The sequence below is a fragment of the Neomonachus schauinslandi genome, chromosome 16 (genome assembly GCF_002201575.2).
Source record: "Neomonachus schauinslandi chromosome 16, ASM220157v2, whole genome shotgun sequence".
Taxonomy (NCBI): Eukaryota; Metazoa; Chordata; class Mammalia; order Carnivora; family Phocidae; genus Neomonachus; species Neomonachus schauinslandi.
Genome location: NC_058418.1, coordinates 54,690,875 through 54,762,366, shown reverse-complemented (window position 1 = coordinate 54,762,366; position 71,492 = coordinate 54,690,875). Strand labels below are relative to the sequence as shown.

General features: G+C 47.4%; 1 protein-coding gene and 1 long non-coding RNA gene across 4 annotated transcripts; both read right to left on the bottom strand.

Moving 5' to 3' along the window:
• Positions 1 to 49,823: 49,823 nt before the first annotated feature.
• LOC110591713 lies at positions 49,824 to 62,205 on the bottom strand. Its single transcript, XR_002481045.1, has 3 exons — positions 62,151 to 62,205; positions 58,850 to 58,920; positions 49,824 to 49,839 (listed from the first exon to the last, which is right to left on the bottom strand). It is a non-coding gene; the product is annotated as an uncharacterized LOC110591713 (long non-coding RNA).
• Positions 62,206 to 64,319: 2,114 nt separating this feature from the next.
• On the bottom strand, positions 64,320 to 69,969 carry HSBP1 (heat shock factor binding protein 1). Of its 3 annotated transcripts, none has more exons than XM_021702648.2 (4): positions 69,849 to 69,969; positions 69,298 to 69,364; positions 68,587 to 68,707; positions 64,320 to 66,734 (listed from the first exon to the last, which is right to left on the bottom strand). In XM_021702648.2, exons 1-3 carry the CDS (start codon positions 69,891 to 69,893, stop codon positions 68,589 to 68,591), a joined length of 231 nt encoding a protein of 76 aa, XP_021558323.1. In that variant the 5' UTR covers positions 69,894 to 69,969; the 3' UTR covers positions 64,320 to 66,734; positions 68,587 to 68,588. The 3 variants fall into 3 exon arrangements, with proteins under 3 accessions (XP_021558323.1, XP_021558315.1, XP_021558318.1); XM_021702640.2 differs by having other exon boundaries at positions 64,320 to 66,737; positions 69,849 to 69,965; XM_021702643.2 differs by having other exon boundaries at positions 64,320 to 66,737; positions 68,562 to 68,707; positions 69,849 to 69,946.
• Between the last annotated feature and the right edge of the window lie 1,523 nt (positions 69,970 to 71,492).

The window sequence follows — 71,492 nt, the reverse complement described above, 5'->3', positions numbered from 1 at the left end:
CCCCCCAGGGAAGCCTCTGTTCTTTCACCCCTGCTGTGTTTATGCCTCTCTCCCCTGAGATCCCTGAAGTTGTCTGTGCTATGAATATCCTAATGTAGATTTATCTCTTCATTTGGGCTGTATTCGGGTTGGTTGGTTTCTTTTTTTTTTTTTTTTAATTTTTTTAATTCTTATGTTAATCCCCATACATTACATCATTAGTTTTAGATGAAGTGTTCCATGATTCATTGTTTGTGCATAACACCCAGTGCTCCATGCAGAATGTGCCCTCCTCAATACCCACCACCAGGCTAACCCATCCTCCCACCCCCCTCCCCTCTAGAACCCTCAGTTTGTTTTCCAGAGTCCATCGTCTCTCATGGTTCGTCTACCCCTCCGATTTCCCCCGCTTCATTCTCTCCCTCCCGCTACCTTCTTCTTCTTCTTTTTTTTTTTCCCTTAACATATATTGCATTATTTGTTTCAGAGGTACAGATCTGAGATTCAACAGTCTTGCACAATTCACAGCGCTTACCAGAGCACATACCCTCCCCAGTGTCTATCACCCAGTCACCCCATCCCTCCCACCCCACCCCCCACTCCAGCAACCCTCAGTTTGTTTCCTGCAATTAAGAATTCCTCATATCAGTGAGATCATATGATACATGTCTTTCTCTGTTTGACTTATTTCACTCAACATAATACCCTCCAGTTCCATCCACGTCGTTGCAAATGGCAAGATCTCATTCTTTTTGATGGCTGCATAATATTCCATTGTATATATATACCACATCTTCTTTATCCATTCATCTGTCGATGGACATCTTGGCTCTTTCCACAGTTTGGCTATTGTGGACCTTGCTGCTATAAACATCGGGGTGCACGTACCCCTTCGGATCCCTACTTTTGTATCTTTGGGGTAAATACCCAGTAGTGCAATTGCTGGATCATATGGTAGCTCTCTTTTCAACTTTTTGAGGAACCTCCATACTGTTTTCCAGAGTGGCTGCACCAGCTTGCATTCCCAGGGTTGGTTGGTTTCTGCTGTTACACTGTACTAGGAACATCTTTAGACATGTCTCTTGGTCCTGGAACACATGTACAAGGGTGTGTCCAGGTGACGCAGAGCCGTGAAACGATAAACATTTGGGGATGGATCGTTCTTTGGATGTGGGGCGGCGGGGGGGGGGGGCTGTCCTCTGCTTTGTAGGATGGTTAGCAGCATCTCTCGCCTCTACCCACCAGATGCCCGTAGCGCCCCCCCACTGCAACCATCAGATGTTTCCAAACATTGCCACTGTCCCCTGGGGGACAAAACTGCCCTCCCACTATTGAGAACCACAGCTGTCGACTAGTGTTTCTCACACTCTGCTATGCTTTAGAATCACATGGGGGAGTTTTAAAAATATCCAGGTCCAGACTGCACCGGGTCCAATTAAATCAGAACCCGGGGACACACTGCTAGCCCTCGTTCTCACATGGCCTGGAATCACCTGGGAGCTTTAAGAAATACTCACACCCAGGCCATACACCCAGAGGCTCCGATTTAATTGGGCTGGAGGAGGGCCCAGGCGTTGGGATTTTTAAAAAGCCAAGACTTAAGTGAATCTGACATGCAGTCATATTGGAAACCACTGGGGCCAAGGCCGATGTGTGTGAAAACGTGGTGGGAAACAGTTGGCCCTTACTTAGCATAGTGGGACCCTGCAGCCCAGCAATTTTACTCATCGGCCTTCCTCCCCCCATCCATGCCTCCAACACTGAGCTCGGTGAGGGCAGGATCTGTGTCTCATTTATTCTTACAAGCCTGTTGCCTAATCCAGCACCCGGCACATAGTAGCTGCTTAATGTAGATTTTGTGTATTTGTTGTTGAATGACTGGAAGTGGGCCATAATTTGGTTGCACTTTAAAAGCACCTTGTCATTGGAACCAACAGGCAAAGAAGCAGAATTAGAGTGACTGGGGATGGAGTCTTGCACACACTCCTCAGAGTCAAGCTAAGAAAGGTGGTCAGTATCAGTACCTTTGCCTATTTGTAGATGCTACATTCTGATGACAGGGGAACTGTAGACAGCCATTAGGGCCCTCCTCGCTGTCTGAAAGGGCGCTAGGAAAGAGGAGTCACAGCTTTGATGGGCAAAGAGAAGTGAATAAAGACGGGAGGAAAGGGACCCTGCTACCATTCTGTGGTCGGCAGATTGATGTCCCCCCTAAATACGTCCAAGTCCTAATCCCTGGAACCTGTGGTCACATTAGGTCACACGCCAAAGGGGAAGTAAGGCTGTAGGTGGGATTAAGGTTGCTGATGAGCTGACCTTGAGATGGGGAGACTGCCCTGAGTTTTCCTGGTGGAAGGGGAGGGAGGCAGGAACGTCAGAGCTGGAGAGAGCTTTGAAGGTGCTATGGAGGAAGACGGAGGAGCGGTCATAGGCCAAGGAATTGTGGGCACCTCCCGAAGCTAGAAAAATGAGAGTCTCCCCAGGAGCCTGCAGAAGGGAGGCAGCTGTGCCTATCAGCACCGGGATTTTAGTCCAGGGAGAACAGGGTTAGACTTCAGAGCTCCAGACCTCTAGACCTCTCAGAGGATGAACCCATGTTGCCAGGGTTGCCAGGAACTTCCTGGTCATTTGTTACAGCAGCCGCAGGAAATTTACATACCGTCCAAGGTTTGCTTTGTTTGCTTCAAAAGGAAATGCCATGGGAAAAATACATTTTGTATCAAATGCTGGCCGCCATTAATAGTAAGAATCACTAATGCTTGGTATTGAACTTACTAGATGCCAGACACTGGCCTACACGCTTCGCATAAACTCACTCATTTACTTTGCACAAAGCTCTGAGAGGTAGGCTCTATCTTTACCTGCATTGCTGAGGAGGTAAACTGAGGCACAGAGAGGTTACATAACTTGCCCAAAGTTAGGCAGGCAGTCTGGCTCCAGTGTCCACCGTGACTTACTGCCCTGCTTGTGACTGGTTACTCAAAGGTCAGTTTCTTGGCATAACGGCTGCCCTTGGGTGTGTGGTGGGACATAACCACAGGGCACCGTGTGGAGAGGCGCAGGCTTGTGTTACTGCAAGCACCAACGAGCTTCTGCATCAGGCAGGTGAGGCTTCAAGTGATGGTTCTGTCTTATGAGCTGTGAGACTCCAGGCAAATCACCTAACTTCTCTGAGCTTTAGCTTCCCTGCTGGAAAACCGCTCAACTCTACCTTAAAGGGTGTACATTTCAGGGACATGAGGAAAAGTATGAGAAAGCACTCAGCAAGTGGATTTCCACTTTTTGCCCCTACCTAGTTCTACCATGCAGGATAGTGGTTAAGTGGCAAAGACAGAGGATGCGGAGCCTTAGGTCCCGGGTTCAAATCCTAAGCCACCACTTGTTTATGGTAGCCCGAGGCAAGGTACTTCACCTCCCTCGCCTCCACTTCCTCATCTGTAAAATGGGTGTGGTGGCGGTCGTACTGTGTGTAATGTACTTGGCACAGCGCTGGAGACTCCAGAACACAGCGGGCGTTAGTCCTTCTGCTTGCCTGAAGGGACGAGCAGCAGCAGGAGAAGGAGAAGGCCTGCACCCCGAGGGAAGGGCTGAGGGGGACAGGGGCAGGCACGGAGCCTGAGAACCAGGCACTTCCAAGAGCTGGTGCTTCAGCCAAGCCTGCAGGGACAGCCCCCAGCTTACACTATGGTCATGCAAAGCGGGAGACAGAAAGGGAGGAGGGGGAGGGAAAGACAGACAGACAGACAGACAGGCAGACAGAGCAGCCGCCCAGCAGCGTCTCTGCTCTTGTCCTGCTTTAATTCCCTGCAATGCACACGGCAGGTCTGATGATCATGCTGCTATGGGAAAAATATCAGGTTACAAAATACTATAATACCATGCTTCTATTTTTATTTCTTAAAAAGCACTTGAAAAAAAGTTCATCAAAATGTTGATAGTAGTTATTTCTGGGTGATGAATTTTCTTTCTTTCTTTTTTTTAAAACTGTCTTTTAAATATATTTTTCAGTTGCCTGAATTTATTTTGCCTGAAATTAAAAAATATTGCAATGAGCATGCATGACTTTTAATAATAAGGAAAAGCCATATTTTCCCCCATTTCCATTCTGGATGGAAAAGAAGAACCTATATTTATCTAGTTCATAATGCGTGCATCTTTGAGAAAGCTGTTTCATCCTTCATTAGATGGCGATTTGATGACATGAACATTTGGAGAGCATCTACTGCATGCCAGGCTCTCGGCCCTGGTGTGACAAGGATGAATAAAGCAAGCTCCCGCTTTCAGAGAGCTCAGAGTGGCTGGGCCACCAGTTCTGGTGTTTATCAACGTCTCAGGTTTTCTGCCTTAATAACTGTATTAAATATAATTCAATCTCTTCTTGATAATTCAGTGTTCTCACCAAGACCCGAGTTATAGTGAAATACTTTGTTGGAGATAAATTCCTGTGTCATGGCATGGTTAGCATGTTCCTGGGGTTTCTGCAGCACATGGGATCCCTTACCATAGGACTAAGTGGCCTTAGTAATCACAGTGATGATATTCACACCAGAGCCCTGACTACATGCCAGGGAGGTGCTAAGGCTTTCACGCGCTTGATCTCACGAAGAAGGGGCTTAGTTTCTCCATTTTACAGATGAGAAAACTGAGACTCGGACAGGTTATGTAATTTTGCCCGAGGTCACATAGCTGGTCAGGGGACAAGCCAAGATTTGGGCCCATTCCAGCTGATTCCAAGGCATAAGACGTTCATCTCCATGCTGAACCACCTTCCCATGTGTGCAGTATGTGCCATGGGCTGCCGCCGACCACCTGTTCCCAAGACGGCGGTAAGGATAACTCATGTCCTCTTGCTGGTCCAGCATCTAGCCTATCCCCACCAAGGGCCGGGGCCCAGGTTTCTTCCCCTTGAGGCTGAGTGGGCCTTCGTGGCTGCCACCACCACCGGGGTCGTTGCCTGGAAAGAAATGGGTAGCAATCTACACCTCTTTCTTTCCTTTCCTTCTTTTCTTTCTTTCTTCCTTCCTTCCTCCCTCCCTCTCTTTCTTTCCTCCCTCCCTCCCTTTCTTCCTTTTTTTTAAGATTTATTTATTTGAGAGAGAGCGTGCAAGCTGGCGGGGGGGGGGGGGGGGGGGGGGGGGGGGGGGGATGCAGAGAGAGAGCCTTAAGCAGACGTGGCATTGAGTGCAGAGCCCAACGCGGGGCTCGATCTCAGGACGCGAGATCACGACCTGAGCTGAAACCGTGAGTCAGACGCTTGACTGACTGCACCACCCGGGCGCCCCATTGAAACCACTTTCTAATTAAATTGTGGCGAGGATCCATGCTAAGACACCCTGCAAATATTTGTTGATTAGAGAAACAGAAGGCGCTTGAGACCTGGGATTTACTTTATGAGACTAGGAAACTCAGAATTATGAAGCCTCTAATGTCAGAGAAGCAGAGAGGATTTCCATGCGGTGCTGGCTCCCGACCAGTGTCTACCTAGTGAGGCGTGTTGCCTGTGAAGCCGGGAGAGAAAAGTTGTCCCTGCATCTCCTCGCCCCCGCCCACCCCCATCCGGACACAGGCCATGATCTCTCTCTCTCTTTTTTTTTTCATTAAAGATTTTTATTTATTTATTTGAGAGAGAGAGAGAATGAGAGAGAGAACACGAGAGGGGGAAGGGGCAGAGGGAGAAGCTGACTCCCTGCTCGGCGAGGAGCCTGCTTCTCCCTCTGACCCTCCCCCCTCTCATGTACTCTCTCTCTCTCTCATTCTCGCTCTCTCAAATAAATAAATGAATTTAAAAAAAAAAAAAAAAAGGAAGAGACACAAAGAAAAAGAAAGGAAGAGAAAAGGGAAGAAGAGGCACGGGGCAGTGCCAATCCAGGCCGAGGAGCGAGGAGACCCCAGGCTAGGGCCGCTGGTCTCAGGGATGCCCTTCATCTAGATGGGCTCAGGGTCCTCATCTGTATATGCACAATAATACTAGCACCTCCCTTAATGGGTTGTTGTGGGAATTCAATGAGATGTGAGATATTAGGTGATATATAATGAAATATACTAGTGCCTTAAAGTACTTTACACTTCACCAAAAATTACTATGAAGAGGCATTTATTTTCTTGTAAGATCGCTTGTCATACAGCTTAGAAAGCAAACATGGTAGTTGAAAACAGGGAGATTGTGAGCTGTGCCTACCTGGGTTTGAATCTCATCTTTACCGATGTAAACATAACTTGGTTGGTAAAGCTGTTGGCAGAATCTACTCAAGCTGAGCATATGCATCCCATGTGACCCAGCAGTTTCCTCCTAGGTAAAAACCAAACAGAAGCGCTTACATATGTTCACCAAAAGACATATACTGGAATGTTCATAGCAGCCCAAGTTTTAAGACGTGGACACTGGGCGCCTGGGTGGTTCAGTTGGTTAAGCGACTGCCTTCGGCTCAGGTCATGATCCTGGAGTCCCGGGATCGAGTCCCGCATCGGGCTCCCTGCTCGGCAGGGAGTCTGCTTCTCCCTCTGACCCTCCTCCCTCTCATGCTCTCTGTCTCCCATTCTCTCTCTCAGATAAATAAATAAAAAATCTTAAAAAAAAAAAAAAAAAAAAGACCTGGGCACTACCCAAACATCCATAATACTGGTTTTTCTATTGCTACATAACAAATTGCCACAAAATGAGTGACTTAAGCTGACACGCCTTGTGTATCCCACAGTTTCTGGGAGTCAGGAATTTGGGGATGGACCTTGAGAATCTTGCAAAGCTGCAATCCAGGTGTCTGATAGGCAGAGGCCTCATTTCAAAGCTCAACTGGGAAGGGTTCCCTTCCAAGATCATGTGGTTGTGGGCAGAATTTACATCTTTGACTGTCAAGCCCAGGGCCCGAGTTTCTGGCTGGCTGTCAGCTGGAGGCCATCCCTAGTCACTGGAGGCTGCCCTAGGCCACAGGTCCTAGGCTTGCCACACGGGCCTCCCCAAAATGCCATTGCTTTATGAAAGCCAGCAAGGGGGAGAGTCTCCTTGCAAAGTGGCCATCACAGTGCTCTGTGATGTAATCATGGAAGTGAATTCCATTACCCTCGCTGTATTCTGTCGGCTATAATCACATCACACACCCTGTCCACTATAGAGGGGATGGGACCACACCGAGGCACAAACACCAGGAGGGGGGCATCATGGGGCCACCTTAGAGTCTGTCCACCACATCAACGGTGGGATGCCTAAGTAAGGTGTGGACTATCACACCATGAAATACTCTCCAGTAATGGGAAGGAGCAACCTCAACCCCATCGACAGCATGGGCGAATCTCCAAACACGGTATGAAATGAAAGGAGCCAGTGGGTAAAGGGTATGGGCCGTGCGATTCCATTATATAAAGGTCGGTAATTGTCAACACCAAGCTCTGCTGTTAGAAGCCAGGATGGTGGTTCCTCGGGGGGTGGGGGCTGAGATATGAGGGGCTTGGGGGCGGGGAGGAATGTTCTGTTTCTTCGTCTGGATGCTGGTTACAGGGCTGTGTCCACTTACTGAAAACTCAACACAGTAGGTTCTCTTCTCTGTACATACGTTATGCATCAGAATTTTGAAATAACTGACCCAAGAAGTGGAAAACCTCAGGAGTCATGGATGACAGTGAAATGACAAGAGAGGAACTATCCCCCTTCCCTACTCCCCTGTCCTCTCCTCCCCCAAGGCACCTTGAACTCAGTTCTGCAAGTGTTCATGGGTCATGTAATTCTTCCCCAGCTTAATGGTAGGTGGGAGTTTGCTGCTGTGTTCAAAATAAAATTTGCACTCCGAACCACGTCCTACGGGACCCTTCGTGTTCTGGCCCTTCTTGTTCCATCATTTCGTCTCCCTGCTACTCCCCTCTTGCTCTGAGGCCCCAGTCACAGGTGGCATCTCTCAGCCCCTCTGGTGTGCCAGGCTCTTTCCGACCTCTGGGCATTTGCACAGGCTGTCCTCATTCTTCAGCTGACCGGCTTCCTCCCGTTGCTGCCTCTGCGAGAGCTGGATCCCCACCAACGCTCCCTCCCTCACCCTCCCACCCACTCATCCCCTTCCTTCCTCTGTCCCAGCCTTTGTTTCCATCACAGCACCCCTCACAAAGAGATACTTCTTATTTTTATTTGATTTTTGTTTCTCACCTCCCCACGAAGATGGAAGCTCCCTGGAAGCCGGGACCCCACATGCCTTGTTGTCTGTGGTACGCCAGGGTCTGCGCAGAGCCGGGCCCAGAGCAGGTGCTGGCGGGGGTGGGGGTGGGGTGGGCAGCGGCACGTGGCCCTCTCACATCTCCCGGCTCACATGCCCTGAAACTCCGTTTCCAGATTCGGAGGCAGACGTGTAGCTCTGATCCAGTCAGCAAAGGCCAGAAGAGCTGAGCTCTGAGCCGCCTTCAGAAGGCAGTGAGAATGGATGTAGGAAGGGCTCCGGGAACACCCCCAGAACGTCCCACTGCACGCTTCTTCACCCCCCAGGCCTATGCCCGCTCCTTGCCTACCCGTTCAGGTTGGGTTTCTTTGGTGAAACCAACATTGTCTTCTCCACCCAACAAGTGGTTAATATCCCCAAAATATATGAGAAACTCCTACAACTCAATAGCAAAAGACCAAATAACCTGAATTAAAAATGGTCAAAGGACTTGAATAGATATTTCTCCAAAGAAGACATACAAATGGCCAACAAATACATAAAAAGGTGCTCAACATCCTCATCATCAGGGAGATGCAAATCAAAACCACAATGAGATATCACTCCACACCTGTAAGAAGGGCTACTATCAAAAAGCCAAGAGATAGTTAAGTGTTGGTGAGGATGAGGAGAAACTGGAGCCCCTCTGCACTTTTGGTGGGAATGCAGACACTGTGAAAAACAGTATGGAGGTTCTTCAAAAAATTAAAAGTAGAATTACCATATGATCCAGCAATCTCACTTCTGGGTATATTTTCCCCCCAAACGAAATTGAGATCTCAAAGAGATACCTGCACTCCCACGTTCACTGCAGTGCTGTTCTTAATAGCCAAGGTATGAGAATGAGCCAAATTGAGGCACATAATAGGGAAATGCTGGGTAACTGCAGGAGGAACAAAAGATCAGACTCAGTCTGACACCTGACAGAGCGTTTGCCACAAATGAGTAAACCCTCCGAAAGCTTTGTGGTTTCTCTTGTCCACATGCATCCTGCTGTTGCTCAAGCCCATGCCAGGCATGCGCACAAAATTCCAGTTAGCCTGCAAATGACCGGGAATGACCCCTCCAGTGGGGGGCATGCAGGACTGCTATTAGATCTTGACCCTAGGTGGGGCATCTGCAATAGAAAAATCAGACTGCCCCTGCACAGAGTAGCTAGCATAGAGCATGCGTAATGGTATGCAGAGTTCCTGGAAGTCCCCGCCCATTCTCAGAATCCTACATGAATATTCCGCCCCTTTATTATGACTGCAAAGCAGAACCCCACATCTCCCCGTGGGACTTAGATCCCTGACTGGGCCCCACTCCCCCTTCCAGTGTGTACTCTCCCTTTTGCAATAAAGCTTCTTCTGCTCTGTTTTACTCTGACTCATCCTTGAATTCTTTCTCAGTCCAAAGTCAAGAATCTGGCATCTGCTGGCGGTCGAGGTTACGGGGCTCAGGAGCCCCTCCAGTCTCTGGTATCAAAATATCCATAGACAGATGAATGAATAAAGAAAATGTGGTATATGCATACAACAGACCATTATTCAACCTTAAAAAACGAAGGAAATCCTGCCATTTGCAACCACATGGGTGAGCCTGGAGCACATTATGCTGTTTAAATATGCCAAACACTGAAGGACAAATACCGCATGATTCCATTTATATACAGTATCTAAAATAATGAAACTCATAGAAGCAGAAAACGCAGACTGATGGTTGCCAGGGGCTGGAGGAGAAGAGGGAATGGGAAGTTCCTTTTCAACTATATAAAGTTTCAGTTACGCAAGGCGAGTAAGTTCTGAGCTCTGCTATACAACACAGGGCCTGGAGTTAACAATTCCGTATTGTGCTCTGAATGTGTTAAGAGATAGATCACATGTTAAGTGTTTTTATCACAAAAAATAATGAAATAAAACAAATGGGCCGCAAAACTCTTCGGAGATGACGGATACGTGTATTAACTTGATTGTGCTGATGGTTCTAGGGTGTATGGATATGTCCAAATTCATCAGTTGTATGCAGTAAATACGTACAGTTCTTTCTATATCAATTATACCTCAATAAAGCTGAAGACAGAGGAAGATACAGATTTCTTGAGCTTGAAAATCTCCCTTTTCCTGCCGAATCCTCCTAAAAGGACAAATTTGATGCCCGCACCTCCATTTGTCCACTACCTGTCCTCCTTCATTCAGAATTCAGCCCAATTCTTCTGGGAAGGCCACGTGTATCAGACTCACTGGGACAGGCAGGAGTGGGGTGTGGGGTTGCGAGGGCTCTAACCAGGCCCCACTGCAGGCTTCCTCTTTCTAATTCCTACGAGATGGGCATGGAGTACAAAGATCTCCACTTTTTTTAAAAAAAAAAAAAACCAGTACCCTGGAAGATTCTTACACACACACAAGTTTAAGAACCACTGGCTTGAATGCAAAATCCATCTCCTATTCAATTTTTATTTGTTCTATTAAAAAACAAAATTCAGTCACTCATCATCAGGGAAATGCAAATCAAAACCATAATGAGCTATCACCTCACACCTGTCAGAATGGCTGAAATAAAAAATACAAGAGACAGCAGTTGTTGGTGAGGATGTGGAGAAAGAGGAATCCCTGTGCACTGTTGGTGGGAATGCAAACCAGGGCAGCCACTCTGGATAACAGTATGGAGGTGCCTCAAAAAATTAAAAATAGAAGTACCATTTGATCCAGTCATCACACTACTCGATATTTATCCAAAGAATACAAAAACTAATTAGAAAGGATATATGCACCCCTCTGTTTACTTCTGCATTATTTACAATAGCCAAGATATGGAAGCAGCCCAAATGTCCATCAGACTGATGAATGGGTAAAGAAGATGTGGTATAGATAGACAATGGAATACTACTCAGCCATCAGACAGAATGAAATCTTGCCATTTGCAACGACATGGATGGAGCTAGAGAGTACAATGCTAAGTGAAATAAGTCAGTTAGAGAAAGACAGATACCATATGATTTCACTCATACTTGGAATTTAAAAAACAAAACAAAGAAAAAAAAAAAGAGAGACCAAAAAACAGACTCTTAACTATAGAGAACTAATGGTTTACCAGAGGGGAGGTGGGTGGGGGATGGGTGAAATAGGTTATGGGGATTAAGAGTACACTTATCACGGGGCCCCTGGCTGGCTCAGTTGATGGAGAATGTGACTCTTGATCTCTGGGGTTGTGAGTTAGAGCCCCATGTTGGGCATAGAGATGACTTAAAAAATAAGTACACTTGATGAGCACTGAGTATATAGAATTGTTGAATTACTATATTGTACATCTGAAACTAATTTAATACTATATGTTGATTATACTGGAATTAAAATAAAATAAACAAAATTCAACTGAGTAAATCAAAGATCTAATGGGTTTTATTAAGCAATTCATGAATCGGGCAGCATCCTTTCTAGCAAGTAGAGAGATGCTCAGAGGAGTTTGACAAAATGGAAAGTTTTTATGGGTAAGAGGGTCAGGGAAGGAAGTGATTAGCCAAAGAAAAAGAAAAGACATCTTTTTTCGGGGAATGGACTGGTAGGATTTTTATCATGTGGATTACCTCTCCAGTGCTAAACAGGAAATTTCAGACGGACTGTTAACAAGTCAGATTCCTGGGAGAGACTGAAACCATAATCCCAGTCTTGGTTTCCTGTTCTGCTGAGGATGGGGGGCAGAGAATGACCCCATTTCGGACTCGTTTCTTTCTTTTAAAACACTTAATAAATAGGGTAGCAAAATCTACAAGTTCCAGCAGAGGGAGATGTTACTACATGAAAGAAAAAGTCTTTGGCAGGAAAATGGGATTTGACAAGCCCCACTTTGCAGAGCAGGAAAATGAAGATGTTTCCTTTGGGGGATGTCCACCTGTGAATGGGTTTCTCCACCATGCACACTCTTTGAGACCTCCAATGAGAATCAAGGCACTTTGCAGAACAAATATGGCTGATTGTGTTTATGTTCTGTGAATCTGGGAAACTGTCAAAGCACACGGCTGTTAAATTAGGGAGATCGCTGTTTTCAAGGAATTATTCGACACCCATTGCCAGGTCAAGGATGCGTTTGGATCTAAGTTGGTTGATTTATCAATGTCATCTTGGCACTGTTTGCAGGAAGCTGTGAATGAAGCTGTATGTCTGTTAATCCCTAAATGAAACCATGAAATTGGTGCAGAGCGGTGTTTACTCTTGGACTTGACTTGCTCTTATGTTTCTGCATCTTTCCTAGTGAGGTTTCTCCATGGATGCAGAATTGTGCAGATGGAAATTCTGACCCCATCGGGGGAGAGAAACTGACATTTCTTAGCAGAGCTCCTGTGCATGCAATTTATACATTATGGCCTTTCTTCCTCCCCGCCACCCCGCAACATCTAGATTAGCTTCTCTTTTTTAAAGAAAGGGTAACTCTGGATCAGAGGGGCAGGAAATTTGTCCAGATCATACAGGGAGAAGTGCCCGAATCAAGATCTGAACCTTGGCCCAGCTGACCCAGTAGACAGCAAAATATCATCTCAATTTCCTGTTGCTTAAATAGGAGGAGGTTTATTACTTTTAGCCAAAAGGGCGGAGATGTGACAAAAGAAATACCATATGCATTAGCTAAAGATGGGGTCCAGCTCCCCTCAAAGCACAGCCTTGAAAGTGAGCTCGCGGAGACTGACCTGCTAGCAGCTTCCATATCCAATCTGACCCTGGCTGGCACAATTTCTTTCTTCCTTGGGTCACTTTTATAGTTCTTGCTCAAGCAAGGTCTCTGTGGCAGGCAGGACGATGACCCCTAAAGATGTCCGCATCCTAATCCCCAGAACCTGTGAATATGTGACTTTATGTGGCAAAAGGGGCTTTGCAGATGTAGTTGAATTGAGGACCTTGAGATGGGGAGATTATCCAAGTGGGCCCGACTTCATCACGAGGGTCCTTGTCAGAGAGAGGCAGAAGGGGTGCCTGGGTGGCTCAGTTGGTTAAGACTCTGGCTCTTGGTTTTGGCTCTGGTCAGGATCTCAGGGTCTTGAGATCAAACTCCTTGCTGGGCTCCACGCTCAGCGGGGAATCGGCTTGAGATTCTCTCCCTCTGCCCTCCCCCCGACTCGAGTTCTTGCTCTCTGTCTCTAAAATAAATAAATAAAACTTAAAAAAAAAAAAAAAGTGAGGCAGGAGGGACAGTCGGAGAAGGAGGTGTGCTCAGGGACACAGATGACCTGTAGAAGCTAGAAAGGCAAGGAGTGATTCACCCCTGGAGCCTCTGTAAGGATCTCAGTCCTGCTGACACCCTGATTTTAGCCTCATGACACCCACTTTGGACTTCTGACTTCCAGTAAAACATTACCTGTGTGTTGTTTTATGCCATTTAAGGGTATGGGACTTTGTTATAGCAGCCATAGGAAACTCGTACAGTCTCCAAGCCTTTTTGCCCAAACATACCCATCAGTACGAAAGTTTGCAGTGTACAGATGCATGCACGTTATAAAGCAATTGTCTTTCTCTGATTAGCTTATTTCGCTCAGCATAATACCCCCTAGTTCCATCCATGTCATTGCAAATGGCAAGATTTCATTGTTTTGATAGCTGAGTAGTATTCCATTGTATATATGTATCTACCACATCTTCTCTATCCATTTATCTGTTGATGGACATCTGTGCTCTTTCCATCATTTGACTATTGTGGACAGTGCAGTGAGCACTTTTATAGATGATACATTTAAAAGTGGCTTATTTTGGGGGGAAAAGTGACATAATAATGAAAACCGTCCCCCAAATGCTTTCTCCATGGCTGGAGTTTCTTTAGAAAAGCAATCCCTTTTTCATCTCTTTTTGTGATAGACTGATAGGCTTATTCTCTTGAAATTATTTGCGAGGTTATATATTCCTCAGAATTACTTGTTATTATGGAAAACTTAAGCAAATTTAAATGTCATCTTTTTTTTTTTTAAAGATTCTGTTTATTTATTTGTCAGAGAGAGAGAGAGAGAGAGAGCACAAGCAGGGGGAGCGGTGGGCAGAGGGAGAAACAGGCTCCCCGCTGAGCAAGGAGCCTGATGTGGGGCTCGATCCCAGGACCCTGAGATCATGACCTGAGCCGAAGGCAGATGCTTAAACAACTGAGCCATGCAGGCGCCCCATCATTTTGTTTTTACACAAGTGTAATGTCTTGAAGTCCAATGACTCTTCTCTGGCCTCTGCCACAAGGTCCTCACGCGTCCCATTGAGTCCTGGCTTTCACAGGGTCACCTGCAGCCATGACATCTAGGGGCACAAAGGTGTGCTGTACTTCGGGCTTCACTAGTTTCTCTTCCTTTCTTTCCCTCTTCCTCTTTTCTGACCTTGGGTAGAGAGTTGGGTTGAGCATACTCTTCTACTCATAGCACACCGGCATCCCCACGATCTCTCATTGACAATAAATACTCCCTTGTGGTCCCCATAGGTCACTCCCATTTCTCCAGTTCACCAAACAACAATTCTTATATTTAATGTGGGGTTTTCTGGGTATGTGTCCTTGGAAAATATATCCCATTGTCTTGTGTGATGTATTTGTCATGTACGTAAATGGTATTATGTTAAATCTTATTACTTTTTCCATCGAGCATCTGTTAAATCCTTTCACATTGCTGCATGTGCATCTGAACTGTTCTCTCAAATGCCTTGCCATGGTCAGCAACCCCCTATTTTCTTTCTTTCCTTTCAGCAATGGGCATCCAGCTTGCCTGACTCCTTGCCACCACAAGAAGTAACACATAGGACAGCCTTGTACCTGTCCCTTTATAAAGCAGTGTGAGCCCTTCCTTGAAATACAGACCTGAGGGTAGCATTGTTGGCTATTGGGCACACTTGACCAAGTGCTGGTTTTCTCCTCCCCAGAGTAGCTACACCAGCTGCCCTGCCCACAGGCAGGGGGTCCCACGGTGCCCACATCCTTGCCAACACTTGGCATTATTTGGCTTTCTAATTTTGTCAGTCCAATAGGCGTAACATGCTCTCTCATTGTTTTAATTTCCAGGATTACTAATGAATTGGAACATCTTTTCAGATGCTTGTCAGCTTTCTGGGTTTCCTTTTTTATAAGTTACCTGTTGACATTTTTTGTCCATTTTCCTATCGGGATTACTCTTTCCTTCTTGCTGATTTTCAGGAGTTCCGAGGATTGTCTACAGTTGTGCTGTCCCGCATGGTGGCTCCTGACCACGTGTGATTACCAAGTGCTTGAACTACGGCTGGTCCAAAGGGAGGCGCGCTGACTAGGGTAAGATGCACTTATGATTCTGAAGGTTCCACATGATGAAGAGAAAACAAGATTTTCCATAATTTTTATATTAATTGCATGTTGAAAGGATATTCTAGATATATCAGGTTAAATAAAGTATCAAACTGATTTATCTTTATGTTTTTAAATGTGGCTGTAGAAAATTTAAAATTATGTAAGGGGCTGCATTATATTTCTAGTGAAAAGTACAGCGCTGGATATCAAGCCCTTGTACATTTCAGACATTGTAAACGTCTTTTCCCGTTCTGTCCCTTTGTTATCAACTGTATTCACGATGTCCTTTGTTTTTGAAAAAGTCTTAATTTTGGTCTAGTCACGCTTATTGGTTTTGTTGCCTTGCCGTTGACCCTTTAAGATGCATTCTGAGAATTCCTTCCTCTGTCCTGGCTCACAAAGGTACAGTCCTAAGCTTCCTTCTCTCGCTTGTAACTCTTCACAGGAGGCCACTTGTCAGTAAGGCTTTCTGTGGGGATCTTGTCTAGTGAGTTAGTTTTTCGTATACCATCTATTAAGCAATTTGTGGTGCTACCTTTACTGTTTGAAATTCTTACCCACGCACGTGCACACGCACGCACGCGCGTCTGAGTCTTCATGCTCCATCACTCATTCTCCTTCCACAGACGTTATTCTCACTAAAGGATATACTATTGAGAACATGTATTCCCTGGTACAGCTTTCACTTAATGGCTCACAAAAAGTGGTCTTTTGCGCATTTCTTCCCTGAAACAGAATCTAGCAAATACCATTAGTTATGACATAGTTTTTTTTTTTTAAATCTGTGCTCTCATCCAGTTGCATAGAAAACCTCCCACAGAACCCACTTTCTTCTAATTCCAGTTTGTCCATACCTTCAGTGTTTTCTATGCCGTTTCCAGTGGCAATGCTGACAAAGAGATGGATTTTATATTTTGCATTTTTCTTTCTATTATTTTACCCATTTTTATGGTAGCGGGGAGAACGAGCATTTCCCCAATGGCATGTGTCTCTTCGGTCTTTCACTAAGACATCTCCAAAGAGGCTTTTCTATATAATTATATTCAGTAAAATTTTTTAAAGCACGAGACTGAGTACCATCTGATTTTACACACTGCTGAAAGAAAATTGTGGGGTTTTGTAACTTCATGTCCTAGAGGTTTGGTTTTTCAAGGTCTCGTTAATCATTGACAGCTTTGATCTCATTAGCTAGTAGCTCTGGTCTAATAGCAGGTAGGCTGAGAAAGGGGGGCGCTGTGCAGACCCGCTGGCCACTCCTCCTCCCTCCTTTAGCTTGTCAGTCTGACTTGGAGGAATCACCCCCCTCTGCTCTCAGCACATGGAATTTCTCTGCCCCTGGCACCAGCCCGGCTCATCTGGGCACATGACCCAGGCCCAGCCCGTCAGACTATTCCATCCTCCTGGCCCTGACTTGCTCACAGATGGGCACGTGACTCAGGCCTGGCCAATGACACTCAGTTCGAGGGTTTTATTGGAATATTAGGAAAGAGAAGCTTTCCTTCCATTGGGGGCGCAACTCTGGACTGCCAGGGAAAACTGTCTGAAAACCCAGTAGGCCTGATGGTGTAGCCTGAGTTCCTCCTTCAGTCTTGCCTACCCTCCAAGATATGAGCCATTTGTTTACGGCTATTTGGGTTATTTATGGTCATTTTCAAGCTAGAGAAAATTTGAGGAACCACTATGCCCTAGTCTTTATCTTTAAGGCTATTTCTTTTTCTTTCTTTTTTAAAGATTTTATTTATTTGAGTGAGAGAGAGCGCGCACGCGCAAGAGCGGGGGCCGGGGAAGGGGGCAAGAGAGGGGAAGGGCAGAGGGAGAGAGGGGAGGGGCAGAGGGAGTGGGAGCAGACTCGCCTCTGAGCAGGGAGCCCCATTCAGGGCTCGATCCCAGGACCCTGAGATCATGACCTGAGCCGAAGGCAGACGCTTAACTGACTGAGCCACCCAGGTGTTCCTTTAAGGCTGTTTCTTAATTATAAGGATCTGTAGTGAAGGCACAGGGCAGAGTGACTGTCATCTGAGTCTTTGTTGTGGGTTATCTGTTATCTACAGGCCTCGGGGTGGCCTGAATGGAAAGGGCCTTCGCATCCTCTGCTCTCTAAGCTGGAGCTGACGCCATCAACCAGGAATTCACCAGCTTCGCGCCCACCTCCCAAACTATGTTAAATACATTAACAGTTAGCCATCCTGTATTGTATACTTGACATTTACTAAGAGGGTAGATCTTAACTGTTCTTACCACCGCCCTTCCCCCCCCCCCCCCCCCCCCCCGCCCACACACACACAAAGAAAATGTTCATCAGTGAAGTGATGGATGCATCCACCAGCTTGATCATGGCAATCATGTCGTGACATATACGTGTATCAAAACACCAAGGTGTACACCTTAAATATACACAATTTCTAGTTGTCAGTTACACCTCAATAAAGCTGATAAAATATATAATGCTGTGGTAAGAGTACTTGCCTCTGATTTCTTTTTTCTTTTTTTAAGATTTTATTTATTTGTTTGACAGAGAGAGACACAGCGAGAGAGGGAACGCAAGCAGGGGGAGTGGGAGAGGGAGAAGCAGGCTTCCCGCGGAGCAGGGAGCCCGATGTGGGGCTCGATCCCAGGACCCCAGGATCATGACCTGAGCCGAAGGCAGACGCTTAACGACTGAGCCACCCAGGCACCCCTTGCCTCTGATTTCTGATCTTTGCAGATGTTCTGGGAAAAGGGAGGATGTGCCAACTCAGCAAGCTCCCGTATAGCTAATTACGCAGAGGACTGTGTGTTAGAAAACAGTGACACCGGGATTACAAGGCAGGCAGAGAACCCCAGCCTTGACGGGGTCTCCGAGATGCTGATTTGTAGCCTTATAATCAGAGGACTTGTGTCATCCTAATAGAGATTCATGCTCATGTACAGCTTCATGGCAAAACTCCTTAGAAAAAGTCTGTACGTTTCTTTCAAAATTAACATTCACCTTACCCTGCAACCAAACCTTTCCATCCCTGTTTTTACTCACAAGAACTGAAAACATGTTTACACAAAGATGTGTACACAAATGTTCTCCACAGTTTTATTCATGATGGTCCCAAACTGGGAACAACTTAAAAGTCCAGCAACAGGAGAATGAGGGTTTTTTTTTTTTTTTTTAAGAAGTGATATATTCAGACAATGGAATACCACTCAGCAATGAAAACGAATGGACTACTAACAAATAATCTGATTAAGAAATGGGCAAAGCAACCAAGAAGACATTTTCCCAAAGAGGACAGGTGAATGGCCAACTGGTACCTGAAAAGATGCTCAGTATCCCTATCACCAGGGAAACAGGAATCAAAACCACCATGAGATATGCCCTCACGCCCATCCGAATGGCCACCATCAGAAGAACAAGAGATAACAAGTGTTGGCGAGCGTGTGGAGAAAAGGGAAACCTCTTGCGCTGTGGTTGGGAATGCAAACTGGTGTAGCCACTGTGGAAAACAGGATGGAGGTTCCTCAAAAAGTTAGAAATAGAAATACCATATGATCCGGCAATTCCACTTCTGGGTCTATATGCAAAGGAGATGAGAAGAGGATCTGGTGAGACTGGGTGAGATTGGGCACGTTCAGCGTGGTATGGCCACAGACACAAAACAGGACCTTCAAAAGGTATCCACACTCCCATGTTTGCTGCAGCGTTATTCATAATAGCCAAGACACAGAAGCAACCCAAGGGTCCATCAGCAGATGAACGGATAAAGAAGATGTGGCATATATATTACATTCAATGGACTACTATTCAGCCACGAGAATGAAGGAAATCCCACCATTTGTATGACAACACTGATAAACCATGAGGGCACTAGCTAAGTGAACTAAGTCAGGGAAAGACAAATGCTGATGTCACATATGTGGAATCTAAAAAAGCCGAACTCATAGAAACACAGACTCAAAAGGCAGTTATGAGGGACCGTGGGAAAGGGGAGATGTTGGTCAAGATTATAAACGTCTAGCTCTGTGATGAATACGTTCTGGGGATCTAATGTACAGCATGGGGATTTGAGTTCCTGATACTGTATTATATACTTGAAACCTGCTGAGAGTAAATCTTCAATGTCCTCACCACGAAAAAGAAATGGTAGGTAGTTATGTGACGCGATGCAGTTGTTACCTGATGATACGGTCTGTTACGGTTTGCAATACGTAACTGTGTTAAATCAACACGTTCTGCATTTTTTTTTTTAAGTAGGCTCCGCCATTGCGGGGCTTGAACTCACCACCCTGAGATCAAGACCCCAGCCGAGATCAAGAGTCGGATGCTCAACCGACTGAGCCACCCGGGCACCCCAACACATCGTGGGTCTTACACGTACACGATGTTAAATGTCAACTGTATCTCAATAAAGCTGGGGAAGAAAGGAATGAGCTACTGATAAACACAACATGGATGGATCCCAAAGACATTTTGCTGAAAGAGGCCAGGCCCCAAAAGTACACAGTGTATGACTTCCATTATGGGGATTCCTAGAGGAATAAACTAATCTAAGGTCTAAAAATCAGGACACGGGTTTTCCAGCCAAAGCCGGGGCCCTGGAGAAAAGGCAGCTGGGGCCAGAAACACCTGCTTCTCCCTTCCTCCCCTCCCCGACCCGATCACTACCAGCGGCTCCCCCGCTCAGACCACTCACACAGGAGCCTGGAAATCAGCCATTGGTACCAACAACGTCACGGAGAGCCTGCCTTGCTCCTCAGCTCAGGTTGCCAGACTTAGTGACTAAAACCACAGGATGTATAATTGAATTTGAATCTCAGATGAACAATTTTTTTGGGGGGGAGGGTTAGTATGTCTCATGCAATATTTGGCACCTACTTACCCTAAAAAAAAAATCATTCGTTATCTGAAATTCAAATGTAGCTGTGCATCCTGTATTGTACCCTGAATTTTCTGGGTTACGCATGACAGAAATCCAACACAAACTAGTTAGGCGGAAGAACAGCTCATTCGCTGATGGTGTCAAACCTTGGAAAGGACGGGCCTCTGGGCCTGGAGCAGGAAGCCTCCCTCGGTCCCTGGTCGGTCCGTCTCAGCACCGGGCTGCGCTCTCTCACGTGGCTTTGCTCCGGTCCCCGGCCCCGCACCAGCGGGCGCCATCCGCGGGGCGGGGTCCTGGGTCACAGCCTCACAGCCGGCCTGGGGCGGAGGCGGCTGCAGGCGCCTGGAGCTATGGCCTTGGAACGGTAGGAGCCTCCAGGAGATTCGGAGGCACGTGGAGCCCGTGGGAACAAGGGCCTGGATGAAGAGGCGCCTCTCTTTCCAGAGCAGGCGCAGGATTCTGGGCAGAAATCAGTTCACCAGTACCCATCACCACGCCAGCCTCTCTGAACCGAGCTGGCGTGAGTTCTCATGCGTTTTGATCAAACTACGCCAAGAGCTTGCAAGAGCTCACTGAGCCCGTGGAGGACGATGACGTCACCAGGACAGGTGCACCGGCTGGGTCAGCCGTCCCCGGGTGCATGCCCAACCCGTCTGGCAACCCCTGACCCCTCCTTCCCGAGGTAGCTGCCTTCCTACTCCCTTGCCTCAACAAACTGTGATCAGCATCCAAGACAGGGCAATTAAGTGGTAAAAATTAGGATGTGGGCATCAGCTGTCCCTTTTAAAGACGTAACAAGGAGCCTTTCACATTTTGTAAAAAAAAAAAAAGAAAAGAAAATCGCTATTATATTAATATGCCTAACCTGATTATGGTTTCTTCAAATGTTTTTTTTTCACTTAAGGTATTAACGCAGACATTTTAAACCGTATCTTTGTGTAACTCCAACATTAACGAATTATCAGACACTAATTGTTCTGGGTTCTAGCCACTTCTCTAAACAGACAAAGTTTTCCATTTGCAGAATTTAAAGCATACCAGAGCGATTTGTATTCCTTAATAGCTACAAATGTGTTAGCTTGACTTGGAACCAGCAAAACCTGGGAAGCTATTATGTAAATATAGATAATGTCTCTCCAATGATGGTAATTAATACAGATCTCCAGAAAGGCATTCTCTTTATGATTAGGTCTATCCTGGCGATGCCTGAAAGCCTGTGGGTGGCACAAAGAACCCCCAGAACATTTCCCTCGTTCCTTAGTGGTTTCTTCAGAGTCTGAGAAAGCCTTTTCCTCCTCCAAAGCCCAGACACTAGCCAGGAGTAGAGAGGCCCTCTCGCCGGCTCCACCTCCTCCTGCCTCCCTCCACGGCTCAAGACATCAAAATAGGCTGCTGTGTCTGACGTTGCGTCATCTAAGTTGTATTAAAATCAGTGTTGTTAAAAGTTGTGTTTACTCTCAATCAGGGCACAGAGTTGCCGGTTTCAGGTTTCCCTAGACAATGAGGTTCTATTTCCCATTGCAGCAAAGGCCTTCGTGATGAGCTGGTCTAATGCTTGCTTTTTCCTTTTTGGAAACTGAGGCCCAAAGAAAGGAAGTGATTCATGTGTGCAGAGAAGCAGTACATTATGGAAGGGGACCTGGGAACCGCCCCACACACCAAATATGGACTGCTCTTTATAGTATCTACTGACTTTAGATCAATGAAACTAACATTTTTTGGGGGGTTGTATATTGGGCTTCAGTTACTGGGCAAGGGATGTGGAGGATACAGTGATGGGTAAGAAGTGGTCTTGGCCTTCAAGAAGCTTTCAATACAGTATGAGAATTAGATATGAAATTAGCAACAATGTAAGACAGAAGGGGAAAAAAAACATAGTGCTATTTTTAAATGCCTTGTCCTCCTTGCCACGGGGCCTTTGCATACGACGTTTGCTCTGCCTGGTTCACGCTGTCCTTCCTCCTCATCCTCCTGGTCTGTCATCACTTCCCTTCCCCTGGGAGAGGTCAGAGTTCCTCTCATGCAGTCATTATACATTCCTTAACCAGACTGAAAGCTCCTTGAAGCCTCAGCTACATCTTTATTGCTCACCTTTGTACTCATCCACATACGAGTGTAAACTAGCATATTCTATGTATTTTAAAACTATAAAAGATGCCTTGGGTTTACATGTAAACAGAAGCCTCAAAACAACAGAAGGTCTGGAAGCACAGGGACTTTTCCTTCTTCGGTTTTCTTAGGGTGTAACGGACACAAATCATGTATATTTAGGGTGCGCAATGTTACGGCTTGATATGCATATACAGTGTGAAATGATTGCCACAATCAAGCTAATTAACATTTATTACTTCACAAGTTTCCTTTGTATGTGCGTGTGTGGTGAGAGCACCTAAAATCCACTCTCTTAGCAAATGTATACAATTCTGTATTATTAACTATAGTCACTAGGCTGTGTATTAGATACCCCAGAACTTACTCATCTCGTATCTGAAAGTTTGCCTGATGACTAACCTCTCCACTCCGCACCACCCCTGAGTCCTGGTAGTCACCAATCATTCCTCCAATACCTGTGTGTGTATTTGCACAGGCTGGGTGCTGGGGACCCAGGTGTGAGCAACACGTGACACAGTCCCTGCCTTCATGGGGCTTCCGATCCAGAATTATAATGCAGGCCATAGGGAGGGTCTTTGATATGTAGATGGATAGGAGCTTTGCCCCATGAGGGCTTGACAGAACGTGCTGGAAGGGGTTACAGAATTTGGGAAGGCCTTTGCACCTCTTGGCTGAGTGCTGGTGCATGACACAGAAGATGCTCCTGACAGTTCATTTTCATGTGTGCACTCATCTGTCTGCTCATCCCAGATGAAAGAGAAGGCGTATTTATCAGATTTGGATGTGAGAACACAAAGAGATGGCTCTTACACCGGATGATAGAATTAAGATTTGAAAAATACTCAATAGGTTGAAAGGACGGTTGGAGAACGACTAGAGTAAATCAAATGCGGGTGAATGCTAAGAATTAGGTTATTACCCTTTCCTCCCCAGTCCCCACAAATACAGGACAAAGGAGACCTAGCTTAAGAGAAATTTGTATGAAGAATCCTGGGAGGTTTAGGTACCTCCAGGCCAGCAAAGTGAATGCAACCCATTGGCCATATTAAATAAGGTATTAGGGCCACATGCAGGGAGGGGACAAACCTGCGGGAGAGGCAGTTATTCTTGACTTACAAATCATACTATTGCTGAGTCCCCCCACCTTCCCCATTCTCATTGCCCGTCCCACTCCAGAGGCATCTCGCTGACACTCCGACAATATCGGGGTGTTGAGAGATCCTGGGATACAGCCTGGTGGAGGGGGAGCAGTCTTGCTCCTCGGCTGTCCTCTTGAATCTGAGTTCCACTACTGTTTAGCTGAGTGACACTGGTTAAAGAAGATCACCTTTCTGAGCCCCGTTCCATGGCCTATGAGGTGGGGCTGACAGTGTGTGAGGATTCAAGGAGGTGCTCTCCACAGAGTATCAAATAGCCTCCAAGCACCCTGAGGCCCCTTCCAATAATTTCTAAGACTGGGTGTGATTTTATTTCTTCTTTCCTTTAAATCTAGATTTGATGAATGCTTCAAACATTCCACACAGTGAAAGCGAGGGTCTTGTTACCAACCCCAATTAGGTATTACAAAAGCCCCATAAATCTTGGTGTGAATATGTTATAGGGAAGTGAAAGTGGGAATCGTACGGCCATTGTTCTAAAGAATACGGCAATCATTCTCCTAAAGTCCTCGTGTAATTTTTTTGTCTGCTTAGCAGTGTGTGTCTATCGATAATTGGCCCGTTATCGATTCCTAAGCCCAAATAACACAGCTAATGGCTCCCATTTTTCCAGCCAGCACGAAATCAAGAGGCCAGAGTGCGCTGAAAGATGGCTCTTTGCCTTGTTATTTGGGGGCATGTTCATCCAAAGCGCGAATGACCTACAAAATCTGGGTGTCTCGGGCTTTTGAGAATGGGATTGAGTATCGATTTCTGTACTATTCTCTTCGTGTTTAATTACACAAGCGTGCGCTGACAAGCCCATCTGACTCATTAACAAGCTAAGCGGCTTCCCCTGCGAGCACCGCACACCTGCCATGGCTCTGTGCGGAGGGGAGCCCGGGGCTTCGGGGCGGTTGGGACTGGAATTTATAGCTCACGTTCCATTCTCTGTGGAAGACCAACTCCGTTCGAATCCTTAGTTATTTACCCTTGTTCCAGAGGATCAGGCAGGAGGAATATGGGATGGTTAATTTTATGGGGCAGCTGGGCTGGCTGTGGGGTGCCCGGATCGAACACCGTCTCTGGGGTGTGTCTGTGAGGGTGTTTTGGGAGGACATTAGCATCTGAATCCGGAGACTCAGGAGACTGCCTTCCCCAGTGTGGGTGGGCATCCTCTAGTCCCTGGAGGGTCTGAGGAGAAACAAAAGGTCGAGGAAGGAAGAATTTGCCTCCTTCCTGTCTCACTGATGGAGTGGGGACTCAGCTCCTGCCTCCTTCCAGGATTTACAGCATTGGCTTCCCTGGTTCTCACACCTTTGGACTTGGACTGGCCGACACCACCAACTTTCCTGGGGCTCCGGCTTGTGGAGGGCAGCTCATGGGGCCGTAACGGCATGAGCCAATTTCTCACACTAAATCTCCACCCACCCCCACACACCTCCTACTGGTTGTGTTTCTCTGGAGAGCCCTAATACGCTACATTCCTTCCAGTGGCGCCCTCGCTCCCCTTATTTATCAGTGCACCTGTCTGGCTGATCACTGCCCACCCCACTTCGGCTCTGGAAACCCTTGGGAGAAATGGGGGAGGGGGCGGGAGCTAAGGGGGGACGAAGGTGAGGAGAGAATGGGATCGAAAGTGTGTGTGTGTGTGTGTGTGTGTGTATTTGGTGGGAGGAGTCCCCGCCCCTCCGAGGACCTAGGGCTTACTTAGCCTTGCGGCTTGCTTTGGCCAACGGAATATGGGACCAGTCTTCACGTGAGCTCGTGGGGTTTAGCTTGGCCTCTTCATGTCTCAACTTCTGCCCTGAGAAGAGCACGTCCCAGAAAGCCACTGACCGTTCAAGAATCAAAGGCCCAGGGGTGCCTGGCTTCAGTCAGAAGAGCATGGGACTCTTGATCTTGGGGTCATGAGTTTGAGCCCACGATGGGTGTAGAGAGCACTAAAAAAATTAAATAAACTTAAAAAAAAAAAAGCATAAAAGTCCCACCAGGGAGATGGGAACCAGCGCACGGCCAGAAGAGAGCCTCGCCTTGCTCGCCTGCTGATGCACGAGTGAGCAATAACCACCTGGTGTAAGTCCCCAGAGTATGGGACTGGCCACTACCCCGCATTGCTGTGGCCGCGCCTGCTTGCCCCAGGAGCTGCCCCAGGCGCTGGGGGCCAGGAAGGGGGGCGAGGGAATGCGATGGGATCTGCCACGAGCTTTGTCTGACATTCAGATGGTGGCCTGCTGCTGAACACCTCCCCTCAGTCCCCCGGGCTGATTGCCCTGATAGGTAAAGACACCTCAGTGACAAGTCCAGGGTGCTCAAGCGGCCACGGGTGAGCCAGCAATTGCAGTGTTGTTTGTAAAGAAGAAAACTGGACACAACCTAAATGTCCATCCAGAGAAGAAAGGATAAAATCCATGCAGTGTATTGAAATTCAGTGGCATACAAAAAACCCACGGCAAGCTGAACGGGCTGGAACCACACATAAGCACTGGGATGCATTTCACAAACAACATGGTGCTGAGAAAGCAAGCTGTGGAATGAGGCGGCGAATGATGATATTTATATAAAGATTAAAACCCCTAAACAATACCACATATTGCTTATGGATGCATAAATATGTATTAAAAGTACAGACACATCCATGTGGAGGAGAAATGGCACGCTGACAGAAGAATCTTGGGAGCGAACAGGAAAGGGAGGGAGGCAGCTACTCGGGAGGCCTCAGCCGAGGGGGACACACCCCACTCCTTCCAGAAGAGCAAGTCTGAACAAACGTGACGCGGAGCTAAGACCCTTCAAGCTGTGTGGGGGGCACAGAGGCGTTCCTCATCTTGTCATCTTTTTGTCTGTGTGTTGGAAAGATTTCAGATCAGACTGCTTTCCAGAAAGAAACATCCACGGTGTGTGCTGTGTGTACACGAGGGAGAATAACGGGTGGGGTGCAGCTGGGTGGGTGAGGGAGGTTGCAGGGGAGTCTGTGGCGGGTTGGAGGGAGCCGACATCCCGGACGTTCGATGGGGGTGCCCTGGGATCAGCCCCATGGGTGAGGGAGCTGATGTGTGGCCTTGGCTGGCCCCCCCAGAGCTGTAGGGCTGTGCTGGCCCTCAGAGTTGTCACCAGCTGGGCCAACGTGGGCCTTATTCACCAGTGTTGATGGGTCACTGAGCATGGGCCACCCGGGAAGGGTCTGAGCTCAGCTGAAGCTGACCCTGAGGGGCAACAGCATAGCAATCAGGACAGGTCCCCGTTCAGGGGGTCTGGTTGGCCCCACAGGTTACCTACCATCTTAGGTCATCTGGGGCAAATCCATGAAGGACTCGGGAATCTGGACTTGGTGCTCTTCCTAGGTGTCATTCTTTAGCACACATGACTGAGACGCCTAGAATTTTAAATAACATTAAAAAATGTTTAATTTGGAAAAACTTCTAACTTACAGAAAAGTTGTAAAAACCGGACAATGAACACCCACATGCATTTGCCCCTCACCTGGATCCGTCACTTGTCAACGTATGCCTTTAACAAATGATAGCATCTTTCTGGCATTTTCTCAGGAAGCCCTCTGCCACCTCTAAGTTAGGATGAGCAGGCATCACGACGCTTTCTTTATCCTCCACTCCATCAGCCCACGTCCCCTAAGAACGAGGACCTGCTCTTCCATAATCAGGTACAATATCAAGTTTAGGAAGCTCCGTATTGAGTCAATACTATTATTTTGTAACAACCCATATACGTTATCCAATACTAGGCTGGGTGGCAATTTCCCCCCAAAGGAAAGATCCAATCTGGGGTCATTCATTGCCTTTCAGAATCCTGCTAAATAGCTTCCTAAAAGAACAAGACTTTTTTGCTTTTTTGAGTTTCCCCGACATTTTCCAGATTCTAGTCATGGGGCGTCTCAGGTTGGAACGAAGCCCTTCCTTCCCAGCCAGGGCCCAGCCCAGCGTCCGGGCTCCAAGCCCCAGCCCCTTCCTCGCCCCGCTCCTGCCGTCCATCTGCACCTGCCCCGGGTGCTAACGGGGACCTGGGGAAGGCTTCACTTACATGGCGCCTCTCAGCATCTTGCCGTCTTTGCCCACAGCAGGGCAGGAGAGTGAAAGCCGCATAAGGAGGGTCCTGACCTCACCAGGGTGCTCACACATCTGCACCCAAGCAGGGTTATTGGGTTTGGAGGAATATGCATCTCAGCTGAGCAGAGCCAGAGCTGGGAGGCGGGGCTTCTCAATCCCTGGGAGCGGCTCTCAGTGTTCCCAGCCCTGGGGGGTGGCCCCGGCTCGCCCATGGGAACTGGGACCAAGCCCACACCCTCAGCTGGGGCCCCAGACCGCCTTCTGCCATCACCACGCCTTGGATTTCACACGTCTGTTCAGCCACAGCCTCTCCTCTCAAGCCTTCACCCAGAAGATGCTCTGATACCTATAAGACACGCGGTCACGGACGCCGTCAGAGGGGCCTCACGATTTTGACAACTCTGTTCACACACAACTCGCTGTCCACATGTCACACGAAGCCGCAATTAAATGTCCCTTTATGAAAACCCCTATTGGTTTAAGCAACTGTCATTGGATTTGCTGTTACACGTCCCAAGCATTTCCAACTGATACCTGTTCCGACAGGCCCAGCTGTCCGGAGTCTGGGTTTCAAACCATGAAACAGGTTCTCTCATCTGTTGGAGTCAGGTTCCAGCCCTGAAGACACCTGCTGGGGGTCAAATCCTGCCACTGCCCCTGAGTGACCTGGGATAGGTAGTGAAGCCCTCTGAACCTCTATGTCTTCCTCTGCAAAACTGAGATGATAACGTGAGAATTCTCTGAGCTAGCGCAGAAAAGCACGGACAACAGCATGCGCGCCGTCCGCGTCCCCACGCTGACCTGCCTCCCAGGGACGGTCCCTACTGCCAGCCTGGCTCTCTCCTGGAGAATGAACACGGCGAGCAAAATGCAACCACTCTATTTTCTGCACCAATCAAAGAATATTAAAGTCAGTAAAAAAAAAGAAAACGTGCCATATATACAGCTTAATGTCCTTCAAACATAGTCCTTAAAACACAGAAAAACCCTGCAACACAGAAAAAGTAAAAACAAACCCAACTTAAAAAAAGATGGGCAAAGCGTTCGCGATGGCAATTCACAAAGAACCACGAATGGCTAATAAATAAGCACCAGTAACTAACGAAATGCAAATTAAACCCACAAAGAGATGAATTTCTTTTTTTTTTAGCTATCGTTTTCAAATGATGGCATTGGACCCCCGATCCTGGTGGGTATGTGGGAAAATGTGCCTTATCCCACATGGCGGGTGGGGTTTCAAATTTATATCTTTGTAGGGCCAAACAGGCAACATCCATCATGGCTTTCCAATCATGTCGTACCTGTGAGTTTATCTTCAGGAAGTGACAGGTGTGCTTAGGAGTTTCGGGAGTGCTCAGTGCCTGCCGCTTAGAACAGTAAACACAGAGATTCAACTTCGATGTCCAACAAAAGGGGATCACTTAAATTACGGCACATCTGCACCACCCAAGACCTCATGCCTTCGCAGAGTGGTAGAAAAAGTGTTCACAATTTATTGTTGAAACAATAAAAAACTGTATCCACAGTAGAATCCATTTAGATAAAAATATAAAAATACCTTTAGCAAAGGAAAAACATTTAGAATAGTACCTCCTCTAAACTTTTTTCTTACAATTGTTTGTTTATTGACTTTATTTATTTAGAGAGCGTGACTGGGGGGAGGCGGGGGAGGGGCAGAAGGAGAGGGAGAGAGAGCATCTCAAGCAGACTCCACACTGAGCGCAGAGCCAGACGCAGGGCTCCATCTCACAACCCCGAGATCATGACCTGAGCTGAAATCAAGAGTCAGATGCTCAACCGACTGAGACACACCCAGGTGCCCCTACACCCTCTAAACTTTAACAGTGGTTATCTTTGAATAGTAGAAGTATGGATAATTTTTATTTTCTTTTGCTATTTTATATTTTTAAATTTCTTATTTTTAACGATCATATTTATCTTTTAAAAAAGTGGGAATAAGTTGCGATTACCTTAGGGAGTAGGATTGGATAGGCATGGGTACAATACTTCTTTTTAATCTATTTCTTCAAAAAGTTGGTGATAAACGTGGCTTCTCCAGCATCTTTGGAATCTTCTGGTCTTCTGCAAAATTAGAGAAGCATCTGGCTGTGTAGGTAGGCAGTGTGAATTCTACCGGGGGGGGGGGGGGGTTGACGGACTCCTAATTAGGATCCTGACAAGTGAAGCTAGGCATTCTCTATGGATGTCACTGAGAGTTTCAGCCTCTGTCCCATCCTGAGTCCAACAAAAAGTGAAGTCATATCTACTTGGCAGAGTGTTCATCGCACAATAAGTTGAACGTAGCCACTGAAAATATTCATGCAAATATCTTCATTAGTAAAATCACGCAATTAACCTGAAATATGTGCTAAATGAAGCAGCCAAATTGTTGCAGCTTTTCCCACCTCTTAATTATAATTTTGGTAATCAATTTTTCTCCTGATTACCAAAAAGAAAAAAAAAGTCTTCAGCGTATGCACAGTCTGAGGATGAGCTGGAACGTGAGATAAAACCCCGAATCGTTTTAGCAAAGAAGGCCATTAACCTTTCCTGTGTTTTTGTTCATTGCAGGCATTTCCTGCTAATGCTCATTGCAGAAAATGATTGGATTTTCACAAGGGCTTTTTGGATCAAGCGTTGGCCCTTCCTGAGCTGTACGTTTTGCGAGTGCTGCTGTTATTAAGGGTTACCAGCACTTCCGTTACCATCTTCCCGGCGTTTACTTCTTAAATGGCTTTTGACTGCCATGTAAGAATATTCCCTAAGTGAAAACTGACATTCCAGCTTCCAGCCTGAGGTATTCAGATGCCGCAAATGTCCAGTGGCCACGGGAAAAGCAGCAGGGCTTGGAAGCAGGGGGGTCCTGGTGGGCACATCTCCCATGTTCTTTGGTCTCTTGTTCCAATTTACTGACCTGTTAGGGGATTCGAAGGTGGGAAGGCCACGCAGTCTAGCATTTCACAAGGTGACCCTGGAGGAGTTGCTTAGCCTGGGGCGCGGGGCTCAATTTCTAGATGTGTAAAATGAGGGAAGCTGGTGGGGACTGAGAGATGACTCTAGTCCCTGTAAAGTCTCTAGTCCCTGTAAAGGAGAAAAGCCATTTGCCAACACTTAGGCTGACACCTTTTAACCTTCCCATTTTAACATGTTCTCCTTGAAACAGTCTACCTCCTAAGACTAAAGAGCAATTTATCATCTCCAGATAGAATACGACAGGTGGGTACTTATCTTTCTAGTAAGATGTTGGTTTTGACCATTTGACATTAGAGTTCCTCCTGAGATGCAGAAATGCCTAGTGCTTAGTCATGAAGACAGAACTGGGAAGAACACATATATGATATATATAGAAGAGCTAAGAAGGCAGGGTCTGGGAGAGCAGGTTGTGCACTGCACAAGGACATCCTCTAAAGGGAGCCTGCTATTCATGGCAGAGGTACTGCAGTTTTGTGTACTTATCCTGACAGTTTTCTAGATACAAAATCTGTCCGTTGTAATGTTTTGCCAGATAAAAATAAAATATCCCAAAGAAGGGGCACCTCTTTCTAAGTTGCACAAAGATATATAGGCTGCCACATGGGGAAAGCCCTCCCTGATGATGCCGCAGTTTTTGGGGAAAACAAGAAACGCGGGGAACAGGGGGGAAGATGGGATGTGTGGGTCCTTCAGAGGTGTTAACCTGAAAAGTAAAACTGCCAGTTATGTTATCAGCAACAGATAGGTTTATTGGAGAATGAAACAGAATTGCAAGGGGCGCCTGGGTGGCTCAGTCAGTTGAACATCTGCCTTCGGCTCAGGTCGTGATCCCGGGGTCCTGGGATCGAGCCCCTTGTCGGGCTCCCTGCTCAGCGGGAAGTTTGCTTCTCCCTCTGCCTCTGCTCCTCCCCCTGCTCATGCACATTCTCTCTCTCTTTCTCCTTCTCTCTCAAATAAATAAATAAAAATTTAAAAAAGAGAGAGAATTGCAATCTGGGACAAACAAGCTGTGGCAAAGCCATCAGCAACTCTGGGTTGATACAGAGGCAAGCTTTTTAAGGAGAAAAGGGGGATGTTGGGATGGTGGTTATGAGCTAAAAGTCCACTGGAGGAAACTGGGAGTTCCAGGTGTGGTGGCTTCTCGCTGGTGAAGCTGCTGCCCAGGGAGGAGGAGAGCTCCTTCCAGGAGTAGCGTCACCTGCAAGGTCAAGTCCCTCTCTTCAGGTTGGGTCTGCAACTGACTATGAGTAGAGTGGTAGGGCGTGAGCGCTCCCCCTGCCCACCTTCCAACTCCATTTTTGTGAGGTTTCCCATGACTAGTTTTCAGAGAGGAGGCCCTCATTAGGGGGTTATGGGGAATCTGGACTTCTGCCCTGCTTCCTGTTTAGGATCTGGAAGGGGGCTGCATCTCGGGTGGTCCTGGATTTATCAGGGGAAGTTGGAGATACAGTGAGATTAGAAGAGGAGGCCTGGAGAACAGGGACGCTTCCCTACTGGGAACTTGACCGAGATGTAGCCAGGATCCTGGGAGCCAGCAGGGCATAGTGCGGGGCCTGAAGCCAGCAAAGGCAGGGAGCCAGGGCAAGGCGTTGGGAGGCCCGACTGGTCAAGGGAAGGGAGCCCCATGGACAGGCTGCCCCACGGAGGTGGGCCTGGGGGAGAGGACCCAGGAGGGAGGGAACCAGAGAATGAGAACAATACCCAGCTTCCCTAGTCCCTTGGCACTGGATATGTATATATGTGTCATGTGTGTGGTGTGTGCATGTGGTGTGTATATGTGTCATGTGTTCGCATGAGGGGTGGGGTGGAAGAACAGGAAGGGGGAGAGGAGGGAGGTTGTTAAATCAAACCCTTCTCCAATATTCAATCCCAGAAACCCACTTAAATGATTATGGGACCCTCTTATAATGGAATATTCTAGAACCATGAAAAAAATCTATTTCTGAAAAATATTAGAGATCAATACCACTTGTAATGATAAATGCAGAAGTCTTTGATAAAATTCTATCAACCAGCATAAAACAACTCATTAGAGAAAAGTCGCCCAGACCAAATAGGCTTTGTTCTTAATGTAATTTATCACTAAATAAGAGAAAATGTTTGAAAACATTAATAATTGAAGCAGAAAATTTTAGAAATGATTCAATGCCTCCTTTTCATAGACTGGAAAAACAACGTTTAAAGGGAATTTTCCCTCAACACAAAGACACTGCATTTGAAGATCAAATCCAACAGATATTTACGGATTGGCACTGGGCCAGGGCACTGGACAGCCTCACCTAGTCCTGACAGCAATGTGCTAGGCCCTACTCTGGCCCTGCACGAGCTCTTTGGCCTCATCTCCTCCCATCTTCCCCCTGCTCACTTAGCACCAGCCTCACGGACCTCCCTGCTCTCCTGGAGCATACTGGCTTCACTTCTGCCTCAGGACCTTTGCACGCATGGTTCCCTCGGTCTAGAACATTTGCCCTTGCCCCGGTTATCCCCATGGCTGGCTCCCTCATTTCTCTGAGATCTCAGCTCAGATGTCATTGTCTCTTTAGGGACTTTCTTGAGAACTGTATGTAAAAAAACATGCAAGGTCCATCCCAACTCCCTACCAGTGCTCTCCATCTCCCCTCTAGCTTACAGCGCCACCTGCACGCCGGGTACGGACTTACTTGTCTGTCTCCCATGCCAGAACACAAGGGCCATGAGGACAGGGGATTTGTTAGCTGTTTCCCCAGGGCCCACAACAATGCCAAGCACAGTTATTGCTCAGAGAATATTTATTGCATGAGTGAATGAGGAGGCCAAAGAGCTGCCTGTGGGAGAGGAGGTAACATCTGCAAATTCTCCACTTCCATCCTTTTTGCTTAGGAATCCTGCTTGCTTGCACTTAAAACATGTTTTCTGAGAAGGTAAGATATGCGCCTGGGGTACAACTGGAAAGGGACACCGACCCCTAGGTCTGCAGGGAGCAAGGATGGCTGAGCGCCCCGCCCCGTGCAGGGAGCCCCGCCCCTTGCCAGGCGAACACTCCGGAGCGGGCACTCACTGCGTTTCTCTGTTCTCAAGTGAGACTGAGCTTCTCCAGGACTTAGGAGTAGCTGCTGTTCCTTTCTGGAGCCTGTTACCAGTCCCCCCTCTTATCTATTCGCTTGTCAGTCTTTTTTCTTACTGATTCGTAGGAGCTGTTCTCATATTAAAGAAATCAGGCCTTTGGACATTCAAAGTCTTGGGCGTGTGTCATCAGCTGCCCATACATGTCCCAGCAGGAGATTTGCTTTCGTGTCCCATCTGTCCATTTCCCTTGTGTCTTCCGAGTTTTGCGTCACACTCAGAAAAGTGTTCTTTACTCAAAGATGGTACCAAAATTCTCCCGCATCTTCTTGTGGTCCGTTTGCTTGCGTTTTGATAACGTATGTTGACATTTGGGTTAGGGGTGAGCTCGTCCCTTTGTATCCCCTGCAAGAGGATGGGAAGTTACCCTCGGGTCTTATCATGAGCCCCCGACATCTGACGCCGGGGAGACAGAGAGGAGAGCTGGAGCACCACATCTGTGGCTAGAAGGGGTTTCCAGCGGTCTCCCTGGGGCTGGGCCCCACTCTGGAACCCCCAAGTGACAGTTCCACTCTCAGACACAGGGCTGGAAGTGGTCCCGTGCATCTCCAGATGTTTCTGGATGTCGCATTTGATACAGAAGAATATGGGAATGTGACACCCTGTGATAGTTCTCCAGCACCCAGTATTCTGGAATTCCTATCTCACTGTGATTCAAAGAAATCAAAGTGTGAGTTAACCAGAGAGTACAGTTGAGGGCCACCAAGGTCCCTTTCTTGGAGACCTTTGCACCTTGACCTTGGCAGGATCTGTTCTGTCTGGGCTACCTCTTCACTTGCTCCTTCTTAATCTTCCAGGCCAACCTGCCTGGGAGGGAGGAGATGCTCCCGCTGTTCTGGGTGTCTCTGCCCCTCCCTCTCCCTCCCTGGGACTCCCTCCTGGCCCCACAGGATCCTCCACCTGCTGACAGCTTTCCAAGACATTAGCTCTGCCACACGCTTCCAAAGCCAGCCGCTTTGCAGTGAAGGTCTAACTTGGACGAAAGTAGGAAAAATATATTTGGTTATTTGGTTTAAAAAAGTAATGACTTTACAGTTTTCATAAAATGATACATGCTTATGCTTAAAAAAAAAATTGAACAATGTTTAAAATGCAAAGAATAAGGCCAAAGGAAAAAAATGCCCTCATACCCTCCCCTCCCCAAATCAGTACCATGGTTAGCATCTGGTTTCTGTGATATGAATGAAAACCAGTAACACGCTTTGCTGAAAACACATACACACACACAATTGGGAGAAACAAGTTCCCCATTCTTTCAAAGTTAAGAAAAAAAGATTATGAAAATCATAGAAGCTGAAGTCACTGACTTTCTCTTAGGTTCCATGTTTTAACTTTCAAGGGTATTTATTGACTCTGTGGCATAAAAAATGAGAAAACTGGCCCATTTATTTTTTCTTCTTACCTCCCTCCCTGCCTGCCCCAGGAACTCATTTTATAAAGGAAAAAACTATGTTTTATGGTAGTTGATTAACAAATGCATACGCCACGGAAATCTGCAACACTTAACTATTGGCTGAATTAAAAATACTGAAAATCTGGGGAGTAAAGCCAATTAGATAACTATAATTGTGACACCTGAATTAATTCATGTTTTGTCTTCTCAACTCCGTCTTAAAGCTGAAATCCGACACGAAGACATGAGCACAGTTCAATGGCTTTGAAGATTTTTTGCCTTCTGGTTTTGCCTCAGGAGTGAGAACTTAATACATTAAGTGGAAAATTAAGATTTCTGTTGTACACGTTAAAGATAAACTAAAGCACTCCACAGAGGCCAAATCACTGTCAGTGTTCCCACACAGCTCTTTTTTATCTGTGGTTGACAGCAGAAGAAATATCGACCCTACTAATAACTAAGATAACCAGTTTGAGCATAATTTCCTGAAATGTATTAGCGGACAGTTTAGTTTTTAAGGCAGTCTGGGCACCTGCACCTGAAATCTGGGTGTTCCTCTATACTCCACAGAGAAGACAAAGTAAGTTGGTCTGATCTGATGGTGAGATTATGTCTGATCACATTTCCCTTTCGAAGCACACAGTCTCTGAAATCAACCATTAAAGAGATCATGGCTGTTGTCACTTGGTCCTCCTACTCTGAGAAGTGAATCCATCCAATAAAATAAAAGGGCTGCATCCCTCACATTTCTCTCCACTCATCCATTCATTCGTCCATTGGTTGTTTCTTTTGTTCATGGACTCACTCATGCATTCAGCAAATATTTATTGGACATTCACTAGTGTCAGTCCAGTACAAGGCAGGACAGAAACAATGGCAGATGTATCAGTTAGTGTTTGCTGAGTAACAACAAATCACCCCTGATACTTAGTATTAACACTTAGTTTGAAACAACAGTGATGTTTCATTACTTATGATTCAGTGGGTCAGCTGGGAAGTCTTCTGCTGGTCTTACCAGGACATGTGGCTAGAGGGTCAGCTGGGCCAGAAGTCCCAATATGGCCTCACTCACATACACGGTGGTTGGAGCTGGGTGTTGGTGGTGCTCAGCTCTCCTCCAGGCTGAGGTTCGGTCAGACCAGCTTCCTTAGAGGACAGCATTCCACAGGAAGGAAAGTGGAAAGTACAAGGGCTCTCAGGCTTAGCCCCAGAGATGGTGGAATATCCCTTCTGTAGCATTTATTGGTCAAAGCAAGTCATGGGGCCAGTCCAGATTCAAGAGGAGGGGAGCTAGGACCCCATCTCTAGATGGAAGGAGTGACCAAATCCCATTGCCCAGGGACTTGTACCGGGATGAGAAGAATCTGAGGTCATGGTTTGCAATTCACCATAATGAAGAAGATGGATGGGGCCCCGCCCTCATGGAGCTTAGTGTCTAATAATAACACTTAGCAGCAACAGCTCCCATTTGTTGAATTCTTAAAGTTAGAATGTGCCAGGCGGTGTTCTACATGCTTGACAGTATTAAGATATATGATCCTCACAACAACCTTACCACGTACTAGTATGAGCCCCATTTTTTACATCAATAAACAGAAACACAGAGAGGCTATGTAACTCCTGGCGTCTAGAAGAGCTAGGTATTAAATGAATGAAACACAAAAGTCTAGATGGTCCATACGCAAGCCTACTTATGTTATTTTCTGCAGGTTAGGAGTATTTCTTAGTTTAACATCATTAATGACGCGATCATAGTATCATCTCAGCTATGCAGAGGATGGAGGAGTGGGGTACGTGGCGCCATCAGGGCACCCATCACAGGGTGACTTGTCCCATCCTGGGGGTTGATATGGCTTCTCCAGGGAAGGGACATTTAGACTCCCATCTAAAGGATGAAAGACCTACTCAGGCAAGGAGAGGGGGTGGGGAGGAAAGGTTCCATAGGCACAGCCACTGAGAGGCTTGGGAATCACCACTGTGGACTCTGCAGTGAAATCTAGAGCAAGTGAATAAAGTCACCATGCTGGACAGCAACGGGAGCGGGAGGACCTGATGTGGGACACCAAGGGATAGTCGCCCTGTCTTAGGAAAATCACTCACAGATTTTGAAAATAAGTTGTATATTTGAATACTCCATGAACGAAATTCGAAAGGCAGACGCCAAATGGGAGAGAATATTAGCCTTGTATGTTACTCACTGAGTGCCCCCTGGAGTCTACGGTCACAGAGCCTTTCCAAGCATGTGCCTAAATACACACCTGTATAAAAAACTACTTTGGGGGCGGGCTGTGCTCTAACATGAGTCCAGCTTGATTCATTTCTCACCACATTTTCCTCCTCCACAACATGTCTTGATAATCATCATCAGTATTGATTGGGCCAAATCATTCTTTTTGAATGCATGTACACGATCGTTTATTTTTTTAAAGATTTATTTATTTATTTATTTGAGAAAAAGAGAGTGCATGAGAGTGCATGAGTGCGGGGAGGGTCGATGTGGGGCTTGATCCCAGGATCCTGGGATCAGGACCTGAGCCAAAGGCAGACGCTTAACGACTGAGCCACCCAGGCGCCCATGATTGTTTATTGAAATTGTTCGGTTTTAGGTGGTTTCTAATTTTCTCCTATTGCAACCAATGCTACCAGGCACCTCTTTGTTCTTCTCTTTGCATGTAGGTAAGTTTTCTCTACTGTGACAACTGTTGCATTCTGAACATTTTATCTTTTTAAAATGATTTTATTTATTTATTTGAGAGAGACAGAGAGCGAGCAGGGGAATGAGCAGAGGGAGAGGGACAAGCAGACTCCACCTTGAGCATGGAGCCTGATGCGGGGCTCCATCCCATGACCCTGAGATCACGACCTGAACCGAAACCAAGAGTCAGACGCTTTAACCGACTGAGCCACACATGCCCCCTGAACATTTTCCCAAGGACTGCCACCACACCTCCCCATAAGGCTGTAGCGATTCGCATCTCACCGACCTTTTATGAGAGTACTCACTCCTTTGCCAATACGAGATATCATCCATCCCTTAAATATTTAAGAACCTGAAAGGCAAAGAAAACCCAACAACAGCAACAACAACAACAAAAAAACCCAACAAAAAACCCAACGAAAGGGTTTGATCCTGATCGATCGTCGTTCAGTTAGTTTGAATGTGAATTGTCCTAATTTCCAGTGCAGTCTTATTAATTTTAAAGTGGCCATGTTTATGAGACACTATTTCACATTTCAGGAGTAATTTGCTTTGGGAAATTGCCCAGTTTTCTTTAAAAGTTTGTGGATAAATTGAGGGTTAAATTGCCTCCAAATGAAGTTGAAGGTTTATAGCAATGTGTATGGCTCTGAAGGATATCAAAGAACAGCTCAGAGCAATTTCAAAGTACTTATAAGGCTAGAGCATATACGAACAGGGAATCCAAGATTTGTCTAGGGCTTAGTCATTATAGAATTCCTTTTGGGGTAATAACACAAATTGGCAGGCCACCTTTCCTTCTGTGCAGAGTAAATGTGATAATGCTCTATTCCTTGTATTCATCAAGATAGGACGGTGATATCCCCATTGATAAATGCAGGCTTTATTATTTCTGAAGTTGTTTATGGAAAGAATGAGTCAGCAGGAAAAGCAGATGTGAAACCACATGAAATCTGAACTGGGCTTTTGACCAGAGCTGCTTTAATAAAAGCCATTATGTTTTACTTTATACCTAGCATTTCTATTTTAAATTTAATCAAGTTGAAATCTTAAGCGGCATAATTTTATTAAATTCCAATGGAATTGATTGAATGCAAGTTTGTTTGTTTTTCTTTTTTTAAATTACTCTAAATTGGGCTGAACTGATTCTAAGTGCTCAGCATTGGAACACTGGGTGAAGTCATTGGTGGGGACAGAAAATAACCCCGGGAAATGGGGTCATTAATCTTGGGGAATTTCGTATTATGTTACTAATAGAGAATGCAGACGTCCCTCTGAATGCAGAATAGTGTTTCCTGTGGTGGTTTTGGGGTGTGATCAGTAGGACGGTGAATTTGAGAAAATAACCATGTAATATTTAATCCATACAAAGAAGTTATCTCTTGCACCAGGCTATCCCACCCACCAAAAATCCTATTGATTTGACTTCTCTAACATACATCCGACTCCCCTCAGTTCTCTAGAATTCTGCTGCTGGTCTAGGGCAATCTCTTGTCTGGACCACTGGTACAGCCTCCAGCTCTGGGTGCTGGATGTGGTTTGCTGTCAATCTGGCAACAATATCCCTCCTTGCTAAGAATATCTAAGAACTCAATAACCCCAGTAACTCCATCTCCAACCCAGGGGTAGATTTTGGTTAATCTAAGCCAATTAGGGTAGCCCCATTTTCCTTGCAGTGAATGGTCTGGAGTAAGTACATCATTCTGTTCTGGTCAATGGGCTAAGAAGAATTCTGCCAGGACCTTCTGGGAAGAGTTCCTTCATTCCTAAAAAGAATTACTGGAGGTGTTGATATTATTTTCTTTGGCTACTATTGTACCTGGATATGATGCCTGGAAAGAGGGTCCCCAGCCTGCCACCAGCCCAAGGATGAGGCCAGCATACTGGGTGGGGATGGGGCCAGAGCCCATGAAATTAGGAAACTGGTCTGGAGCCCAGACATGCCAGGCCAAGTTGGCTCTACCTTCATGCTCCATGAAAAGGGAGATAGGAATCTTCCTTCTTCTTAAAACCAGCTGGAGTCTGGGATTTCTATTACTTGTAGGAGAGCACCCCGTGCCCATGTTTTCCCCACGTGGGGACAGGTTATAAAAACCACAAATCCTAATATGTTACTTCTCAGCTTAAAATCTCTCAATGGCAATAATGGAAGCAGCAGAAAGAGACATTAAGAAAATAATCCCATTTACAATTGCACCAAAAATAACAAAATACAGAGGAATGAACTAGAACAAATGATCCTAAAATTTGTATGGAATCACAAAAGACGCCAAATAGTCAAGGAAATCTTGAAAAAGAAGAACAAAACTGGAGGTATCACAATCCCAGATTTCAAGATATACTACCAAGCTACAGTTATCAAGACAGTCTGGTACTGGTGCAAAAACAGACACATATATCAATGGAACAGAATAGAAAGCCCAGAAACAAACCCATGATTATATGGTCGATTAATCTTTGATGAAGAAGCAAAGAATATGCAGTGGGAAAAAGACAGTCTCTTTAACAAATGGTGTTGGGAAAACTGGACAGTAACATGTAGAAGAATGAAACTGGACCACTTTCTTACACCATATACAAAAATGAACCCCAAATGGATTAAAGACCTAAGTGTGACACCTGAAACCATAAAAATCCTAGAGTAGAGCACAAGCAGTAATTTCTCTGACTTCAGCGGTAGCAACTTGTTTCTAGATCAGTCCCCTGAGGCAAGGGGAACAAAAGCAAAAATGAACTATTGTCACTTCATCAAAATAAAAAGCTTCTGCACAGCAAAGGAAACAGTCAACAAAACTAAAAGACAGCCTACTAAATGGGAGAAGGTATTTGCCAATGACATATCCGATAAAGGGTTAGTATCCAAAATCTATAAAGAACTTATACAACTCAACATCAAAAAAACCCCCCCAAATAATCCAATTAAAAAATGGGTAGAAGACATGAATAGACATTACTCCAAAGAAGACATCCAGATGGCCAATGGACACATGAAAAGATGCTCAACATCACTCATCATCAGGGAAATGCAAATCAAAACCATGATGAGATATCACCTCACACCAGTCAGAATGGCTAAAATTAACAATTCAGGAAACAACAGATGTTGGCGAGGATGTGGAGAAAGGGGAACCCTCTTACACTATTGTTGGGAATGTAAACCGGTGCAGTCACTCTGGAAACAGTATGGAGGTTCCTCAAAAATTAAAAATAGAAGTACCATGTGATCCAGTAATTCCACTACTGGGTATATATATGAAGAATACAGAAACACTAACTTGGAAGAATACATGCACCTCAATGTTTATTGCAGCATTATCTACAATAGCCAAACTATGGAAGCAGCCCAAGTGTCCATCAACAGATGAATGGATAAAGAAGAGGTGGTATACAAAAGATTGGGATCATTCCCTGCATATTTTCAGACCACAATGCTTTGAAACTAGAACTCAATCACAAGAAGAAAGTCGGAAAGAACTCAAATACATGGAGGCTAAAGAGCATCCTACTAAAGAATGAATAGGTCAACCAGGAAATTAAAGAAGAATTAAAAAAATTCATGGAAACTAATGAAAATGAAAACACAACTGTTCAAAATCTTTGGGATGCAGCAAAGGTAGTCCTAAGAGGAAAGTATATAGCAATACAAGCCTTTCTCAAGAAACAAGAAAGGTCTCAAATACACAACCTAACCCTACACCTAAAGGAGCTAGAGAAAAAACAGCAAATAAAGCCTAAACCCAGCAGGAGAAGAAAAATAATAAAGATCAGAGCAGAAATCAATGAAATAGAAACCAAAAGAACAGTAGAACAGATCAACAAAACTAGGAGCTGGTTCTTTGAAAGAATTAACAACATTGATAAACCCCTGGCCAGACTTATCAAAAAGAAAAGAGAAATGACCCAAATCAACAAAATCATGAATGAAAGAGGAGAGATCACAACCAACACCAAAGAAATACAATTATAAGAACATATTATGAGCAACTATATGCCAGCAAATTAGATAACCTGGAAGGAATGGACGCATTCCTAGAGATGTATCAACTACCAAAACTGAACCAGGAAGAAATAGAAAACCTGAACAGACCTATAACCACTAAGGAAGTTGAAGCAGTCATCAAAAATCTCCCAAAAAACAAAAGCCCAGGGCCAGATGGCTTCCCAGGGGAATTCTACCAAACATTTCAAGAAGAATTAATGCCTATTCTTCTGAAACTGTTCCAAAAAATAGAAATGGAAGGAAAACTTCCAAACTCGTTTTATGAGGCCACCATTACCTTGATCCCAAAACCAGACAAAGACCCCATCAAAAAGGAGAATTACAGACCAATATCCCTGATGAACATGGATGCAAAAATTCTCACCAAAATACTAGCCAATAGGATCCAACAGTCCATTAAAAGGATTATTCACCACGACCAAGTGGGATTTATCCCTGGGCTGCAAGGTTGGTTCAACATCCGCAAATCAATCAACATGATACAATACGTTAACAAAAGAAAGAACAAGAATCATATGATCCTCTCAATAGATGCAGAAAAAGCATTTGACAAAGTACAGCATCCCTTCTTGATCCAAACTCTTCAGAGTATAGGCATAGAGGGTACATACCTCAATATCATAAAAGCCATCTATGAAAAACCTACAGCGAATATCATTCTCAATGGGGAAAAACTGAGAGCTTTCCCCCTAAGGTCAGGAATGCGGCAGGGATGTCCACTATCACCACTGCTATTCAACATAGTATTGGAAGTCCTAGCCACAGCAATCAGACAACAAAAAGAAATCAAAGGCATCCAAATCGGCAAAGAAGAAGTCAAACTCTCACTGTTTGCAGGTGATATGATGCTTTATGTGGAAAACCCAAAAGACTCCACCCCAAAACTGCTAGAACTCATACAGGAATTCAGTCAAGTGGCAGGATAGAAAATCAATCCACAGAAATCAGTGGCATTCCTATACACCAACAACAAGACGGAAGAAAGAGAAATTAAGGAGTCGATCCCACTTACAATTGCACCCAAAATCATAAGATACCTAGGAATAAATCTAACCAAAGAGGCAAAGGATCTGTACTCAGAAAACTATAAAATACTCATGAAACAAATTGAGGAAGACACAAAGAAATGGAAAAATGTTCCATGCTCATGGATTGGAAGAACAAATACTGTGAAGATGTCAATGCTCCCTAGAGCAATCTACACATTCAATGCAATCCCCATCAAAATACCATCCACATTTTTCAAAGAAATGGAACAAATAATCCTAAAATTTGTATGGAACCAGAAAAGACCCCGCATAGCCAGAGGAATGTTGAAAAAGAAAAGCAAAGCTGGCGGCATCACAATTCCAGACTTCAAACTCTATTACAGAGCTGTCATCATCAAGACAGTATGGTACTGGCATAAAAACAGACACATAGATCAATGGAACAGAATAGAGAGCCCAGAAATGGACCCTCAACTCTATGGTCAACTCATCTTTGACAAAGCAGGAAAGAATGTCCAATGGAAAAAAGTCTCTTCAACAAATGGTGTTGGGAAAATTGGACAGCCACATGCAGAAGAATGAAACTGGACCATTTCCTTACACCACACACAAAAATAGACTCAAATGGTTGAAAGACCTCAATGTGAGACAGGAGTCCATCAAAATCCTAAAGGAGAACACAGGCAGCAACCTCTTCGACCTCAGCCGCAGCAACTTCTTCCTAGAAACATCGCCAAAGGCAAGGAAAGCAAGGGCAAAAATGAACTATTGGGACTTCATCAAGATAAAAAGCTTTTACACAGCAAAGGAAACAGTCGACAAAACCAAAAGACAACCGACAGAATGGGAGATATTTGCAAATGACATACCAGATAAAGGGCTAGTATCCAAAATCTACAGAGAACTTATCAAAATCAACACCCAAAGAACAAATAATCTAATCAAGAAATGGGCAGAAGAGATGAACAGACATTTTTTCCAAAGAAGACATCCAAATGGCCAACAGACACATGAAAAAGTGCTCAACATCGCTCGGCATCAGGGAAATCCAAATCACAACCTCAAGGAGATACCACCTCACACCAGTCAGAATGGCTAAAATTAACAAATCAGGAAATGACAAATGTTGGCAGGGTGCGGAGAAAGGGGAACGCTCCTACACTGTTGGCGGGGATGCGGAGAAAGGGGAACCCTCCTACACTGTTGCTGGTTCAACCACTCTGGAAAACAGTATGGAGGTTCCTCAAAAAGTTGAAAATAGAGCTACCATACGATCCAGCAATTGCAATACTGGGTATTTACCTCAAAGATACAAATGTGGGGATCTGAAGGGGTACGTGCACCCTGATTATAGCAGCAATGTCCACAATAGCCAAACTGTGGAAAGAGCCAAGATGTCCATCAACAGATGAATGGATAAAGAAGATGTGGTATATATATACAATGGAATATTATGCAGCCATCAAAAGGAATGAGATCTTGCCATTTACAATGACGTGGATGGAACTGGAGGGTGTTATGCTGAGTGAAATAAGTCAATCAGAGAAAGACATGTATCATATGACCTCACTGATATGAGGAATTCTTAATCTCAGGAAACAAACTGAGGGTTGCTGGAGTGGGGGGTGGGGTGGGAGGGATGGGGTGACTGGGTGATAGACACTGGGGAGGGTATGTGCTCTCGTAAGCGCTGTGAATTGTGCAAGACTGTTGAATCTCAGATCTGTATCTCTGAAAGAAATAATGCAATATATGTTAAGAAAAAAAAAAAAAGAAGAAGGTAGCAGGAGGGGAAGAATGAAGGGGGGGAAATCGGAGGGGTAGACGAACCATGAGAGACGATGGCCTCTGAAAAACAAACTGAGGGTTCTAGAGGGGAGGGGGGTGGGAAGATGGGTTAGCCTGGTGGTGGGTATTGAGGAGGGCACATTCTGTATGGAGCACTGGGTGTTATGCACAAACAATGAATCATGGAACACTACATCAAAAACTAATGATGTTATGTATGGTGATTAACATAAGAATAAAAAATTTAAAAAAAGAGGAAGAGGTGGCATATATATACAATGGAATATTACTCAGCCATACAAAAGAATGAAATCTTGCCATTTGCAACAACATGGCTGGAGCTAGAGAGTATAATGCTAAGTGAACAGCCCACGGCAAGCTTGGCCTCAGTGCAGAAGCAGCAATGGATTTCAGGAGCTGGGGCTGTGGCGCGGTCACCCACCCTGCAGGTGGAGATCCGCAGGACAGCTCCTCAATGCCACCAAGGCCAAAGGGAGAAGCCATGTGTCCGCGCTCCTTCGACGGTCCAGCCGAGGTCCTAGCCAACCACCAGGTGATGCCTCCAGGCTCCGTGCCTTCATTCCAGAGGCCCGGGCCATCAAGACACATTCTTTCCACTGTGCTCTGTCCAAATTCCCCACCCACAGAATCTGGGAGCACTAAAAAAATGGTCCTGTTAAGCCACGAGGTTTTGCGGTGATATGTCACACAGCTCTATAAACTGGAATGCTGCCTGCCCTCGCTGCTGGGAGGCCCACCGGTCCCTTTATAATAAACTCCCCTCTCTTGCTTATGTGGTCCTAGCATCTTCTGTGATATCCACCCTGAAGTGTCTCACTGAAGACTCCACCTGGCCTGTGGGTTAAGAAGGTGCTGGGGGCTCTCGGGAGAGGCTCTGGAAAGAACAAGCTGCCTTTGACAGCATCAAAATCTAGAGAACCACAGGGAGCTTTCCCAAGCCTGGGCTCAGCCCTCCTGGACCCAGGCCACAGGCATTGCCCCTTGGGTAAAGGCAATTTGTAGTTTGTCCTCAACCCTAAAAATGCATCTGTTTGAAGGGACTGGACCGTAGTAGAAACCAGGGGAGGAGAGGCTCAGCGCCCAGGGGAGGGGCGTGACCCAATGGGGCCATGAGAGGTGGCTTCCCACCTGGGCAGGAACGCTCAGCATCTTCTGAGCAACACAAATTGAAATGGTGAGACCAATCCTTTGACACAAAGAAGCTCTGGTAAGGACTCAGAGCTATTTTCTGCTTCAATCAAGAAACGGAAGCACGATTTTACGCAAACAAGATCTGCTGATCTCTAATGCATTCTGGACTGTTTGTTCACCACCTTTCAGAAAATTAGAATTTCTGTTTAAACAAAAGATTTTCTTCTCATAATCTATTTATGGCTGACATTGCAAAAGTCATCTCATAACACAAATCAGAGAGCGAGAAGTAGAGAGTGAGGGGAAAGGGCAGGAGGGGTGCCGAGGGTCACCGAGGTGGGAAGGAGCAATTATTGGCTTTTTAGTCGTCTACCTCATTCTAGCAGGTCCCCAGGGGAGGAAGGAGACAGGGGAGGAGGGAGGAGGAAGGGAGGAGGGAGCGAGGAGGGGCTGCTGTGGGGACTTACTCGGTATCCATCCCTGCTGTCCTTCCTTACACCATGTGGATTTCATTCCAGCACCTATCCTGTCCTCAAAGCAGTCACCCCCCCAGGAGAAGCTCCTACCTCTGGCTCCAGGATGTGTCTGCATCATCCAAGAGCATCAAAAGACAGTAGACTGTGGAGGTAAACTGTGCAGCCAGAGGGCTTGGGCTAGAATCCCAGCTTTTCCACTTACAAGCTGTGCAACCTTGACCAAGTAACTCAACCTCTCTGGGTCAGTTTCCTCATCCGTAAAATGTAGATAGGAATTACACCCATCTTATAGTGCTATAAGAGGACTGAGTTAGTATTTTAAAGTGCTTACAAGGCTGGCTGGCACGGAGCATTTTGTTAAATGAATAAACGCAATTTCATTCTCTTTACCAGTATTTTGTTGAGGAATGAGGAATGGATATGTGACTGTCTCTGGGCAAATATGCAGAGCACAAATAGTGCTCTGGGCAAGGAACTACCCCTCCTCCCCTGCCCCAGATTTCTTGTTATGTGAGAAACACACAGCACGTCTGCTAGAGCACCGAGGGGGTCGCTGCTCCTCACGCTGGAAGCCTTCCGGACTTACTTCACTTGAAGTGACTCAGGTAACAGTTGGCTAGGGGTTCACAGCGGTGATCCTGCATACTTGGGAACTCTTGTGACACCAGAAAACAAAACCTGCCACTTCCTTCCAAATGCAGTGATATTCCATGAATGCTAACTGTAACTTAATAAAGGTGGCATAATGATAGACTTTGTAGATCTTTATATAAACACGGGCTGGGCTTTGTGATTTCCTGTCTGTATTCTGGGGTCAATACCATTTTCTTCCAGGTCTCCAACAGGCTTATATGTTCTGACAGGCTTGTAGGCCCTATGCCCCGGACCACTGATGCCTCCTGAATAAATATGGCTCCGTGTTCAGTGCCCAACAGACTTCCCACAACGTAGCAATGTGGCTGCTGAGCTCCCCCCAGAGCCTTGGTCCTCCCTATCAATGGCTCTCTTGCAGAAACAGAGCCCATCTTCCCAGCCTCGAATCAGCAGGTGACAAGGCGTTCTGCTTGGCCAGTCTTGGCTGCATGGCCACCTTTGGACCGGGGCTGTTCAGGGGGGAGGGAAAGGTCACTGTTTCATGTGACCTACATAGGTCAGGAGAGAACACTGCCAGAGTCACAGGGGACACCAGCAGCCAAGGGGATTTTTCGGCAGTGATTACATTAGTCAGGCTCTCACGCGATAATTCTAACTTACTGACTGCCTGACATAAACGAAATAGATGCACATAGCTGCCTGCACGCGCACACCTGCCCGCACGCGCACACCTGCTCCCACGCGCACACCTGCCCGCACGCGCACACCTGCCCGCACTGCACACACCTGCTCGCAGCATCCAGGGCGTGGGTCAGCAGCTCAGCTCGCATGCTGGACGCCTTCCGGGGAGTGGACGCAGGCAGCACACCCCGGTTTCCTCCTGCCCAGAAGCAGAGCGCGTTCAGGCCTTTCCATGCACCACGTTCGCCCCCTTCCCATTGGCCAGAGCAAGTCACATGGCCCAGGCCACGAGGAGAGCGTGCGAAGGACGCACCGGTGGGGCTGACCCTGACCACGCCCTACGGGAGTGAAGACCAGCCTGCCACGGGGTGTACGGCTGTGCCTGGTGTCCGTGAACTTGGCCTGTCTTTCCGGCGTGCAGCTGCCCTCCTCTTGGCCAGGCTGCGGCGGAGCCGGGGGGAACTGACCGCAGGCGCCTTTAAAATACGGATTTCTCGGTCATTTCAGGGACCTGGTACTAACACCTTGTTAGCTTCCCTCTCCCTGCTAATCACTGCGGCTCAGTTACCGTGGAAAAGCAGCAGGAAAGGTGGGGGGATACGGGTCATCGTGCAAGTTGGGGAATTAAGAACAAAGAAAAATGGATTCTAGAAGTAATACATGAACATGCCCATTATCCAACAATAGAGACGTGTGCAAATCAAAGACATGGATGCGCCCCTCACCCTTCTCTCCCTGACTCCCTGTGGGGGGAAACTGTGATCCCCGCCCGCCTTCGCCTCCTTGCTGTCCCGAGTGTGCCTTCCTCCAGAATCCAGTGTCCAAGCAGTCTAGAAGCTTCGGGCCTGCGGGTTGTTAGAAGAATTCCTTCCCTTCCCCCAGGCTGCCAGTCCCCTCCCTGGAGCTTCTGGAATTACACAGAGTTGGAGGTTTCTAAGGATGTGCCAGGATCTCTTTTTTTAGTGGATGTGCCGCCGAAGCGAGCACTGTGCCAGGATCTCTTGTACGAAGATGCAGGCTGGCCTGCTGTGTCCAGGGGCAACAGTCACGCCGTGCCGTGGGCTCTCCCTTCCATGGAAGGCCAAACTCCGCTTCCTTCTTGTTGCTGCTGACCGGCCAGGAGCCGGTGTGTTTCCCACCCCGTAGTAGTCCAGCGCACAGCACCCTCTTTCCTACGCTTATGCCCCCAGGAGGTAACACTGGTTGTGGAGGGGCAGTCTTGGGCGGGGGGGGGATGGCCCAGGTCCTTAACCGAGGACTGAGTATTAGGTCTCTGCCTCAGTGGGGTAGGATCCTTAAAACAGTCACCACGTGAGATGTTCTGGATGCGTCCACCCTCTGCCCTGTTACAGGGAACCGTGGCAGGGTCCACGCAGTGGCCTGAGCTATGAAGCTGGGGAAACAGCTGATTGGAGAAGAGGAGAGAAACTTATCCCACGGCCCCGAGGGGCAGACACACCTGGATAGAAATCTCAGCTCCACTACTGCTACTTGTGTGGCTGCACACTGTGTGTCCTTCAAGCGCTGGGACTGCGGCAGCAAAGTGCCGCAAACTGGGGCCCTTACAACAGACACATGTCCTGTCATATTCTGGAGGCAGAGGTCTGAAATCAGGCCGTCGGCAGGCCCACGCTCCCTCTGGAGCCTCCAAGGGAGAATCCTTCCCTGCTTCTTCCAGCTTCTGGTGGCTTCGGGCAATCGCTGGCGTCCCTAGACTTGTGGCAGAACCCCTCGGATCTCTGCCTCCACTGTCACATGGCCGTCCCCGGGGTGCTCTGTGTCTGTTCGTTTCCCTCCCGTTACGACACCAGGCATTGGATGAGGGCCCCCCCCAAGCCAGTCTGACCTCACCTTAACTTGGTCACATCCGCAGACTATTTCCTAATAAGGCCACACTCGCAGGAGCTGGGGGGTTAGGACTTCAACATACGGTTTTGGGGAACACCGTTCTACCCACTCTAGTGGCCTTCCTGTATCCCCCAGCTTGTCACCTGAGCAGACACCAGCCTGCCATCTGACGGCACCTCTCTGCCTGAGAGCTTCTCCATGCCACTGGAACCATGTTGCCACCAGAGCAACTGCCTCGGACCCACCCCCTCCGCCTTCAAACAACGGCTGACAGCAGTCTTTACATAAATACCCCAGCCCCTTAGCCCCTGGGGGTGAGTCTGGGGCGTGCCCAGGCCCCAGGTGCTCAGGTGGTAGCTGTTTTGACAAGCTGCCCTTGTCGGTCCCACCCTCCAGTTCCCCGGTGTTTCTTGCACCTCTCACAGACTTACACTTGCTTCTGGAAGAACCCCCAGATGAGGCAATAACAGGCACTCAGTTGTCCTTCCCCTGGGCAGGCAGGCGGCGGCACGGCTGGGTAGGGTCAACAAAGCAAGCAGCTTCCGGAGGGAGCAAAGCGGCCTCTGTTACCACCTCTGGCTGCAGAAACGAGAAGGTGGGAAGATCTGAGAACAGGAGAGCCACGTTGGACTAACTGGCTGTGTGGCTTTGGGGCGGGCCACTTACCCTTTCTGTGCCTCCATCCCCTTTAGAATGGTGATGGGGGGACCCGATGACCCGTAGAATCTTTTGTGCCTTTGGGACTCTGGAAGCCTATAACCTTTTCTCCCCACCCCGGCTTCCAACAATTTCTTTGTCTGGTTCATCTATTTACTCTAACATTTTTTATTTATTAATGTTTTTTTTGAGGCAGAGAAGAAGTGGAAACTGGGGTTTGTCTCTGAGGGGCAGGCTCATGTTTTTTGTATGGGTTCAGGAAAACACGACATGAGAACACAGTGGAAAGTTCTATTGAGAAACAAAATGTTTTTATTTATCCTATTTGGAACTGGCATTTGCTCATATTTGGCAATAAGATAAAGTGGGAGGTGGGCTGACTTAGGGTCAGATGATCCCGGTTGAATGTCAGCTCTACCTCTAACTCTGTGATGGTGGGCAAGTTTATTCATTCATTCAATAAATACATATTTGTGGGTGTTGCCAGGCCATGTCCAGGATTTTGGAGAGTCAATGGAGAGCAACACGATGGGTTCCTGCCCTCTTGGTGCTTCCAGACTAGTCAGGGAGAAAGACATTAATCAGATAACAACCTGGATATACATTTACACCACAAGAGAAGCTCTGAAAGGTAGGAAAGCAATGCCCAAGGATACTGGCAAGGTCTGCAAGATTCAAAAAGGTCTTCCTGATGATGTGATGTTGAGCTGAGATGTAAGTATGCATAGGTGTCCACTAAGTACAGAGTGGAGGGGAAGAATAGCATTTCCAGCAAAAGAAACAGCACATGCAAAGGCCCTTGGGTGGAGGGAGCCAGCTTGTCCTAGAAACAGCCCTGGGAGTAATATTTACTCATCTGTTTAGAAACAGAAGAGTCCATCAAAATGCCTAGCTCTCTAGGTCATTGTGACTATCAAATGAAATACTGTACAGAAAAGTGCCTATCAAGGACTTCCTCTTTTCAATCTTGGAAAAGCCAGCAGGGCTCTGAGGTTCCGGGATTTGGGTTCTAGGTCCCAGGAAAGCGAATACTCTCTGCTACCTCTGTTGCAGGTGGATCAACGTGCCTTTTGCTGTAATCTGTTGATTATTCTAGTCTCACCCTGAAGGGCAATGGTTGGTATTACTACTTGGGTCTTTGCTTTAGTTTTGAGAACTGGGAATAAACTATTCAGGCTCCCTGCCATACCTTCTTATCAAGCAGGGTCCCTTGAGTTTGGGGACTTCCCCTGTCCTGGGGCCTTAGTTGCATAAAGCTGCCCTCTGCTGGCCACAGCCCGAGGTCTGGGGTGGCTCTGAGACATGGGCAGGATTCTATGCAACAGAGTATAACTCTGTTTCAATTTGCAGGTTGTGGGGAGGGGGCCTCCACTCACGCGGGATGGTCAGAATGTCTCCCTTCCCTCCTCTCTCCTTCCCCTCACCCACTAAATGGGCACCTAAGGCCCCCCCCCCCCCCCAGCTCTGCACATCCTCGATCTTACTGTGGTCTGCACGACACCTCCCAGCAGATGTTGCTATCCTGTTTCCAGAAACCAGGCAGGAGCTTAGGCAGTTGAATGACTTTCTCAAGTTCCTGGGCAGGGAAACTAGGTCAGCCTCCTGGGGGTGTGACCTGTGCACAGGGTTTGCCCTCAGAACCACCCTCCCCCCTTTTGGTTTCATACTTTGTTGTCACCATCTTGAATTTCTTAATAGCTTTTGAACAAAGGAGCTCGCATTTCGTTTTGCAAGAAGCCCCGCAAATGATGCGGCCAGCCTGGCTGTTAGAATAAGAGCTTCAAATCAGAGCTGCTCACTCCAAACCCAGAGCCCTAGCGCCGCCCCCAGGGCTGTTTCTAAAACACACATCTGGCATTTCCCAGTTTTCCCCAACATGGCTCTCCGTTACCTATGGGGTGAAGCATCTTATTTGCTAACGTAGGCATTCTAGGTTTAAATTGAAGTGTAGCTGATGTACAATATTCTATATTAGCTTCAGGCGGACGCATAGTGACTCAACAGTTATGCATCACAAAGTGATCACCATGATGAATCTAGCTAGCATCTGTAACCACACCAAGTAGCAACATATTAACTATATTCCCTGTGCTGTCTATTGTACCCCCGGGACTTATTTTATAACTGGATGTTTTTGTACCTTGTGGTCCCCTTTGCTCACCTCCTCTTTGGCAACCACCAGATTGTTCTCTGTATCTATGAGTTTTGTTTGTTCTGTTCTTTTAGATTCCACATACAAGTGAAATCATGCAGTATTTGCCTCCCTTGTCAGACTTACTTCACTTAGCATTATAGCCTCTAGGTCCATCCATGTTTCTGCAAATGGCAAGATTCCATTCTTTTTTATGGCTAATACTCCAGTGTGTGTCTGTGTGTGTGTGTGTGTACACACACACACACACACAAAGATGTGGTCTTTTTTTTTTTTTTTTTTTAAGATTTTATGTATTTGAAAAAGAGAGAGCATGAGAGCAGGGTGAGGGGCAGAGGGAGAAGCAGACTCCCCGTCGAGCAGGGAGTTCGATGTGGGGCTCAATCCTGGGACTCTGGGATCATGACCTGGGCCAAAGGCAGAAGCTTAACCAACTGAGCCACCCAGGCGCCCCTGTCTATCTATCTATCTATCTTCTTTATTCATTCATCCACTGATGGACGGTAAACTCCTGGAGGAGGGAAGGTTGGGGAAGAACACTGAGGCTTTGGCAATAAGCCCAGAACAATAAAGGCAGCATCTCTGTGGGTGGGGCCCCAGTACTGTTGTGTGTAAAAGTTTTCCAAGTGGTTCTAATGAGTGGCCAGGCTGGAGCCCCATTGGTGGAGGGCCTGGCATAGTTCCTGGCACTCAGTGGGTGTTTAATAAATGCCCTCTAACTTTTTAGAGCCATGAGTTGACTAGAGGGCTCAGGCTAAAATGAGTCTTGAACGAGAACAGACTCATCTGGGGTTTCAGGTGTGTCAGAAGAGGAGCTCAGAGTTTATCAGGCAAAGGGGGTGTAGTTTACCAACGACCTGGGGTTGGCTGGAGAGGGGCTTCTTCAGTGGGGGAGGAGAGGGAGAAAGTGGGAAAGACTTGCAAATGAGGTGCATCTTCCCACATTGAATATTTGGTTCACTCTTTGCATAGAAATAGCACCCAGTTCTGTCCTGGCAACTTCTCTCCCCCATTCATAATTCCAGCATTTTGATGAGCGGGTTAATTCCAACTCTGGTCTTAGCAGAAGGCATATGACCCAGGCTTGGCCAGTTGGATCATTCTGCCTTTCTCAGCTACTGTCAGTGGCTGAGGGATGGGCATGTACCCCAAGCCAGACTACTGAGATATGACCCTAGGATGTTTGTGGGAACCCGGACCCAGAGAAGCTCTTTCCTGAGGGGGTTCAATGCAATCTGCAACTGCTGGTGGTCATTTAACCATGGTGGCAAGGGCCAACACAGAGGACAGCAGAACTGACTGCTGGCTATGGACTCCTGATGAGTGTATTTGAGCACTTGGATTCAGCCATGCCTGAATCTACACCCAAACTCCTCCTTACAGGACTCAACAAATGCCTTTACTTGCACCAGTGAGTTGAAGTAGATTATGGGTCACTTAAAGCTAAAAGCATGCTGACACTAGGAATGTAAATATCCTGGACATGCTTCCTAATTCCCAACTCACCCTACAGAGATTCGTGCAGAGCTGATCATCCAGTCCAGAGTGAGGGGACAAATATGCTCAAGTAGCATACGGTTTCCAAGTCTCAGGTAGCCAGCATCCTGAGGATCTTTCTCCCCCATTAGAGCAACTGTGGATCTTTGAGATGGACTAGTCGGGGTCCATTTGTTCTCTGACCACAGATTTCCAGTAATTCACATATAGCCGAGCATCAAATGTTTGCTGAGCATCTGCTTTCTGCCAGGCACTGTGTGGGGCACAGAGATTGCAAAGATGATTATGTTTCCAGGTCAACCCAGAAAAGCCAATGCAGTTAGTCATTTTTAGAACTGTAGACTGCAGAGTATGGGAACATTCTTATTTATTATTATTTTTTACTTAAATAGTCTCAAGAAAATTTAAACCTACTGCACACTTTAAAAAACAGGTAGTAGGCAGTCACATTTTACTATACTAGTCATGAAGTGAAGCTGATGCAAAGAACACACGTGTGCAAATCTCTTTATTGATTTGGGGAGCTGACGTTATTGGGAGAGACAGGTGGATAATTCCACGGGGACTCCGATGACAATGCTAGAGCCTCTTTAAGGCTCTAGATGGTGGTAACACAGGTTCTTTTGAGGACAGGTTCCTTTCAAGATATTGGCACATCTCAGTGGGTGCCTAGAACCTTCCTCTCCTGCAGCCTCTTGCTGATCCGGGCCACACCACATTCTCAGAGTTCTGCCAAAGGATGGGCTTTGTCCAGACCGAAAGAGAGCAAAAGCCAGGGTAAATCCATCAACTCCCTGTTTAGAGCAATACTTAGTATCAGAAATTCAACTTGAAGCCTGAAATGCAGGCCAGGAAGGTGGTCAGGAGGGCAGCGAGCAAAGCATCGTGGAAGGTGAACAGAATCGAGAGCAGTGGGTGTGTGTGTGTGTGCGTGTGTGTGTGCGCAGTGCTTGCCTTTCTTTGCTCTGCAAAAGGCTCTGTTCCGGAGACACCGTCTATACAGCCACTTCGGGGAAATTCACATTGGATATTAGCAGGTTGCAAGTTCTGAGAAGTCCTGTTTGGAAAAAATCTGTGCACACTGCTCAGGGTAATGTTTCCCCACCTTACTTAGCCACTGAACACTTTTTTTTTTTTAATCCACTCTTTAGAAAACACCTGCTTCGTTATTACATGGTCTCCTGTTCCTAACTGTGGCAGGTTATCCCTTACACAGAAGGAATGAGGGCTGGTGGTATGTGTGTTCATTTACTGCATACGTGGGACCTCTCAGGCTGCTCTGTGATCGGGGTGCCAACAAGTTCGACAAGGCAGCTCGAGCTTAGAGGAAATCCCGATGTGATCTGGTTTGCCTACTCAGAAGTGGAGCTGCTTAGTTTGTTCTAGAGAGTTCCAGCCAGTGTTCTTGTGGGCCCTTTGCCTACTGTCTACATACCTGCCCCCACCAGAACTTCTGCCAGGAGCCAAAGGGGACTGGAAGATGAATCAAAGTCCCAAGACGCCCCCAGCATCTCTCAGACAGGGGGAGACAGACACATGGCAAAGAACTTGAGGACAATGTGGTGTTAAAATAAAGCCGTGTTGGAAATACCTAGGGGATCACAAGAGAATGAGGCTCCCTCTCTTGGCGAGAATGAGGGTAGTTTCGTCTTAAAGGGATAGAGGACTTGGGTCTTAACAGTTGAAGAGGAGGTTACCAGGCAGATATTGGTTGAGGACACATTCCAGGGGCGACGAACAGGGAAATGTTTTGGTGGGAGGTGGACAAGTTCCGATTCCAATCCCAACATGGGGATTTTTCCACACCAAGCAATTCTCTGACATCAGCTGGGTGTGCCGCAGTTCAAGTCAATTCTGACCCGAGCTACCCGGAGATAGGACGGCATCAGATCTCACAGGTGAGGGCTCAGTCCTGCAAGTCCGCTCTCCAAGCCAAGTGCCAAGTCCATTGTTAGCTGTGCTTGTGGCCTGCCTGCTACAAATCAGAGCCTCCCCAGCCCCCCTCATTGTTCGCTTAATTTGCTAGAGCAGCTCACAGAACTCAGAGAAACATTTTACTTACCTGTTAACAGCCAAGTGGAAAAGATGCACAGAGCGAGGTATGGGGAGAGGGCATGGAGCTTCCAAGCCCACTCCCTCCCTCTTCCAGAACCTCTGCACGTTCACCAACCGGGCTTCATTAGTGAGGGATGATTGATTAAATCCTTGGCCCCTGGGAGGGATTTAACCTCTAGCCCTTCTTCCCTCCCCGGAAGGCTAGGGGTGGGACGGAAAATTGCAGCCCTCCAATCTCTTGGCTGTTTCCTCTGGCAACCAGCTTGCGTGCTTAGGTGCTTTCTAGAAGTCACCGCCTTAACCTAAACTCAGGTGTGGTTGAAAGGAGTTTGTTATGTATAACAAGACACTGTGCACAGAGGAGGGGCTCGCCGGAGAAATTCTTTTAGCTTTGCTGTTTGTTTGAAGATTTTCATAATAAAGTGTTGGGGAGGATGAATTCTTAATCCAAATTTATTATTTCCCTCTTTTGCAATGCTCAGTTATTCTTAAGCTTCTCTCTGATTATTAAACTTGCCAGAACCACAGCAATTACTTCCTGCAAACAAGTTGTCAGAAGCCTTAAATGAATTTTAGACCTAATTTAATTCCCAATTTACTTGCTTATAAAAAAAATCTTAATTTCTCCAAACCAAATCAACCCTTGATATTCCAGTTACAGATTCTTTTAGAAAGCCGCTGTAAAAGGCAAACTAAGCCAGTCACCCAGAGATGATTTGGACGTGCTCCTGAGGACGGGGAGAAGAAGGGGGGGTTAGAACTTTGGAGACAGATGGCAGATCCCAAGCAGAGATCAAGGTGAGCCTGAGAGCGTGTCTGGTTAAAGGGAGCATTTGTGCTCTGCTCTGGAAGCAGGGACCCACTGGGCCCCGGCGATGGCTGCGTGGAGACGTGGAACGCCAAGGAAATGCAGGCGAGCGACTTGATGCTCTGGTCACTTTCCAAAATGTCAACTCGCTAAGCAAACCAGCAGGTAGGAGTCGGATAAACACACTCCTGTGTTGGATGTCGGCAATACGAAGAAGCATCGCAAATGCTTCCAAGACTCCAACAAACATAACGTGTATGGAGGTGCCCCCAGGGGGCCCCCAGCCCATAACATCACACCTCCCTCCCTGAGAACTGCCCACCAGCCTGACTGAGCCAGGGGCAGGCCCCCAGCCACACTGGGCCAGTGAGAGCCTCTCTCTTTACGCTTCCAGGTTGGTGGCCCCGGGGATGGGGGGTTTGGGGAAACTGAGGTTGAAGATATGTTGAGGTCTGAATCCCCAGGACCAGTGAGTGTGACCTTGTTGGGAAGTAGGGTCTTGGCAGATACAACTGTTAAGATGAGATCATAATGGGGCAATGTGGTCCCTGATCCAAGGACTGGTGTCTTCATAAGAGGCTGTTAATGTGGATGCAGACACACGGGGAGAGTATCACGTAAGGAGGCAGAGACACAGGAAGGAGAGGCCACGGACGATGGGGCAGAGACTGGACCGAAGCAGCCACAAACCAAGGGACCGCAGGATGGCTGGCTTCTGTCTCACCCCCACGCCGGCCTCCTCAGGGCCACAAGAGGCTCCGAGCTCTGAGCGCCGCCTGAGTTCAGGCCAGGGAAAGGCAGGAGATCCTGTGCTGGCCGCATCCGTCCCTTTTGCCAGGAACACAAAACCCTCCCCGGAGCCACTGGGCAGGTTTGCTGTGACTTCTCATGGGGAACGGCATCAACTGGCCCCATCCAGCAGCCAGGGAAGCTGCAGGAGTGCCGCTTTAGCTCTCCTCGGTGCTGGAGACAGTTCCTGAGACCCACAGAAGCCATGGCCACACCCAGGGAGCGGGGAAATGTGCCCTCCGCAGGCCAGGGGTGCTGGGCCAAGTGTCAGCGGGACTCGTTCCTTTTTCGAGGCTGGGAGGGAGATTCTGTCTGCTGCCTTTCTCCTGGCTTCCGGTGGTGGCTGGCCATGCTTGGCGCTCCTGGCCACGGAGACCCATCACTCCAGGCTCAGCCTTGGTTGCCGCACGCTGCCGTCTCTGTGGCCATCTTGGTGTCTCTTCTGGAAGGAACCCCAGTCATTGGATCTGAGCCCATCGTAATCCAGCCTGGCCTCGCCTTTACCGGGCGACATCTGCAGAGACTTTCCACAGAAGGTCACTTTCACAGCTACTGGGGGTTAATGTGGACATACCTTCTGGCGGGACACAACCCATAACAGAGGTGGACAGAGAGAAAGGGCTTGGGAGTGGTGCTGGGCTGGCCCCCGACGACGTGATGCTTGGGGATCTGGGCCAGGGTGAGGGAGGAGCCGAAGGAGCACCACGCGGCTGGCCGGGCCGGGCGGAGTGAAACTGACTGCTAAAGCATCCCCAGGGCTGCCACCCTCCGGACTTCTCATCTTATGAGGGCCTTAAATATCCCTCCTGTTTAAGCCATCTTAGTCGCTGCCTGCAACTGAAGCCATTCTAATGCCTTTTCTTACCGAAATAAAATACTTGACCATAAATACTTGAACTTGGAGCCTTCATTTTGGGCTTAAGTGTTAAATGCTTTCCTTTCTACCAATAAGAAGGAAAAAGTCAGGCGTTAGTTACTTCCTTTAGGATAGCTAACTCAAAAGATAAACGAGAAACTTACTCTTTTTACAAAATGGCAAACGTGAGTTCTTTTTAAGGACCCAAAACCATCCTTGAAGACCTCCAAAAGTCCTTTTAAAATGTAATTTCACAAATGTCTTTTTTGTTATTAGTAAAATCTTGTTACTTTCACAAGCTAAACTGTATCTCAATACATTGACATTTGACAGAATTATCAACTCACAGGCTCACCTGTTGCGGGAATAGAAAAAAACCGTGTTCAGACCGAAAGCGTGCACTTTCACGAAAATAAAGGTAAATGACCAATAAATTACTACTCTTTAATAAATAATCTCCTTATTGGATAACTTCTGCTAGTGAAATATTTACCATGCTCTCTAAAACCTTTTTAATCAGCTGAAATGCTCAGGAAGCTTTAAATGATTGGGTATCCTTTTGTGGCTTAAGAGTTGAAATGATTTTTTATTGAAGTACATTTTAATAAGAAGCAAATTGATTTAAAGTGATTCAAGCTTTCATGGCGTGAGGGCTCTTCACGCTCAGCTCCGTGGGCTGGAGGGCCCTCTCCTCATTTCACCGGGCTGCAAGGTCACGCTCTGCCCGGTGCCCGCATGTTCTGCAGAAATTAAGAATCAATTCCTTGTAAGTTACCTTAGGACCGACCCAGGCCGGAGCGCCGCAGCTCGAGATCATCCTCCGTGCTTTCTCTGTGCTATGTTTTCCTGCGTAGGAAATAACACAGAAAAACAATAAGCAGGGGCACTGATGGACCATGTGGATCCCCAGACCCCTGCCCTGTGCATAGTGGATCCCGATTTACAGAAGAGGAGGCCAGGAATCTGCAATGCCCAGGGGCTTTACTGTTGACTAGTCTGACCCCCAAAGCCGAAGTTGACACCTTAAGGCCCTGGTTCTCACACTTGAATGAGATCGGAACCCCTTGGAGGGTGTGTGAAAACTCAGGCCACCTGGCCCCACCCCCAGGGTCTCGGATTCAGTGGGGCTGGGTAGGGCCTGGGAAACTGCATTTCTAACAAGCTCCCGGGGGATGCTGATGCTACTAGCCTGGGGACCCCATTTTAAGAACCCCAGAACCAACTATGGAAAATGAGTATCAGTAGAACGCAGAAGAATGAATATTGTTAGCACTTTCGTGACCAGAGCAGATGCCATTGCAAACCTTTCAGAAGGACCAAGACCCAATACGGGGTCCTCTGAAGAAGTGATAAAACCCAGAAGAGAACAGGTGTTAGTTTCTAAGGAAGAAAATGCTTAACATTTTAACGGTGTTGGGCGCCTGGGTGGCTCAGATGGTTAAGCGACTGCCTTCGGCTCAGGTCATGATCCCAGGGTCCTTGGATCGAGTCCCACATCGGGCTCTCTGCTCCTTGGGAGCCTGTTTCTCCCTCTGCTTCTCTCTCTCTCTCTCTCTGTCTCTCATGAATAAATAAATAAAATCTTTAAAAACAAAAACAAAAAAAAACCCATTTCAACGGTGTTAAATGTGGCATCGAGCAGGTAAGCTAGCACATCAGTTTAGTTTCCAAGAGTTCTTGCCCATTTTATTACATTACTTAGTACAAAAGAGATTCTTTAGCTATGAGCTTACCGAACAGGAACTTGTTAACACATTACTAGTCAATTTTTCCCCCAGAATTGTTCCAGAACTCAGATGAGCTTGAATAAACCTGAGACATTTCTGGCAGGGTTCGTGGCGAAGTACATTTTCTCAGTCAGTGATTCCAGAAACACCGGCTCAGCTGCGCCAGAGAGGTCCCACAGGGTCTGCCATCTGTGGCCGGGAAGACAAAGCTGGGTGACAGATCCTCGTTAAGCCTCGTCTGCCTTGAGGAAGTGAGACTGACCCACTGAAAGAATCTTGCTGCCTTTCCTTTTGATGATGCCGGCAAAATGTATGTGTCATGTGATCAACCTCTCAGAGAAAGGGTTCTGGTAGAAGGTCTGGCCAGTGATGGGAGCTCACGGACCCCAGCACACCTGTGGCCATCATAAACCTTCTTTTCAGAAGGCTGCTAGCAAGACGGCGTGATTTTGACAGCTGGCTTCAGAAGAGTCTGTCTCTTTAAGATTCTTGCTTCTGGCCCGGTGAACACGGGTCCTGACTGAGGAACATGTGAGTTGGGTACACACCAGAGACTGATTTCTCTGTAGGACATGATTTTGCAGTTCTTCCAGCTACGCAGTGTGTGTGCCAGGCTGGTCCTGGACTCCTGTGGCCTGAAGAATTGGGGCCCATCCTTGACCTCGATAGGATTTTGCAGCAGGATCAGTCAGGTGGCCTTCTATTTCCGAGAGAGGGTGTCATTAAAAGGAACAACCATAATATTTAAATTACCAGAAATCTTTCTGATGGGGTTGAAGCAAAAGTGAATCGTACCGAACGCCACATAACCTGTACCAGCCTCAACTCTCCAGGTCGGCATGGCAGCTGGGCAGACAGAAGCTTGGCAGAGTCCCATCCGATCTGCTCAGGGAGTTACGTCACCCGATGAGCAGCACTAGACAGACCTTCTCGAATGCAGCTCTCGACCATGATGCACAGGCGAGCTGAGCACGAGGCCTGGGGCCGGGTCGACCTGCAGGGACTCTGACAGCGTGGGTCTGGGTGCTGCCTGGTCGTGGGGTCTGAAATGCTCCCCAAGGGGCTCTGCTGTGCAGCCAACGTCAAGAGCAAGCGAATTCCTCATTTAATCATCTCCAGTGTTACAATTTATAATCTGGAAGCTACATCTGAGAGGTCGGTAACACACTGTAGGCTGTCCACCCGACAGGATTCTGATAGAATCCTGGCTTTGTTCTTTATCTCCTCTAAGGAACCAGGAACTATTAGAAGGGGCCTCATCGGGGCTCATGTTGGACCATGAATGGGTCAAGCTGGGGTTTCTCCCCCTTGCCATTGCTGACCTGTGGAGCTGGCTAATTCTTGGTGGTGGGGGCTGTCCTACGTACATGTTGGAGGATGCAGAGCAGCATCCTGGTCTCCACCCACCAGATGCCAGTCACAGCCCCGATCCCCAAGTCGTGAGAACCAAAAGATGAGAATCACAGAGCTCAGCCTATCACTCAGGGCCTGGTGCCTTGCCAAAGATGGTTTCAGACACAGGCATTTAGGGATGGGCAGTGCGGTAGGAACACCTTTGGGGAAACATCTTTTTTCAATCTTAAAAAGACACGGAGAAAGGTGTTCTCTTTCTGTGGGTTGCACCAGGACGGTATAAATCTGGGTCCTGGATGGTCTTGCGGAGGTGTGGAATTCACGCTCCCCAGAGCGGCCCTCCCTGCGGATTTGTCGCCCTGCGAGGCCATACCACCCCCTTTGGCTTACGAGGCTGTGCTTTCTGTTATATGCAGTGAAGTGCTTCCAAACACCGGATCCTGAACTCCGGGCTATTCTTAATTCTGGGCAACGATACTGTTCCTCTTTGGAAGGTAGACATTTTGCTGCTGTCCAATATGAGTAATTGGTCAAAATGTATCCACAAAGTGGGAAACTATAAACATACCATAAAGATTACCACCAGGAAGCAGGGGAGCAGCCTGGAGACATTTATGTATGCAGTCTATAAACATGCTTTGGCCTTGCTCAAGGAGCTACACAGCATTACATTTCACCAACAGTGGCCAGGGACCCACGGAAGCAGATGTTCTGTATCTATTAGCTAGAAATCTTATCCGAGGCAGGTGTCTGAAGAACTTCCAGGCACCTCTCTTGGTGTGAGGGCAAAACATTAGAATTGATTCTTTTCTAAGAGTCAACCTGACTTGTAGAAACAAACTCCCTTCCTATTTCCAAAGTGATTTGTGGGGCGAGGAGTTCAATCATAATCGCTCTGGTTTTTGTTTCTGGGCAGTGACTCACGGCCCCCCTCCCCCCATTTCCATTCATTGAAAAAGAGTTTTAAAGAAGCTGCAGCTAAAAGCAGACACTTACCTTCATAAATGATGGCCGAAGATTCCAGGTGATCGCGGCGTGGGTACCTTCTTAAGACTTCTGTACTCATCTGTGCGTGTGTGTTTTTTTTTAACAAAGGGACCTGATAAGATGGTAAGGAAATGGGTCATTGTGGGAGGGGCTCTTTCTTCCCCCCACCCCCCAGGAGGGTCTCAGGGAGAATATCCGCGCGTGAGAAGTGATGAGGTGGGAGCAAGGAGACGAATGTGAGAAGCAGGAGTTAGTATTCCCTGGGATTCTGTCAAGGCAAATATTCACTCTTTTTTTTTTTTTTAATTCTTATGTTAATCCCCATACATTACATCATTAGTTTTAGATGTAGTGTTCCATGATTCATTGTTTGTGCATAACACCCAGTGCTCCATGCAGAATGTGCCCTCCTCAATACCCACCACCAGGCTAACCCATCTTCCCACCCCCTCCCCTCTAGAACCCTGTTTGTTTTTCAGAGTCCATCGTCTCTCATGGTTCGTCTACCCCTCCGATTTCCCCCCCTTCATTCTTCCCCTCCTGCTACCTTCTTCTTTTTTTTTTTTTCTTAACATATATTGCATTATTTGTTTCAGAGGTACAGATCTGAGATTCAACAGTCTTGCACAATTCACAGCACTTACCATAGCACATACCCTCCCCAGTGTCTATCACCCAGTCACCCCATCCCTCCCACCCCACCCCCCACTCCAGCAACCCTCAGTTTGTTTCCTGCGATTAAGAATTCCTCATATCAGTGAGATCATATGATACATGTCTTTCTCTGTTCTGTCAAGGCAAATATTTGAAACACTCACCTGGACTTGAGTTGTTCTCAACTTGTCCAGGAGAAAACAAAAAAGTTGCTAGTCCAGTAGTACAGGTTTTCTCCGAGCCCTGCATAGTTTTAATCCTGAATAAAAATTCACGTCAAGCATGTTTAGTATTTAAGTTGGGTGATGTTTAATTGAAAACACAAAATCAGCCTTTTGAAAACTGAATTTCAAGATCCACGGAGGTAGGGGGTCGGTGATTCCCAGAGCGTGCATGGACATACGTATTTGGAGGCAGATGAAGCCCAGCTGAGTGTGGGCTCGGCCACTGGGGCCAGCTGTAGGGGGGTCCAGTGTCACCGCCGTCAGCCGTGTGACCTCACGGCCACTCACCCATGGGTTCTTCTGTTTAAACAGAGACTGATGAGATTAAAAACCTAACTCAGAGTTGTCTTGAGGATTAAGACAAATAATGTGAACAAAATGCCCAGCCCAGCGCAGTGGTTTATAAAAACACTTTCAGAAAGTGCTAGCTAGACTGTCAATTGTTGCCAGTTAATTTTCAGGGTTAGATCTGACAACAGATGGTGCCAATTCCTCCACTTAAACTGATTAATATAAGCTACCGAATTAAAAAAAAAAAGAAAAAGAGGAACAATTATTCTTAGAGGGAACCTTCAATGTACAAACAGGATGTTAAAAAAAAGTTCATTTTGCATGGATTGTTTGGAGGACTCTGTTCCCTTAGCAGCAATGTTGCAAGTGCAGTTAGGATCCCAACAACTCACGAAGACAAATTAACCTTTAATTACCCAAAATACGAGACGTATATTCTTTTTTTTTTTTAAAGATTTTATTTATTTATTTGAGAGAGAGAATGAGATAGAGAGACAGAGCATGAGAAGGGGGAGGGTCAGAGGGAGAAGCAGACTCCCCCCCCCCCGGGGCAGGGAGCCCGATGCGGGACTCGATCCCGGGACTCCAGGATCATGACCTGAGCCGAAGGCAGTGGCTTAACCAACTGAGCCACCCAGGCGCCCCCGAGACGTATATTCTGATAAGGTCATACATGATGGCACTTCACTAGAAATGAAACAGAAAATAAAAATCGATGAGATTAAAGTGTTTTAAAATCCTGTGGCTTGAAGGAAAGCGCTAGGCCCAGGGAGGAAGCTGATGAGGGGCCTCCTCGTTTGGGAGGTGAGGGCATTCAATTGAACCGAAGCGTTTTGCTTGGTGCAAGCCCCCTCCATGCTTGTTATATTCATCAGTCCTCAGTAGGATCTTCATGACCTTTAAGTGGACACAAACCAGTTGGAGTGTAAGAGAGGTAACACACTGCCCTGCAGAGACTGCTCCCGGAACTGGAAAGGGTCCATGCTGCTCCTTGCAAACACGCGCCTCCAAGCCCGCAGGAGGGGGTGTCAGCCACAAAGGAAGCAGCGCAAGGAGGGGCCCATGGCCCCAGGCGTGGCCCCGGGCCGTGGCCCCAAGGCGGAGACAAGCCAGGGGGCTGTGGCAGCAAGCACCTGCTCCCAGGGGTGCGTGGGGTGACGGGGCTGAGCAGGCATCTGAGGTTCTCGCTTCCACGGTGAGGAAAAGCCATCATTTCGTACAAATGTGACGGCTTCACCAGGGTCCCAAAGCTATTTTATATCAGGCTAAATAAGGCTTTGCCCGGAGGCTTGGCCAACAGGTCGAGTACTTGGCAAGGCAGGCAGTTATAAACTGAATCCAAAGCTATTTATTGGATTACTTTAACTGCTATCTCCCCCTGTGTATTTTACAGCACGCTAGTTCAATGAAATGTTAATTAGGTGCTAAGTGTAAAAAAAGATCCTTGGTCAAATAACTTGGAAACTGGCAGGTGAGAAAGTTAAATCACATTACTCTGCTCTGGGACCTCGGAGCCTTTAATATGCTAATTTGCACTGTGAATTTTCATGAAGTGAATCTAGTAGGAGGCAAGTTTGCTAAACCCAAGTGACCATAAACCCTTCTTTGCTAGTGTTTCTCCAAGGACAAGTGTCCTGGGCAATGTACTTGGAAAAGGCCTGCCTCAGGGATGTGGGTAAGCCCAGCTCTCCTCAGAGGGCAGTCTGCCCCTGGCTCTGGTGCTCCCTGGCCCCCCCTTCCCACACGCAGCCTCCGGCTCTGTGGACCTAATCCTTCCAGAGGTTTTAGCCCATCATCTAAAATGGTGTGTCCATTTAAATCCGAAAACGTGGAAAACCAAATCATCGTGGACACAAAGGACGCGTCGATAGCAGGATTTCAGGCACCTTTATTCATGGCAGATATTTCTGGTCAGGGGAGCTTGCCTCTGAAATCTTTCCCTTACTTAACGACAACTCCTACCTACATCCGGACAGCAAGTGGCTGTGTCCCTGCCACGTGCCAGGTCCTCGCTGGCTCGAGAGCCTCCTGCATGCAGGGTTCCTCTACTGGGCGGCGTCTGGCAGCGACCTACTGGCCTGCCAGAGAAGTTTCTGCAGCAGGGTGGTTAACAGTGCTTAATCCTCATATCTCAGAAGAAACTTACTTTGTGTTACTTACGTCACCTATAACTAGGACACATGATTTCTTCATCATATTACCTATTTGCAATACAAACACGACTGGTGATAGAGGAAACTTCAAAACACTCACACTGTGTTCGCTCATTCAGGGCTTCCTTCTAAGAAGCACTGTCCCCTTCCTCAACTTTTCCCATTTTCTGTGGACAAAGTCCCTTCACTGGGGCAATCACATGGGTCTCCCGCAGTCAGTCCCGGCCTCCGGACTTAGCACTCCGGCACGGCTTTTTTGAGTGGCAAGAGTATTATTATCCCTATCTTCTATAATCAATAACAAAACCGTGATTCTGTAAGAATTTAGGTAAGAAATAGTTGAAAGAAATCAGTCTTAAAAACTTGAGCCGATTACAAGTCATTTATCATTTTCTAGCCAAGCAACCGGCACGGACTTCACATGGGTCTGTCTTCCTGTTCTGTTCCTTTTCCCAAAGCAGTAGCTCCCAGACAAGACAGCGAACTGGGCTGTAAAATCCTGCCAGATTTTCTATGGTGACGATCGTAGATGAACAGCACAGGGGCCTACTCACGTATCCAAATCTCATGCAAAACTCTAACTAATGAGCGCCTCGGTACCTTAGGCGGCTGAGTCCCTTTGCGAACCGAACAATTCTCGCACGCGGAGTGGCAGGGCTTACTCGTCAGTGCTTCGGCCTCTGGCCTCAGAGACTTAACACAGGATGCTGCGGGTCAATGCTGAGTTTTGACAACCGGGTAGCGCCAGAGATTTCCGAATCAACAATTTTTAAATGTTGTTTACCCATGTGAAATGTACCACCAAACATGCTATTTGGTGTTGGCTCAACACCCCGTGCTGAGAATTAAAGAACCCTCAACTTGCCACATGTCTTCCTTCACAAGATCTACTTCCTTCACAAGGTCTACCGGATGCCTAATAAAAAATTACATAGCAACGTTCATCAAACAGCAACTACTACAAAAGGAATGATAGAAAACAACAACTTCACAAAAATACACTAGAAAAGGTGACAGTTTTATGCAGGAACCGCCGAAGTTTTAGTGTTTAATATTTAACAGCACGACTGACCAAGGTCCAAGATGTGGAGTTTCCATGTTCAAGAGACTGGGGGGAGAATCACTCTACAGACTATATAGTACGTGGTAAGAAGAACGCACACTTTAGGGTCGAAAACCTGTCTACACACAGCAGTCGCTTCAGAAAGCCATTTGGTCTTCTCTCAGCTTGTGAAAGTGGTGTTCCGGACTTCAGGGGGGGAATTAGCCACCTGCTGGAAAAGAAAAGCCATCGACACGTTATGCTCCTACAGGGACAGAGCACACGGACACACAGCACTGTCAAACAGTACAAGTCCTTTCGAAGCCTCTAGTCAACTAGACGTCCTCTCTCTGCGCGATGCCCCAGCAAAGATACCGCAACCAATTTAACTGGAAATCTTTATTTAAAAACTTCTGAATCCGTTCCCAGCTCTTCTTCCTCTGGATCAGCCCTGTCACTCGGAAAGTCTTCATCCTGCGGTCCTCCATAGGATGTGCTCATTCACTGGATGAGACTTTTGACCGCCATGTGGCATGAGACCCAGAGAAGCAGGACATTTTCCAAATCATCGCTCTATAGGAGTAACGAGGACAGCCCACACATAACAAGTGTGTGACTGACTCACACAGTGAAATCAACCTGATCTCCTGGTTAAAATAACAGCAAATTTCAAAGTCTTTTAGCTCCTAAGTCTCTCTCTTCTTGGACTTCAAAGCTACCTGTATGTCACAGCTACTTCTAATGTGGTCCAGCCAGGACACGCCCAAAACATTTAAAAAAGGAATCTGGTGCTTTTTACTGTATATTCTGCTTGGTACTCTAGTTACCTAAAAATTCTCAGTAAACTTTATTTTCATAGGGAATTAAAATGCTAGGGGCGCCTGGGTGGCTCAGTCGGTTAACTGTCTGCCTTTGGCTGGGGTCATGGGATCAGTCCCGCATTGGGCTCCCTGCTCGGTGGGGAGCCTGCTTCTCTCTCTGCCTCTGCCCCTCCCCTGCTTATGTTCTCTGTCAAATAGGTACATACAATCTTAAAAAAAATATAAAAAATACTAAAAATGGGATCAGAGAAAGGGGAGTTTCAAAATGATTTTTGGGTTGCAGCGAGGTAACCACCATACTCCTGAAAAGCCTTATTTTTTTTATTTCTTATTAAGATTTTATTTATTTATTTGACAGAGAGAAACATAGGGAGAGAGGGAACACAAGCAGGGGGAGTCGGAGAGGGAGAAGCAGGCTTCCCGCAGAGCAGGGAGCCGGATGTGGGGGGCTCGATCCCAGGACCCTGGGACCACGACCCGAGCCAAAGGCAGATGCCTTAACGACTGAGCCACCCAGGTGCCCCCTGAAAAGCCTTATTATAAGGAAGAAACCCACTATGGGGAGACTAAGGCAGCCAACTGCATCTTGCTGTCTTGCTACGCGGCTATTGTTGATCATCCATCATTCCTCAGATATCTGGAACTGTGTAGTGGAAATTAATTAACTTTTAGAAAGATTTTATTTATTAGAGAGAGAGAGAGGGCAGAGGGAGAGGGAGAAGCAGGCTCCCCACGAAGCAGGGAGACCCATGCGGGGCTGAGATCACGACCTGAGCTGAGATCATGACCTGAGCAGAAGGAAGACGCTTAACCGACTGAGCCAACCATAGTGGAAATTTAAATCAACGCTAGGGTGAAGGCTTACTGTGGCCTAACCCGGTTCATTCAAGTCATAATCAGGTGTTGTCCTGGCATTTATCTAGTGGAGGGGGTGTTCCCAAGAGAACCCTTAGAATTCAAGGCATTTATGAAGTTGAAGGTGGCAATGTGGGGTTTGGGTTACCAAAAAAAAAAAAAAAATCTGCCAGCAGTTAAGAATTTGCAGGCCAACAAAATACATTTCTTGGTATTTGTCTGCAATGATATAAACTCAGTGATTACCTAATGTTAACCAATACTAAGGATACAGGTCTAATTAATAAAAACCAAGAAAATGAGAGATGCTTGCTAGGATCACGGCTGGGAACTGATCGAGAGAGAAAGCCTGGCCACATCAAAGTTACAGTGACACACACCTCCTGAGACTGTCACCTCCCTCACCTTCAACTCTTTGGTGTGGCAGGGATCTTGTTTTCACCCTCCAGCTCTTCCACCCCAGCCTGTGTCATGAGGTCTGCAATGTTTTTCTCCAGGTCGTCAATGCGACTGCTCATGTCATCAAGTGGTGAAGTTAAAGGCCACACACACCAGCACCTCCCACCTCTCATCCTTTCCCTTTGGGGCCCTGGACACTATGGCCTCAAACACAACTGTCTCCGTGAAACTGGTTTTCCTATGAGTAGGGTGAAATTCTGGTGGTTACCAGGAGTCTGGGGCAAGGATCACATGCCAGCCCTGCCCTTTCCTAGTCTGGGGACCTGGGCAAGTTCGCCCACTTTTCTAAGCTGCTGTGTGTGCATCCGCTAAACGAAGGTAACACTACAACTTCTTCATCAGGCTGTGGTGAGGCCCAGAGCAGAGATCCCCCTCAAATGCTTAGCTCACAGTCCACACTCATACTAGACATTACTGTTGGTAAACCGGAAGTGTCTGGAGGCCAGGGGTCCAGTTCAGCGGTATCCCCAGCTCTTGGCACTGCACCGCTCAGGAAGACTCCATCCAAGCTCAGTTAAAAAAAAAAATAATAACAAAATAAAAAATGTGGTAAATGGCCGCCTGCAGCTGGCCTGCAAACCACACATTTATCAACACCGCTCCCCGGACCATAGGAGCCAAGGGCCCACAGAGGCTGACCACACATACAAAGGATATTTCTTCCAATGATCTGGTCGGACATGGTCTGAAATTTATCTTGCATCTGTTGCAGGAGTGTCTGCACCTGAGAAACAGGAAGACCACCTCGCGCTCACCCTGGGACACCTGCTTGGGGTCGGGACAGGGGTCCCGGTCCCGTTCCTCCGAGGCCTCTGCTCTGGGCGGCTCTGCAGCCTTCAGCAGGGACTGTCCCCCCCCCCAAACCCGCCCCCGGGTTTCGGTTCTCCCGCCCGCCCCCATGACCCCGACTGGGTGGCGAGACCCCTTTCCGTCGCGGCCGCCGCGATTCACAGTTCGCTAGGTCTTTCGCGGAGGCCTCGGGGTGTGAGGAGTGCGGGGAGTGCTGGGGGGGTGGGGTGCGCGGGGTGGGGGTGGGGCAGCGGCTCAGGTCAGGCGAGTGGGGCTGGTGGGGTGCAGGCTGGGCCTGGGGGCCTCGGCCGGTGAAGCCGCTGGAAACCCGGCCTCCGGAGACTCGGCCCTTCCCGGCCGCTGACAGGGCCCCTCGGCCCGGGGGTCCCGCGACCTAGGGCCTGGCAGGCGTCCCTTACCACCGAGGTGAGATCCTGCACGGTCTTGGGGTCAGTCTCGGCCATCTCCCCGGTTCCCAGCTTGGCGGCGAAGTCTCAACCGTCACCTACACTTCCGTTTGTCGGCGAACAAGCACCGCCCCCAGCGGCTTCCTCTCGCGACGACTGAGGCCAACCGCGGGACCGCGGCGCGTTGTGGGAGTTGTAGTTCGTGGCACGCGCCGGAAGGGCCTGCGCTCTCGCGTTTCCGTTCCGAGCGAGGCCCCGCCCCTCCCCTCCGCCCTGCCTGACCCCGCCCCCAGTAGGCCCCGCCCCGCCCCCGCCCCTCACTGAACCCGGGCGAAGAAAAGGGGAGCCAGCCCCGCAGTGGGAGCCGTTGGAGGGGGCGGTGGTCTTGGTCCTTTTCCAGGCTGTCGTTAAAGGTCGCGCTGGTTTTGTCCGGGCCGCCAGGACACACTTATGGGCGCCTGCGAGGTGCCAAACCCAGGCCTGTGCCACCGCCTGTCCTCCTACAGAGCCCCGCAAACCCCGAGTAGGGAGAAGGGGGTCCGGTCACCGGAGGGGAAACTGAGGCCCCGTGGCGAGAGGCGCACCCAGCACACGCCCCGCTGCCCAGCTGCAGGCCTGGTCACAACCCTGACCGCGGTGTTTCTCCTTCTCCCCAGACAGTTGAGGAGGTGCTGACTCAGTGAGGCAGGTGGTGTTTAAAGTAGAACGTACGTTCTGGATGGTGTAGAAATCCTGAGTGTCTTTTCATAAAGTCCGCACGTGTTAACCAGCCCCACCTCAAGAAACACGACCGGCTTCCAGGAAGCCCTTCAGCCCCTTTCCTATCACCCCTCCAACCCACCCACGAGGGTGACCGGTCACAATCGTTTGTGTTGCTGTGTTGCCACTTCGTGTAAGTGGAATGAGACAGTAAGCCCTCCCCAGTGCTGGGCTTCTTTCATTCAGCGTGATGTTCCATGGTGTTGAGTGGGGAAGGTTTCTGGTTTGGGCAAGGGGAGGTCAGCTGCAGGGTTCACAGGCTGGATTTGGGTGTTTAAGGAGGGGGCTGCTGCTGAGTTGGGACCTCGAGCTGTTGTGGGGGGTGCAGGGTGCCCCGCACATGGTAGGATGCTGGGTGACTTCTCTGACTTCTACCCACTAGATGCCAGTAGCATCCCCCCCACCTCAATGTGACAACCACAAATACCTCTAGATACTGCCCAGTGTCTCCAGGGGTCTGTGGGAATGGGGTGGGGGCCACCCTCAGTTGAGAACCAGTAGCTTTAGAAGGATCTATGGACATTGACTAGAATTCTGTTGGCTCGGTTTTCAAGTATGAATTTATTTTCGATTGTGGCATTGCTTGAGAATTTTCCTCTGTATATATTGACATTGGCATCCATTTCCTGGGGCAGCTGTGACAAATTACCACGAACTGGGTGGCTTCAAACAAGACAGTTATATTCCCACAGTTTTGGAGATCAGGAGTCTGAAATCAAGGGGCCAGCAGGGTTGGCTCCTTCTGAGGGCCATGAGGGCGATCTGTTCCGTGCCTCTCTCCTAGCTTCTGGGGGCTGCTAGCAAATATTGGTGTTCCCTAGCTTGTAGATGCATCCCGCCCCTCTCTGCCTCCGTCTTCATGTGGCCTTCTCCCTGTGTGTCTCTCTCTCTCCCTAT

What these genes read in the sequence shown, in the direction of transcription:
- HSBP1 (XM_021702648.2), bottom strand. Translation starts at nt 69,893, where the DNA reads ATGGCCGAGACTGACCCCAAGACCGTGCAGGATCTCACCTCGGTG. An exon ending in TGCAGGATCTCACCTCGGTG is followed by an intron (nt 69,365 to 69,848) that starts GTAAGGGACGCC and finishes CCTGTTTCTCAG; the next exon opens with GTGCAGACACTCCTGCAACA. An exon ending in CGACCAGATCATTGGAAGAA is followed by an intron (nt 68,708 to 69,297) that starts ATATCCTTTGTA and finishes TAACTTCACCAC; the next exon opens with TTGATGACATGAGCAGTCGC.